General features: G+C 34.6%; 8 protein-coding genes across 10 annotated transcripts in view; 1 reads left to right on the top strand and 7 right to left on the bottom strand.

Annotated features, from left to right (window-relative positions):
• Positions 1-2,470, bottom strand: part of LOC132633405 (ruBisCO large subunit-binding protein subunit beta, chloroplastic-like) — a 5,775-nt gene extending 3,305 nt beyond the window's left edge. The window contains exons 1-5 of the mRNA XM_060349811.1: positions 2,313-2,470; positions 891-1,135; positions 664-789; positions 249-386; positions 61-156 (exon numbers count right to left, since the gene is read on the bottom strand). Coding sequence (XP_060205794.1) covers positions 61-156; positions 249-386; positions 664-789; positions 891-1,121 — 591 coding nt within the window. The 5' untranslated portion in view covers positions 1,122-1,135; positions 2,313-2,470. The remainder of the gene's footprint in view (positions 1-60; positions 157-248; positions 387-663; positions 790-890; positions 1,136-2,312) is intronic.
• Positions 2,471-13,477: 11,007 nt separating this feature from the next.
• Positions 13,478-15,097, bottom strand: LOC132634368 (early nodulin-like protein 7). Its single transcript, XM_060350626.1, has 2 exons — positions 14,801-15,097; positions 13,478-14,057 (listed from the first exon to the last, which is right to left on the bottom strand). The coding sequence occupies exons 1-2, from the start codon at positions 14,988-14,990 to the stop codon at positions 13,702-13,704; spliced, it is 546 nt and encodes a 181-aa protein (XP_060206609.1). The 5' UTR covers positions 14,991-15,097; the 3' UTR covers positions 13,478-13,701.
• A 568-nt stretch (positions 15,098-15,665) lies between these two features.
• LOC132634367 (CASP-like protein 3A1) lies at positions 15,666-17,951 on the bottom strand. The gene is made up of 3 exons (XM_060350625.1): positions 17,614-17,951; positions 16,674-16,809; positions 15,666-16,057 (listed from the first exon to the last, which is right to left on the bottom strand). Exons 1-3 carry the CDS (start codon positions 17,877-17,879, stop codon positions 15,842-15,844), a joined length of 618 nt encoding a protein of 205 aa, XP_060206608.1. The 5' UTR covers positions 17,880-17,951; the 3' UTR covers positions 15,666-15,841.
• A 2,031-nt stretch (positions 17,952-19,982) lies between these two features.
• Positions 19,983-24,289, bottom strand: LOC132633406 (nuclear pore complex protein NUP35). The gene is made up of 4 exons (XM_060349812.1): positions 24,134-24,289; positions 23,025-23,624; positions 21,588-21,699; positions 19,983-20,579 (listed from the first exon to the last, which is right to left on the bottom strand). The coding sequence occupies exons 2-4, from the start codon at positions 23,609-23,611 to the stop codon at positions 20,271-20,273; spliced, it is 1,008 nt and encodes a 335-aa protein (XP_060205795.1). The 5' UTR covers positions 23,612-23,624; positions 24,134-24,289; the 3' UTR covers positions 19,983-20,270.
• A 943-nt stretch (positions 24,290-25,232) lies between these two features.
• Positions 25,233-26,726, bottom strand: LOC132634369 (uncharacterized). The gene is made up of 3 exons (XM_060350627.1): positions 26,498-26,726; positions 26,309-26,371; positions 25,233-25,670 (listed from the first exon to the last, which is right to left on the bottom strand). The coding sequence occupies exons 1-3, from the start codon at positions 26,567-26,569 to the stop codon at positions 25,473-25,475; spliced, it is 333 nt and encodes a 110-aa protein (XP_060206610.1). The 5' UTR covers positions 26,570-26,726; the 3' UTR covers positions 25,233-25,472.
• A 6,553-nt stretch (positions 26,727-33,279) lies between these two features.
• LOC132633407 (GATA transcription factor 12-like) lies at positions 33,280-35,106 on the bottom strand. The gene is made up of 2 exons (XM_060349813.1): positions 34,606-35,106; positions 33,280-34,260 (listed from the first exon to the last, which is right to left on the bottom strand). The coding sequence occupies exons 1-2, from the start codon at positions 34,927-34,929 to the stop codon at positions 33,544-33,546; spliced, it is 1,041 nt and encodes a 346-aa protein (XP_060205796.1). The 5' UTR covers positions 34,930-35,106; the 3' UTR covers positions 33,280-33,543.
• Positions 35,107-42,046: 6,940 nt separating this feature from the next.
• LOC132633408 (protein transport protein SEC13 homolog B-like) lies at positions 42,047-45,250 on the bottom strand. Of its 2 annotated transcripts, none has more exons than XM_060349815.1 (2): positions 45,109-45,250; positions 42,047-43,258 (listed from the first exon to the last, which is right to left on the bottom strand). In XM_060349815.1, exon 2 carries the CDS (start codon positions 43,168-43,170, stop codon positions 42,265-42,267), a length of 906 nt encoding a protein of 301 aa, XP_060205798.1. In that variant the 5' UTR covers positions 43,171-43,258; positions 45,109-45,250; the 3' UTR covers positions 42,047-42,264. The 2 variants fall into 2 exon arrangements, with proteins under 2 accessions (XP_060205798.1, XP_060205799.1); XM_060349816.1 differs by having other exon boundaries at positions 42,047-43,362; positions 45,109-45,219.
• Positions 45,251-68,848: 23,598 nt separating this feature from the next.
• Positions 68,849-71,556, top strand: part of LOC132633409 (homeobox-leucine zipper protein ATHB-15-like) — a 7,569-nt gene continuing 4,861 nt past the window's right edge. The window contains exons 1-4 of one of the 2 annotated variants that reach the window (XM_060349818.1): positions 68,849-70,028; positions 70,625-70,778; positions 71,195-71,295; positions 71,417-71,507. In XM_060349818.1, coding sequence (XP_060205801.1) covers positions 69,823-70,028; positions 70,625-70,778; positions 71,195-71,295; positions 71,417-71,507 — 552 coding nt within the window. In that variant the 5' untranslated portion in view covers positions 68,849-69,822. The remainder of the gene's footprint in view (positions 70,029-70,624; positions 70,779-71,194; positions 71,296-71,416; positions 71,508-71,556) is intronic. The other variant, XM_060349817.1, reaches the window with a different exon arrangement.

A 71,556-nucleotide genomic window follows, 5' to 3' on the forward strand; every position in this document is an offset into this window, starting at 1 on the left:
ACTTGAAGCAGTTGTACTCAATCATCAGTAAAAACTAACATAGAATAGTGTAACTTTCACCTCTTTTGACATTTTTTTTAGCTCAGAAACCAGGGCTTTAGCGGTCCTGTCGATGCCTCTGGCAATCTGAATAGGGTTTGCACCAGCTGCAACAACCTGAATAACCAGCATTAAGGAAGCTATATCAATCCCTAACACCATCAAAACCTTGAATTAGCTTGCAAAATTGAAACCAACTTCTTACAAACCTTAACACCCTCAGCTATGAGCCCCTGTGCCAAAACAACAGATGTAGTTGTTCCATCCCCAGCCAAGTCATTTGTCTTTGAAGCAGCTTGTCTCACCAAACTTGCACCAATATTCTCAACGGGGTCTTCTAGTTCAACCTATCGAGCAATTCAGAGTATACATTACAACATTCTTATTTCTGCATATGTCAACCATAACATCAGGGCGAAATACATCATTTTAAGTGTAACAATATCCACTAAAGGAGTACGGCATTTAAAATATTTATGACATATACATAAGAAATCACAAAGACCAAATCCAATGCTGATCATGGTAAAGACATATTTCTCTTCGACAAGGCAGAACAAATGCATATCATTTGACAGTTGAGTGCCAGAAGAAAACCATATATGGAGTTTTTGGGAGGTTTACCTCTCTGGCAACAGTAACACCATCATTTACAATTTTTGGAGAGCCATATTTGCTCTCAAGAACTACATTTCTTCCTTTTGGACCAAGAGTAACACCTACTAGATCTGCAAGCTTGTTAACACCTGCCTGAATTTGGAAGGCCAAAGAATAATGAGAATTAACCGGGAACAAAAAAGGATGACGTATCCAAACAGGAGAAATCAATTAAAAGTTTCTATCAAGCTTACTTGCAGCTTCCTAATGGCATCGCCATCCCGATTGAAGTGTAACTCCTTGGCCATAGCTTGGATCTTGGAACCATATCTCTTCTTTAAAACTGTATTCTTTCTCCTGCCCACAAATGAAGTCGAAGATATCGCGGAGAATGAAGACAAAGTTTCAGAAGAGTGTATGAATTTCTTATCCACTGCCTGGCTTGTGGAAGCAATCGAACACACTGAAGTAAAGGTAGCAGCCATGCTCCACGAAAGATCTGCAGCATAAGGCACCATTGCCATAGAAAAGCGTATCAAATATAGTCCAATTACGTTGAAAAGAACACACACATACACATACACACACACACACACACACACAACATGCATATAGTAAAATGTGAAGGCCTCAATGTTCAAACACAACACATTCTTGAATTAGTATGCAGGTTCTATTGATACTGTGACTTCATGTATGATTGGTCATATTTGACATGCTAGAATATGGACACATAAAGAGGTGCAAGCAGACGGGCATCAACTCAAAAATCTAAGGCATGGCACATAGATGGTTGGGCTTATGTCCATCTAGATTCAACCTATACTCTTTTAGAATCCATTAGGATGTACTGCAGAAGAGACTTTCAAAATTACAAAAACTTGTGCAGCAGACCTTTAAAGGAATACAGCACAACCTTTAATAAAATTGCAAAATGAAAAAAAAAAATCAACAAAATGGTGTGCATATGCCTAATCATCAGAATGGTCAATCCAACAACTTTTCTAGGTAACACATACAAATAACATTAAATTTTCAGTTAATTGTTATACTTCAAGGAGTCCCCACATATATAAGGATAGCTAACAAACTGAAGTTACGGACCTTTTAAATGCTTGTTACTAATATTTATCAGACATTATTTCTGTTTCTCAAGTTTATTACGTATTAATACAATTACAAACTTAATAAAACGATAGAAAAAGCATTGGTAATCAATATTTTTCAGTTATTAGCTCAAGAAGTGCTTCGAGATTGCGAGTTGCCTTGTCTTAAAGGATAAATTATTGATTATTGGAAATGGAACAAGCCCAATAAAGGGAAATGGGTTCATATAGATGCGCAACTATTATTATTTCTGTTGTCTAGAAGAGCTCCACAGAATTACTAGTTAAGAAAAAAATGAATTAATTTGGAAAATGCAATGCGGCACAAAAAAGTCATAAGTGTAAACAAACTAATCGCTTGGAGATTTAACACAGCAAAAGACACAAAAAGATTTTTAAGTTAAAATAGAACCACAGTTTAGCTAAGAGTGGATAAAGCTATTCAGGTCCAACTAAAAGGCAATCACTGAACTAATAGATTCAAACAGAAATGAATACATTTTTCAATGATGCATAATAGAATCACAAAATAGGAATACAAAGCAACAGTATGAAGAATGGGAAGAGTACCTGAGCGAGTTTGTAAAGTGGGTGAATCTGCAAATGGTAGGAATATTACGGATTTTAGAGCACAGGTGAAGAAGATAAGGCTTCCTTCTCTGGAAGCCCCACTAGATAAGGAATTTTCTGGAAGTTACAATTATTTTGGCTGAGGAAGAAGTTGCATTGTAGAGCCTTGTAGTTATCGGAATTTGTATATTGCACCTTGCATTTCCTTAAATATTCGCATTCACCCGTTTATAATCAAACTTGATGAAGCACGGTGTATTTGGTACGAGGGAAAATGATTGGAGAATGTTTTCCAAAAGAAAATTATTTTTGTGTTTAGTATATAAGTTGTTTGCAATGGCGCTCCTCTTTCTTGATTTTACCACCAAGTCATCCACATAACATTCAACATTTTTGTAGAGAAAATCATCGAAGATATTCTGCATAGCCCTTTGATATGTGGCACCAGCATTTTTCAAACCGAAAGGCATCACTTTGTAACAAGAAATACCCTTGGGTGTACGAAATGCAGTAAGCTCTTCATCTTTTGGTGCCATGCGAATTTGGTTATAGCCGGATGAACCGTCCATGAAAGACATCGCCTCGTAACCAGTGGTAGCATCAATCATCAATTCTGGGATGGGAAGCGGGAAATCATCTTTAGGGCATGCGTTGTTAAGATCCCTGAAGTCAACACAAACTCGAATTTGGTCAGTCTTCTTTTTCACGGGAACGATACTCGAAATCCATGTAGGATATTTAACTTCACGAATAAAGCCAGCTTTAATGAGTTTGTTGACTTCATTTTCGATTGAAGGAACCAAATCTGGTCTGAAATGCCTTTGGTCCTGCTTAACAGGACGGGCACCATTCTTGACCGCCAGATGATGGACTGCTACTTTGGGATCTAATCCAGGCATCTCTTTATAACTCCAAGCAAAACATCCCTATATTCTTTGAGTATTTCCATGTAAGTGTTTTCTTCATCACCTGTTAGAAAAGCGCTTAGGTAGGTGGGCCTTGGGTCTTCATCGGTACCAAGATTAACTTCTTTCAAAGAGTCTACTTTGGTTTTCACCCCTTCTTCAAGTTCTGGAGGAGCATCTCTAGCATCTTCATTCTCTTGAGGAACACCATCATTGAAAGATATGTGGTAACACGCGGAGATGTCCCCCAACTTCTCAGCAAACTCCATCTGAAATGAAGTATCTTGATCACTTTGTGTAGTAATATGATATGAAGAACCTACACTTTCCTCACCTTCGTCACACTCCTTGGTATACACCACAGTGTGAGACTTTGTTTTTAGCACCTCCCCACATGAATCTACAAGGTTTTTTTTGTCGTCTCATTCTACAAGGAATCAAACTTTGTTATATCCTTCTGGTTCTAGGCAAAGCGAGCGTTTTAACGCTTTGATAATCTCTGTGGAACTTATTCTTCCTCTTCTTCTTCAGCTTCAATGGCCCTAATCTCTCAAACACAGAAGCTTTTGTGGCCGACTTTCCAAGACGATCAAACACTGAAAGCCTTTTGTTGGAAGCAACAAACTCATCTTCCACAGTGATGTAGTTGGTACTTGCCCTTCTTATGGAGATGCGAACTAGTGGAGGTTGTTTGTATCCCAAGCCTTCACGTGATTGCATCATGGTAGCTCCTGATGAAAGTTTCCCTAACTTTGAAGGCTCGTTGGGGTTATACCCAACCTTGACAAATAACTTGTAAGTATTTGGATCAAAGCCTTCATTTGTACGTTTTGTAGGGATTGCCATATTTTGTGGCGGATTCTGAGCCACGAACTCTCCAAGTAGCTTTGAGGACAAATTTATTGCGTCAGTTCGTCTTATAGGGAGAGTTAGCCCCCTAGCACATTTCCTTGAGCTTCAGATGGTTGACCTTCCTCTTTCTTCAACTTTGGAACATAGCAGAGCACATGAGTTGTCTTCTTCTTCTTCTTCTTCTTCTTCTTCTTCTTCTTCTTCTTCTTCTTCTTCTTTGTCATGACCCAACTCCGTAGGCCGCGACTAGTGTCCGTGCTGGACACCCAACGTACCCAATACCCCAAACCAGCATATTAGCAGAAAACATCAAGATGAAAGTTAGTTGGTGCTATTAAATATCACAGATGAACAGATTTTGTACGTGGAAGCCGATAAGGCCATCACAGATCATAACAACCCAAAACATATACAGAACCCACATGTATGTCTACAGACCTCTACAGAACATAACAGAATCATAAGACGGGACAGGGCCCCGTCATACCCCTGAATAGCATACATATATATACAACAGCAGCAGACTGTACCAAGGTATAGGCTATGGACAAAAGAGCGCTCCAGAATAGCAGATTAGATGTCCTAAACAGGCGGGTCAGCAAATCTGTCGTTAGTACCTGCGCGGCATGAAAACGCAGCCCCCGAGGAAAGGGGGTCAGTACGAAATATGTACTAAGTATGTAAAGCACGGAACGTAGTAAACAAAGTCATAATCGAAGCAGAAGATACAGAAAATGAACAGAATATCCAAATTAGCAAAAATGCTGATCATAAAGCATAAGTAGTATTTGCAGAAAACGTATGTCATACCTGGTCCCATTACGGAACAAAATCATAACCGAAACAGCACGTACAGAAAAGTGAGTGTGATATACAGAGTATCAAATGCATATTTTCAAAACATGAAGAGTGTGTACAGAAACATATGCCATATCATATCCGGCCCCTGCCAAGGGACTCGGTAGACAGAACGTGGCCACCCCCCGACGCTGGTGCCACAACACATAAGGATCAGAAAAGGGGAATGACCCCGTAACATAACATAACATATCAAATGGCCATATCAGATCATATCATATCATATCAGAATAGTGTACATGGCACAGCATACTCCACAACCCATGTTCATGTATACCTGCCCCTCACATCGAGGCACGGCGAACAATGCAGAGGAATACGCTTGACAACATATCCTGGCCCGGGCTCAGTGTGGGAAACATTGAGGCATCCACGAATGGAGTAGTGAGAAACTAAATGCAATGAAAATACCATATATATTTCCAGAGACTCAATGAAGCATATCGAATGACAGATCAAATCAATGAAATCGAACGGAGTCATAGTAAGTGAAATTCGAATGTCAAAATGGGTTACAGAAGCATAATCTTTCTGAGATCGTTCCCAAGTTTCAAAACAATTCATAAGGCTTAATGAAATATTAAAACAATTTTTATTTAGTAGTTAAAAGAGTAGTTAGAATATTTCTTAAAAAAAATGCTCGAAGACAAGTCATAAACACAAAAGGGTAAAATCGGAAATAGTGGGCCCACCTCGGGAAAAACGAAGCGGTGGGCTCAAATTACGTATTTTAAGCTTATAAAGTCACCTACGGAGGTTCTGGGGACATTCCATAATTTTCTAGACAATTTGCGGAAGTTTGCACAATTCTTTCAATAAAGCATACTTATAGGGTTCAATTCCATTGAATGAAAAAAGGGTATTTTCAAATGCAGATTCCGATGAGCAGAATACTTTCCGAGGCTCAAATCCGATCCTAGTACACCTAGGACATGCCAAAAGAAGAATCGGGATAGCCTTACATACCTTATATGCTCTTTACGCCTTTCCAAATTCAATTCCCGTTTCGCCCAAAATCTATAAATGGTCACATTTACCAAATGTTAGCCATAAGACTTTAGGACTTAAATCTTGAATCAACACTTTTCTACATAAATTTGGGCAGCATTTCCCCTATACATATAGCATCCCCGAGAATTCAACTCGGCCAAAACAATCAACAACAACCCAACAACAACAATAATCACTATAACACAATATAACATAACTAGTCATCTTTCCCACATAATGTCATAACCTTCATTCCAACTTCATATTTTCCAAATCAATATCAACATTCTCGTATTCATCACTAATCAAGATCATTACAACACAATTCGGAAGCATTTCATATCATTTCCACAAAATATTCACAAAATATACAAAATATACAAACTTTCCACCAAAGTCATAATTCATCCAAAACTTCTAATATTCAACCTACATATCCATAACATATTTTCATCTTCCAATTTCATCAACCATAATCATAATTCACATCTTAACAACTTTATTTCCATAATATCACAAAATCATTCTAAAGTGACATAATCTTCTACATTCCAACTTCAACCAAAATTCATTCAACTTTCATTCCCAATATAATTTTCACCATAACCACAACTAGAATACAACATAAAATTCAACTCATCTTATTTATACAACCTTACATACACATGCACACATGCAAACCCACTTTGTAAACTTTCTTATTTCCATAATTTCTACTCATTTCCATATACTACAACATAAACCAACCTTCAAAACATAGTAAGGAGGGATAAATTCTTACCTTTTCTCTTCAACTTCTTCACTTAACCCAAGTGTGAGATTGATGGAACAAGTGCTCTATTCTCCCAAACAATTGCACCAAGTTGTAGAGGACCCTTAATATAGTAGGAAAGCCACAAGACAATAATTTTTGGATCAAAATTTTTGAGGGGTGAAAGTGAGGAGCTAGGGCCGAAATTGCCCTTCATGTTGCTCCTCTTGTTCTTGTTTTTCTCTTTTTTGCTTCTTGAATCATCTAATGGATAATAATACATATATGGTCCCTTATATTATTTGGCACATGGAAAATATTCATTAATTTGGTGGGCTTGGACCAGGTATGGCCGGCCACCCCCTCACTTTGGGCCTAAATTTTTCTTTTCATTTTTTTGGGCCAACCCGGTTGGTCCCGAGTTGGGCCTAGCCCACTGATCTTTCGACCTTAAAACGTCCATATCTCCTTGTACCGACATCACCTGGGAACCCACGACCTATGGATGGAAAGCTAATTCAATTATCTACAACTTCTATTTTTCCAAATTCCAAACTTATAATACCGATTTTTCCCCCCAAAGTCAGGTCACCCGAAAACGTTTTCTTAAAAAAACTCGTTTGGAGGACTTCCACTTTGATTTGGCCCAAGGGTCCTTCTTGAGTTGTGTTTAACTTCACATATGTGATTCATATAATTTGTCACATGTCCCAAAAAAAAAATCTTGACGTGTGGGCCCCACCTCAACTTACAATTAATCCGACGTTCAAAAATACGGGATGTAACATTCTTCTTCTTCAAAGACACGATGTTCCCTTTATTCTGACTGGAGTGCGGAACCTCAGCACCAACTTCAACTTTTCCAATAGTCTCATCAGCTCTTTCAGTTGCGATCTTATCACTCTTGGTCGTTGCGATGTCATCTGTTGACACCCAATTTTGGCCCTCTATATTTAAAAATTAAGTTCTTTAGGCTTCCTAGTCATTAAATAGCACAATATACTGTTTTTATATATTTTTTTAACTTTAATATAATTTATTGATGATTGTCCTTATTTTTAAATAATAGGAATTTTTATCAATTTATTTTCATTTTAAATAATTATTTTGTTACAGTCGTTTGTATATAAACAACATGCTAATACAGTTTTACTTCAATTAATTAGCAAGTCTCCTTAATTCAAATCACATTTTTTACTTTATTCACGAAATTACCTTAAATATATTTTTATACTTTATTATTTTTAGTTACAGTCTATTATTACATGGAAGTCGGAGGAACTAATTTTAAACACAGATAAGATTTAGCACATGGTTTTGAGAAGCCATGGTTTTGTGAAGCCCATGGTTTTGACACATGGATTTGGATAAAAAGTGGTTTACCTTTGCCTATATAAAGGAGGACTTCCCCTCTCATTTTTCCCATCACTTGCACACTACCTTACACACATTTTTCTTCTCTCTACACTCTCTAGATTTTCTTTCTATAGGAAGACTAGCAAAGTTAGCACTTTCTTCCTCTTTTTATATTTTTTTTAAATTATCTTTATATTTCATTCATACATTACTTCTTTACTTATTCATATATATTGTCTTTACATTTATTTACTTGCATTGTCTTTATATTTTTTTTATATATACATTGCCTTTATATTTATTTATCTATATTATTTCTACATTATTTATATACATTGTGTCTTTAAATTTCTTCATATATTGTTTCTATATTTTTGTATTCTCTATACATTTTTCTTTACATTTTCCTTACACTCTCCACACTTTTCCTTTATATTATCTTACATCTATCTATTTTTTTATATATTTTTTATACAAATACGTTATATACATGTACATGTATATATTTACATTACTTAACTACTAAGAAAAGAAGAGAGAAATTTTTCATTAAAAGGAATGCACTTATTGTTCTACATTTTTTATGCATTATCTTTTGCTATATTGTCTCTACAACTTTATTTATTTTCAATACATCTATACATTGTCAAGTATTTTCTTTACACTTTTGTCAATACCATCGCACTACATGCCTATTTTTTTTCTATATATTTTGCTATTTACATTTCTTCTACATTGGCTATACATCATATTTATATTTACCTATACTTTCATTTGTATTCTTATGTTCTTTTTACATACATCATTTACCTATATATTTGTTACATTACATACACTACACTAATCCTAGGAGCAAATCAAGTTTCATCATTCTTTTGTCAAATCACTTTTTCAAAAACTTTATGTCAAATCATTTTTTCAATAACTTTTTGTCAAACTACTTTTTCAAGGACTTTGGTCACATTACTTTTTCAAAAAATCTTTATCAAATCATTTTTTAAAGACTTTATGTCACATACCTTACTTTTTGACTTTTTCAATTTTTTTTTAACTAATACTTTTTCTTTCATCTTGCAATTTATTACAAATACTACACTTTTGGCCGATGAAGAAATTTTCCGTCGATTTCCAAGGCCTCCCCTGTACAAAAGACGGGTTTTTATGTTAAGTTTATTCATTATTTCTTTAATTCATTCGATAGTTATTTATTCTCTTACTAACACTTTTACTAAGTGTTTATACAGGTACCCGGAGACACATCCCGAAGACGACACTCGGAAGGAACCCGAAGACTTCATCGAATCCTTATACACTTTTATACTTACGAGGTACATTCTCTTTTATATATTCATTTTTAATATACATTCTTTATAAACACTTGATACTTGATATAAATACATTTTTATACACTGTATATACTTAGTATATTATCACCTAGTGTAGCTTTTCATGAAGTCACAACATTTTGAAAACAGATAATAATAATGATAAAAAGATAGATAATCCCCCACTAGTGTTCAGTTAAACTAAGTTTAAGGATTGTCTTCGGGGAGGCTCTGTGGGATGCTTAATACCTTCCCCATGGGGTAAATAAAACCCTTATCTAGAATCACATATGTTTCGTGGACTAAAAATGGAGTGGACACACAAATACATACATGTTTCCTGTTTTTCCTTAAAAATAAGGTGGCGACTCTAACCCTTTTTAAACCAATTAGAAGAACTGGGAAGTTGCAAACTATCTTGGACCCGTTCAAAATAGGGCGTAACATCATCGACTTTTACTTCTCTCACGATGTAGTTCTTCAAATAGAACTTTGCATTGATGAAGTGTGACTCAGCTTCAGTAAATGGCTTATCATCAACAACTATCTTCTTTTCGACACTGCCTTCGAGATACTTCAAACATTGATAGTAGGAGGATGGGACAACTTTATTCTCGTGTATCCATGGCCTGCCAAGCAACATATTATAGAAGTCTTTGCGTCGATGACATGCATCCATGCACTTGATCGCAAATCTTCGATGGTGATATCTACTTTGACAGCACCTATGACTCGTTGCCCCCCTTGATTGAATCCTTGTATCATCAGGCGACCTTCAGAAAGTCCTTCAGTTATGATGCCAAGTTCTTTCATTATACGAATAGGAAGAATGTTAACTCTAGATCCATCACCTATCAATATTCTGTTTATCCTCTACTCGAGGGCATAACCCACCATGTACAATGGACGATTGTGTAGTGTTTCACCAAGTAGAAGTCGTCCTCTGTGAATGTGATTCCTGTATCACATGTGTGTACCTCTTTCGAAGAAGATTCAACAGGCCTTTCAGATGATGACAGAGACAATGTTGATAAGCTTTCATCATTTGCTTCCTTTTTAACAATATTGAAGCATAATGCCTCAATTTTGCCTCGAGCAGTCTTATTGCGGAACCAGCTTGGTAGGAATTCCCCTAAAGTCACAGGACGTCGTGGTTCTTGGTGGTAGTTTTCCTCCACTTTTGCTTTCTTCGGACGCTCAACTGATTTCTGCTTCCTTGGTCTTCTAACCATCCTTTTCCTTGTTGGTTGTTTAGATGATTCTTTTCGTGGACTTGTTTTACAGCGTCTCCGCCTAGTCACTAGAATCCAACCTTCATCATTGGCTTCATCAACTTGGGTTCTATCTTCCTCTAATGGTACTCCCCCATGTTCTTCAAAGCTGTATATCTGGACCGGATCGAAAGAGCCAAAGGTGATAGAGACTTGATTCGAACTTGCCTTCTCATCATCAAGCAGAATCTTGTTTTCATTAGCCAACTGCATAACTTTGTCCTTGAAGACAAAGCACTTCTCAAGAGGGTGACCCACAAGTCGATGATACTTGCAATAGTTCAGGTCGTTTGTTCTTCCAGCTTCATTGGGCTGCTTCATCTCTGGTAACTCAATGAGTTTCAGCTCAAGTAGTTCATAAAAAATTTCAAGGACATCAGAATCCAGGAAGGGATATTCTCTTTCTTGCATCTCCTTCAAGGTCGATTTTCGACTTTTGTTATCTTGGAAGGAAGTTACTTTCATACTCTGCTTCTTGCTCACCTTCGTAGTAAACTTTACAGGCGAGACATTGACGTTCATAGATTCTTTGTTATCACTCTTGGGAACGAACTTGCTCCATTTCTTGGGTTCCTGCTTGTCCTTTCCTTTACGAGGGTCGTAGACAGGCATTACTTCATTCCCAGTAGAAGACATGCTCAACTCCATGTCATGAGCACGAGTAGCTAGTTCTTCAAAAGACCTTGGCTTAATTCCTTGAAAGAAGTAGTGAAGCCCCTAATGCATTCCCCGGATACACATCTCTATCGCAGAAGCTTTGCTGAGTCTATCTTTGCAGTTTAGATTTGCATTTCTCCATCGATTGATGAAATCGATAACTGGTTCGCCCTTTCTCTGGCGAGTGCTTGTAAGTTCGACCATGCTCACGGTACGCCTTATGCTATAAAAGCGATTGAGGAAATCCTGCTCTAGTTGCTCCCAACTATCGATAGAATTAGGCTCAAGATCAGTGTACCAGTCAAAGGCATTCCCCTTGAGGGAGTGGACGAACTGCTTGACAAGATAGTCTCCATAGGTCCCGGCGTTATTACATGTTTCAACAAAGTGTGCAACATATTGCTTTGGATTTCCCTTGCCTTCAAATTGTTGAAATTTGGGAGGTTGATAACCGGCGGGCATCTTGAAACAATCAATTCTTGTAGTGTACGGATTTCCGTAAGTAAAAGAAGACTTGGCAGCAACTTCGTACTTATCCTTGATAGTCCCTTCGATGAACTCCTTTAGTCGGTCGAGCGGAATCATCCCTTCAGAAGAAACTGGAATTTCCTTGGTAGGCGGTACTTGTTTTGCACGAGGTTCAGTCTCTTGTGCTTCTGGACCCTTCCCAGGGGTGTGGCTGGATTCTCCTTCCATTAATCCATCCATCTTGTCCATCAACTTCTCAATCCGAGCGTCTTGATTTTGGACATGCTTGGCTAAGCCATCAATCACCTTTGCCAAGTTTGCAAGTGTCTCCTTCATCGATGAAGTGTTAGTTACCATTGCTTGCGTGATTGTTGGGGATGTTGGAGAATAGCATGGATTATCACATAAGTTGATCTTTGACTGGCCTACTTCATGTGGTGTGAGTGGAGAGGATCCGTCACTTGAAGTATCATCATCTTCCTTCATAGCAGATTTCTTGGATCCAGAGAGATCAAGTAGAGCTAGTGTCTTCTTAATCTTTTCAGCAATGTTGCTTCCTTCCTCTGATGCATCGATAGAGGATATTGCTCCTTTTAGGGATGAAGATCCAAAAACAAGAGTTGTTGCAGACGACACATGGAGTGCTTGTTGTCCCAACAAGCTTGCTTTGCTCCTCGTAACTGGTCCAATGCTACCAAAGGTAATGTCGAGGATGCTTTCCACATCAGCAGAGAACTTGGAGTTAGCAGCCTTGGAGTTGATCTTCTCTGAAGTCATTTCAATGTTCTTGAGCTTCGATCGTTGAAAAGTCAAGATAAGAGGTAGAGATTGTCCCACTGGGCGTGCCAGAATTTGTAGACAATAAAATTCGCGTCGAGAAAATAATAATCAAGACAGGAAAATATCGCAACAATTGTTGTATTTGATTTCAGAATATGAGTATTACAATCTCTATGATTCCTTTGATTCGTCTTTTCAAAAATAAATTCAAGGGCTTTTGAGCTTGATCTTGAACTTGATGGATTTGATTTTGACTTGGACTTGAATTCAAGGGCTTTTGAGCTTGGTCTTGAATCTTCGTCTGGATCTCTAGAACTTCTACATAAATACTTGAGTGCTTGAATGCTTTCAGCTTGTAGAGAAATCTGCGGCGTTTGATCCACGAGCTCTCCCTGGCCTTTTGTTAGAATTTGACCAATATCTAAACGTAGATAATCTTGTGATCCTTGTATTCAAATAATTTTCATTTACCTAATTTAAAGAAAGTACTTAACCAATTATCTAGAAAAGTTGATCTAAAAATAAGTTAATTACTTTATGCTAGATGTTTCTCATTAATATTAATTAATGCCATAACAGGGGTGTGGAGTATAATATTTATACAAAAACTTATATTAGAACTCCTAATTGTAGAAAAAAATATTTAAAATGCTAATAAATATTTATACCAAAACTTACTAAAATATCAAGAAATATTATACTAGACCTCTTCAGTGTAAAAAAATATATTTCAAATCTTAATAAACATTTATACCAAAACTTACTAAAATATCAAGAATTATATTATAACTCATAATTGTAAAAGAAAATATTTATACCAAAACTTACTAAAATATCAAGAAATATTGTATTTGAACTCAAAATTGAAAAAAAAAAAGGGGTTGTTAAAAATCTTAGAAAGTTAATGCACTAAATTTAAATTCTAAATTAGTCTCTGGATACACGAGTGAAATGAACGTGCAATTTAGTGTAGAAAGAAAAACTAAGTAGATATATAAATCCCCATTAAAATGGAGGGATGTCCATACATAATAAATTCAAACAACCCATAATCCAATGTGAAAAATGGAAATCAAAAGAAGTCTCTAATTAAACCTACCAAACAGAATGCATGAAACAACGTAACCTAGATAATATTCTTAGTAGGAAAAAAAAAAAAAACAATAACAACAAGGCTCATGCTAAACCAGCAATCACTGCAACAACAACCACAATCAACGACACCGAAATGAACGCCAAAGGAACTGATGAAGTAACCGCCGATGAGCTTGAAAGCGGCGATGGGGCAGGCGCCATTGAAATTGGTTGTGGTGGAGAGTCCGAGATGGGGTGTAGTGGGTAAACTTCAACGGCTAAACGCTGGCCATTTTTGCAATGCTCAGGATCACCACTCGTGAAGTAGAACGGGCCAACCCTGTTGAGATTCACCGTTATGTCGCCGTCTTTAGCGCCCGAGGCAGGATGAGTTCTGTTGCAATGATAGAATTCCCATTTGTTTACTGTAATAACCGAGTCATTCTTGTACTCGAAACCTGGGATAAACCATGTTACACATTTTACTTTCCATTTATCTAAAGGAAGATATTTTGTGGGAAATTTTTTATCAGGAATTGGTGTCTATACTAATTCATGTTACTTTATCATGGTTAAGTAAAAATCTAAGGTTAGAATATCTATTAATTAACTACTGTTCAGCAGAAAGAGTGTAAGTTAAAACATGATTGCTGTAACGGTTAAACTTTTACCATATTTTGTGAAACCACTCAGGCTCATTGCAACTACCAAGGACTATGGTAGATAAAGGAATCCATGACCTTAACTAGAAATCTCTAATTTGAGTATTAAGAAAAAACTAGTGGTAGGAAGTTCTTTTAGTTATGGATACGACGTGAACCAAAACATAGTGAATGATCTAGTGAAAAGATATCTTGTGCAAGTTCTTCAAAATATGCTAAGTAAAATATTATAGAAGTACTGACACGGAACAAGTTCATGTAACCTTAAACACTTAATTTTGTGAAAATTCTTCTAAATATGCTAATGAACACACGTCGTACAAGTTTGCAAGGGTTAACAAAGTCATGTAACCTAACTTAAACACTTAAATTCATCAAATTGCTACACATATTAAAGTTATAGTATAGAACAAACGCAAATGGGAAATAAGCATGAATGTGAAATTAAGAATTAGTAATACGCATGCTAAGTACATTGAAGAGGAAACGGAATAATAACAGAGTACTATAATATACTTGAATGATTATTGATGACTTACGGAGTGAATCGCCGACGTGAAACTTCTTCTTTGAAGTCCAGTGATTATACAGATCTGTTTCGTTCACCCTTGGCTGACGCCAACCCACAGCGTCACCAACTTTGAATTCCTCGCCAGATACAGCAACAACGGAAGATACAATAGTAACCGCAATGAAACAGAGAGTAGTGTAGAAGAAAGTTGAACCCATGTTTATCTTCTTCACGAGTGAACTGATATTGTTAACGTAGTGAAGCGATGTGGAAATTTGAGAGCTTAGGAAATTTCTCACTTTTGCTATGTGGTTAAGGCTGTGCTATAATGAAGCCTATTTAAGAAAAAAGTAAGTGTAAGCTAAAGGATGCAATAACGTGGTGAACGTGGAAGTTATAGTGTTAAGAGGAGAGGGGTCGTGGGAGGTCCACTATGATTTTCTCTTTGACTCAAGTCATGCTTGTAACTGTTAATTGAAAAACGAAAAGAATGGGATAAAAATGCCCTGTTTCAATTGTTCCTAATATCCTTTTTCTTTTTTTGGCTTAATTAGTTTTTCATCTGTTCAAACCATTTATTTAAAACAAGTGTTAGGCGCCATTTTGACCTTTCATATTTCAGTTTCATTTTATTGAAATTAAGGAGAAAACTTGATTTTTCTAGTATCTTTTTTTTTTTTTTTGTGTAATTGGTAAGGAAAAAGCTGGGGAAACGGTTGAACATTCTATTTAGCATCACGTGCAACGGTGCAAGGTGCTAATCTCACAAAAGTCCTCTCTTCTAACAAACAAAAGTAATAGCATTAATCGGACATAAACAATTTCATGTTTTCTTTAGGTATTCAAACATGCATCATAATGAGTAATGACACATTTTAACTAGAACGAAAAGGCATTACTAGTACATATTTTCAAAAGCTAATTTCATGTTCGGAACGGTTGCGCTGCCGTGAGCATCTAGTTAGAACTGGTTGGACCACATTTACATTTTGATCAAGCTACCAATGGTCATTGCAATGTTCACGACATAATCAATTTGCATTAAAATTAAGAGAACCAATAATATTGTCTAGTGCTTAGACAGCCAAAGTACATCAAGAACCACTAAAATGGCAAGCAGAAAGCAGCTGAGAAAAGTGAAGGCTATTGAAGTGGCAACACGGTCACAAAAACGATGCAGGGGTTTGCAAAAATTTGGCAGAGCAGTATGTCGAATCCCTGTGTGATTCAGACTGGAAACACTTGATGCGGATGATCCAGCGCTCATCAGTGCCAATGCAAATAACTGTAGTAAAAAAACCAATCAGCAATTCTTGATAAACCACTCTTACATGTTTTTAACTTATCGACATGGATTCAACAGCTTATATCTAACCAAGAAAAAGATCAATTTTGCCCTATTTGCATGGTTAATTTTTGAATGAAGAGGATTCAATTTCTTCGCTCCACATAATTAGCTCTGCCACTTGGTCCAGCGACAAGATTTCAGATACGTTAACATCAATGAAGATCCAATAGACCATAGAGAAGCCTTCAAAACCAGGGAGTGCGCATAATTACATTGGACAAAGGAGAAAATTCACATTAACTCGATAGTGTGTTGATGATTTTTTTCTATGGTAATTCTAATGTCCTGCTGCATTATGCCAAACATGATTGTAATATGGTTATGCTATTTCGATAGCACTACAATATTAAGCTTGCTGTACTATATAAAACATGAATCAAGGCTGAAAATCTGAGAGAAGTTACTGTTATAAGCAGTGAATGGCAAGCCAGAAATTTGCTTATGAGGAGCAAATACACGCAGTTAATGGACACTGAACAACTTGAGAAGGGCTAATTATCCTCTAATGTGAACGCAAAAATATCTAATTAGCAAGGTGTGACCGACGTTTTACCTGATCAGCAGCAAAAACAAGCCATCCGTGATATCGAGAAGAAATAATAGACAATCCATGCAGCATTCTTGATCCACTAATAAGTAGCTGAAGTAATAAATGAAGTGCAACAGCAGACGAGACGCCAGCTAGGTACCTGAGATCAGTAGGTTTCAATTAACTCAGAACTTCTCTGATTATCTTAGGTGTGCACTTTATAGAAATTACTGAATCACATCCTCTCCCTGATTATATGAATTTTATGAGACATATAAGCATTATTAATCCCTTCTCTTCTTTGTCGCTATTCACAATTTGACTATAATTGGAAGTCATAAACTCTTGAGGGGAGAATGACCTAAGTACGCCCAAGAAATAATTACAAGAACAAAAAGGAAGAAGATTCTCTGTACTAGTTTGCATTAGTACTGTCAGCAAACAAAATGTCCAGAACAAAATTCTACTCACGGGCCTTTAGTTGCGATTTGTTCAACTACCTGCTATTGCAAGTACTATTTTTTCAGGGCTGGCCAAGTGTCATTGGAAAATTGAAAACAAAAAAAGAACAAGGACAACGACATCAAAACAACAAATCACCTACTCAAAATGTTAGGAGAAATTGTCAACAATACAATCCCCTATAGTTCATGGGATTACCAGTCACTGCTTATAACATCCATCAACATCATCAATATCAACAACAACAACAATATAGACGTCAACAGAGGCACATTCAAGAAAAGTTTATGGATTTCTAAAGCGATGTCAAGTTAGTATACATTAATATAACAAGGCTTATAGTAAAATATTTATAGATATTTTGTGAACTTTTAACTAGACAAAAGCTACTAAGTTCATGTGAACCCAAAGATTATACTGTAGATCTGCCTCTTGACGAACAACAGATTTGGTAAGAGAAAATCAGGCAATAAACTATTAGTGAGAGAGCAGAGATATTTACTCGAACGAGTGAGAGAATGACCACTTGGAGTGCAAGGGGATATTAAAGCCAAAGACAGTGATGGTAGAAGCTTGTTCGGCAGTCACCATAAGCGATAGCGCTGTGACTGAAGTCATAACACACAATACTCGTAGGACTACTTGTATCACTTCAGCTTTCCCGTTAACACGTGGAGCGCTCTGGCTCACCGTCACAGTCTCAGTCCCCAGCTTCATCTCCGTTATCTGAATTCCGACATCTGGCGGATTCTTAACGCCGTTGATCATCTTCTCACTACACTAATGTTTTGTGTTTTGCTCTTCTTGTTCAATTTCTTTTCTGTTTTGAAGAGTTAAAAGCAGGGAAAGGTTCCTTTTGAATTGTAAGTAAGCGGGCAGTGGGGTCAGAGAGCTCGAGAAAGGAACACGTGGAGAGTATAGGTAGGACCAAGCAGTCAACCAGGCTGTCCGTGAGTGAATAGTGCAGTGTGCAATGGAATTGAGCTTTTGTTGTTTCTCCCTTTTATATAGAGTCCGGAATCAAAATGACTCAATAAAAAATCAAGTGAATCAAAATATTTTCAAAAAATACGAAAGTACCTTTAGCGCAGTAAAATACTGCTCTAAAGGACTTAACCACAGCTAAAGATTTTTTTTTCTATAGCGCAGTATTTTACTGGGCTATAGCGACCGGCAAAAAAAAAAAAAAAATTGGTAAACTTTTTTTTTGCAACACTTAGTGTTTTTTTTTTTTTTTTTTCATATTTTGACCAACGATTAGTCGTGTGTCAAGACTCCGAAACGTCAATATTTTATATAGAACCTGATATTTTTTCTGCGTACAATAATATAGGCTCAATACATCAAGGATACGTAGACGTTCGGATCATCATTTTAGGGGTTGAAAAGGTGCCTGAAGTAAGTTTTGTTTGAAAAAACTTAGTGTTTTTTGATCAACTTTATATGTCGAGAAAATTAGTCAGCTTTATTTTGAAAAATTGAAACCACAGAAGTGAAATTGTCATTCACAGCTACATTACCCCGGAATTTTTACGCTGAAATCTATTGCGTATCATCATATTATAAGTAAAGAAAACTGAAAATTTCACGCTAATTTGGAGGAAAATTAAAATTGAATGGGATAAAAAGTGTTTTTTATTTTTAAATCGGCTCAGCCAAACCGCCTTTGTCCGCATAGATCTCGGAAAAATACCCAAAATAAAAAAAATTGCTTAAATCGGACGTCCGAGCGCAAAGTTATGACCATCTAAAGTTTGGTCACTTTACAACTAGCTTTTCTCATTATATTTTTTAAATACGTTTTTATCTAATTGAATTAGATTTATATTCAAAATAAAGTTATGTCTTGATTAAAAAATAACACGCTTAAATCAAAATCTTAAAAAATAAAACACTTAAGCCTAAAGTTTCCGAACAAAACTTACTTCGGGTACCTTTTCAACCCCTAAAACGATGATCCGAACGCTTCGTATCCTTGATGTATTGAGCCTACATTATTGTACGCAGAAAAAAAATCAGGTTCTATATAAAATATTGACGTTTCGGAGACTTGACACACGACTAATCGTTGGTCAAAGTACGAAAAAAACACTAAGTATTGCAAAAAAAAAAAAGTTGACCAAAAAACACTAAGTTTTTTCAAACAAAACTTACTTCGGGCACCTTTTCAACCCCTAAAATGACGATCTGAATGTCTACGTATCCTTGATGTATTGAGCCTACATTATTATACGCAGAAAAAATATCAGGTTCTATATAAAATATTAACGTTTCGGAGTCTTGACACACGACTAGTCATTGGTCAAAGTATGAAAAAAACACTAAGTGTTGCAAAAAAAAAGTTTACCAATTTTTTTTTTATTGGTCGCTATAACGCAGTAAAATACTGCACTATACAAAAAAAAAAAAAAACTTTTTGGAGGATATTTTGGTTCACTTGGTTTTTATTGAGTCATTTTGATTCCGGACTCTTTATATGCACAGGCAACACCGCACAAAAAATTTTACTTGGTTGGGAGTAATGTCATTTACTAAGTAATTAAAATGACATACCATCGAAAAATGAAGGCATTACTTTAATGTGATAAAATTCGAGTAAGAGCGCGATAGGATAATATAGAAAGTACTAGTATGTGGTTCTTTTTTTAAATAAATAAAAGCAAACACATTTTTTCTTATCGTCCATCATTACCTTTTAAATACTAGTATTAGTAACAAATAAGTAACTAAATGCGAGTGAATCACCAAATCACATGACGCCGTGGTACTTGAAGGACCAAGACTAAATTACATGTCAATCATTCGCGCTCCCAAGACTTATCACGAGAAAAGATCAGAATTACCCATTATTCGCACTTAACAAAATAGAGAGAAAGAGCAAGGGGTAAATTTCTATATCTGCATTACAACAACCTTTTTTTCCCAGAAAAAAGAGACCAGTTTGTGCTCAAATCAATACAAGTGCACCGTGAACAAGAATTGGGAGGAGAAACAGAGAATAGAGGGATGGGGGAGGAAGGGAGTGAGAATCAGACGCTCAATGCCTCAACTGTAGTTTGGAGTCAATATGCATTCCGGATGGATCAATTTTTATGTTTGCCATCGTTGAGTAGAAATAACAGAAAAGCACATGGGAGGAAGAACAAGAACCATGGAAGATTAGACACCAAACATTAAGTCCACAATTTTAGACACAACGGATCTCGCTGGGGTGGCAACAGTTCCAGATGATTGCTTTGCACTGTTGCTGCCATTTTGGAGATAATAAGGTTGAGAGGAGGTTCGAAACGGAGTCGGATCATTGCTTTTACTGGACGGAGCATGCGGCAAAGGTATAAATCCTTGCTTGTTGAGCCTATCATTCAGTGCCTGACGTTGTGTTGGATCCACTGGTTTAACTCCAATCATAAGAACTCCATTTATCTGCATACCATTTTTGTTAAGAGCTTTCTGAGCATCAGCACGATTCTGCACCATAAAAGTAGAGAAATTAAGCCACAGCTTTATGGTCCTGAAAAGATTTTACCTTCCAGAAGACTAGTGTCAATGGTAACAAGAAAAATACAGTGGATAGCTTTAACAACATACCCAGTGTAATTGCACAAGTTGGGTAGATAGCTTTTATTTAAAAAAAAAAAAAAAAGTACAGAACAGGGGCATTGCAAGTAGCCACACTATTTATTGGCTTCACAGCACATGTAGAAATCAATCCATAGAAAAAGAAAGACCCTTGGTAAGGTAAGGTCACACCAGCAGTCCCGGCTACCAAGACCAACACAAGGATAGAAGACTTCTTAAAAGAGGTTAAAACTAAGCCCCCAGGCCTATTTCTTTCACAAATATAGTTGAGATAACAGCAAATCTGTAGTTGCAGAAGCAAAGGGTCAAAAGTAAAGAAGTTCACAAAATTCACAGAAGAACTTGATGCTGAGTTAACATTACAAATGAAACCTAATATATTTAGTTAAGCAGAATAACCCAAGGGAAAAATACAAAGGATTGCTTGGTACAGGTTCAGAATGAAGCAAAAACGTAAAGTCATAACACCTCTAGATTATAGCAAAGAGGTAATTTGATGAAGGATTTGTCATTATTTTCGTTCACTACAATAAAATGATGGAATCCAGATCAACTTTGTCGAGGAATATTTTGGCCGAATGCATCGAAACAATCTATAACTTGTATTTCAGAAACATTTTACAAACAAACAGTCAGCAATTAGCAGGAAAATCATATATATATCAGAATGAAAAAACTACGATGCACAATGTACACACAGAATCAAACAAAAAAGATTAAAGCAAAAGAGAAAATAACATCAGTTTAAGTGGAAGGAAGTAAGTGTTTACTGACACTAGACATCGCGCTAACCTCACCACTAAACCAGAGCAATACAATACCAAACAGGCCCTTAAGACAGTATGAATATACAAGAGAATCTGAACAAGATGACCTGCTTATAGGTATATGAAATACCTGATAGAGAATGTGCATCCAGTTAGCATCTCTGGGGCCGAGAATGTGTTTCAAAATGACGCCGCATTTCTCAAATTCCCGTAAAACTGAATTGGTGTCAATTGGGGAAAACCTGCATGTAATTCTACTTAAGGTTAGAAATAATAAATGGAACACCAAAAATAAAAGAAATATGGCCAGAAAATGATATCAAGTCTGCAAGGAATTGGTATGGTTAATTGTCTTCAATTACACACAAGAAATGCCCAGCAAACTGTGAAAAGTGCAGAGTTTAGGGTCCCTATAAAACATCTCAAAGAGAGTGAAACAAACACATCGATCATAAAAGTTGTGAGTATCCACATATGTATCGCAAGCAATTAACTCAGCTTAGACAACTAAAATCGATCCTTGTCTCCTCCATTTCTTGATAATACTGTGATGCAAAAAGTGAAAGCTAGAGGAGAAGAATGGTTTTCCCGCCAAAGAATATATGTCCTTTGCTCCTATTTTCTGGGTACATGTGAGAAGAAGAAAACTCTTCATAAGAAGGAAATAAAGAATCAATTGCAGCTACAACCATAGAGCCTTGAGACAACCATTCTCAATATCACCAGGAAAAGATATTCCAATAAGGGGATTTTGCTCATTTCTACAAGGGTTTAGGAGACTGGAAACACAAGCTAGAATGGATCAATGGTCCTCTTATTTTCAAGCGTGCATGTCACATGAGCAGATGAAGAAAGCAAGTCACTGTAAAAAAATAATGTTTCGTTTCGTTCTCCCTGTTCTTTCACATCAATGTCTAATCCTTTATGGCCTATTTGGATGGAGCAATATGGTCATGTCTTCCAAATTCACATCATTTTCACTTGTTAGGATATACTTAAGAAAAAATGGATCTGAACTAGAAACCCTAGTCACATGTCATGTCAGTCTTTACTTAGATTCATATCAAATGCGTCAAAAACATTTGAGAACGCATATTGTTACTCCGAACTTCAAATTTTAAGATTTCTAAATCCGGGATCCCCTAAAATCTAAATTTCTCCATACTGCGGAACCTTACATAATAACTTGGCAAACCTCAAAAGACATCCTTAAGACCTTTCCACGGAAAATGACACCGATACATCTGATTCTAGTAGGTAGATAGTAATGACAACTCTAGGGAAGGAGGAAACAAAAAGTAAACAAAAAGAAAAAACTCAACAGAAAAAACATAATGACAATGGGTGGTTTGGAACATACTTTAAAATACAACTACTTGAACCAGAAGTTAAATAGAAGAAGCTACCAGGCAAAATGAATATAGTGTGGCATCAAGGAGTTCTAAAGACACACTAAAGCATCATGATTCTACTAGATACTAGCCTAATCCTCCTACAACTATCAGCCTATAAGAATATAAGTGAAAGAACAGAGAATAAACTTAAAGTGTGAAAGATGTAGTCATACCCATAAACTGTGACCCATTCTTCATCATCGAGGTTCCCCACAGGGAAAGAGTTTTTCCTGATCTCTGGCCTCGCAACTTCCCTCGGTGGAGGCAAGGTTATCAAAGCACCAGGATGAACGACGCCTTCTACAGGTGAACCTTTGCCCTTGTCATCCTGCTCAGCACTACCACTACCCTTCGTCGGGGACCACCAGGTCAAACTCGGCAACGGGCTTTGCTGGCTCTGTTGCTGTTGCCTACCCATCAATGCATATGAAGTGCTTGCCTCAGACTTAGTCTTAGGTGTTGAAAATTCCCTTCCTGAATTTTGGACCGGCGTTCTAGGGTCAGACTTAACTTCTGGTGAAGTAATATAGTCAGGAATCCCCGATTCCGGGGAGACGTCCGAGCGATCTTCGAGTGTAAATACAGGCGGCGGTGGCAGATCTGAAGTCGCGAAATTCTCACGCCATAAGGCGGATACAGCTGCAGCCTGACCTGGGGTATTGAATTTCGATCCCGTTTTCCGGGAAGAAATAGGTGTAGCTAAATCCTGGAAGAACAATGATTGTCTTCCAGTTTTCGGGGTTCGCACTGCTGTATTCATTATCTTCTCAGTCCTTAAAAATTAATAAAAATTCTCAGAAATTGAGCATTAACTAACAAAACTACACGATATGCAGGTAAGCAAATAACCTGGATAATGCCCTAGCTAAGAGAAAATGAAATACGTTCAATTTGAACCATGGAATTAATAATTAATACTCCTCTGTCTCAATTTATGTGATACTTTTTACTTTTCGAGATTCAATTTGACTAATATTTGAAGCTAAATTGGATTAGATTAACTCAACATTTTAAATTAAAATTTACATATTTGAAACTTCGTGAGAAAATACTGTAAGTTGCAACTTTTCTCATATCAATTTGGTATAAAAGTACATCTTAAAATATTAATCAAACTTCATTCAATTTGAAATATTGGAAAGCGAAAAGTATCACATAAATTGGGACAAGGGTGTACAATATTGGAAAACTGGCATTCAAATTTTGTTTGGTTTTCTCTTCAAGTTCGATTATCTAAACTTAACTTACAATAGTTTGAATACGCAAAGATAAAAGAGAGTACCTGTATGTATTGGAAGACGAGGAACTGAGATTTGAAAATGGGGGTTTTAGGCTGGCAGAGCGCGAGATTGAAAAACCCTAGAATTTGATTACAGTGTGTATTCAAATAAAAATAAAGGCGTTAGCTCAACGCCAGCGGTGGGTTTAGACAAAATTACTCCCACTGTCCTTCTAGTTGAATTCCGAAAAATATTGTGTAGGGGCTTTTTGGTCTTTCAGTAAGGATTTTAATATCTTGAATAGATGTTTCCCCATTTCTTCTAAATTAAGTTTCAAAAAGGCTTAATAGCGTGAATCTGAATTTAGTCGGGCTCTAATATGAATATCAGACATCGAATGGTAAATTTAAAAAAGAAAAACACATACAGGGACGTCTAAGCTAAGCTTGACCCTATTGACCATCCAGACTACATTAAATTTGTTCTGCTTTGGCACTTTGTCTCCGTGTAAAATTTCTCAAGTAATTATCTCGATTCTCAAACTTCAACACAAATAAAGAGGAAAACTCTTTTCAATTTATTTCTACCCATCCAAAAGATGTATTTATTGCATTTTTGTTTGCATAAATGAAAATTTTAATAAGTTCAAAAGGTGGGTGGAAAAAATAAAATATTTTCGCCCTTAACTAAAAGTCTTAATCATGCATTGGGAATTGAGAAACTCTTAATAGGAAATATTTATTCAGTAATACTTATATGAACGCCATAAATATATAAGCGAGAATCCATGATAAATATGTGTAAAAAAAATCATACTTGTCTTGCATTCCCTGGTTTGGCGTAAGTATCGAATATACATAAGTTTTTATGGTATTGCACTTCCTCCTTTATAGTCTAAACTGAGTCCATCTAGCGAATTTCAATTAGCCAAAGAAAAGCAAAAATTACCTTTGAGATGATATATAATTGCATATTATAGGAAGTCATAACTCTACTCAAACTAGCGTACAATAAACTTATCACCCTCACATGTGAACATGGCAGGACCAGAATACATCCAGCTGATACTTCTACCACCAAAAATTACGAGGAGCCAAATCATTCTCTAATCTTTTAAAGTTGGTACATGAACAACTACTGGCTACTGCAATTGGGGCAATGGATTACAAATTTTATACTATTAATCATCTTATACATTGTCAGTAAACAAAGTAAAAAACTATTTAAAATATTTAACTCATGAAAAGAAGAACTTGTGATTTGCGAGTATGTCGAAAGACTATGAACATTTGAATGCCGAGGAATCATAAAGCTAGCGTTACACTGGTTAATAAACAAGCAGAAGCTGATGCATCAAACTAAAATGTTGCATCTTTATTTGGTAACAGTCAAGCGTTACGCTCAAAAGGGAGCAGAGAGTGGTTCCTTAAGCTTAGATTGATTAGGCGAGTCTATTATCGCCGATGGGCACGCGCATTGGCACGATGCCTCTATCACCGCGTTTGTTTTCACTACTTGCCCAATGCAATCTTCTTGTAGTGCTTCTGCTTCCTCAATTAGCATTAGCGCCTCCTTTATTTGAACAACTTGCTTTCCTCCCTATGGTACAATTGCATTTTCAGATCCCACATACAAAAAGAAGAAGAAAAAAACACTTGTTAAAAATGTGAAATATATCAGCAAAACGGATTTAGAATTTTATGGGGGGAATGCGAAGTATATTTATAGCTCGAATAAAACTTCACATATTCTAAGGTAAAGTTCCACAAACAGTAGAATCTAAGCACAACTTTAGCATGGTTTTCTTATGTTCTCACTTCTCAGATGTAATTCTCAACTTATGAGCTAGTTTATTTTAATTGAGTTAAGTTTGAGGTCCGTATTGGACTCCATGTTATGTTATTCATGCTCCAATTTTCCAAGCTTGGGTGTTCTTGCTTGGTCGTAAATTGTTCGTTATCTCTTTAAATAGTTATGGGCAAATCTCAAGCTAGTTTAAGGGATAAAATTCACAATTCAGTTCCTATAATTGAAAAATAATCACTATCATAGAGTCTTAAATTCGATATCATGCTGGAGTTTCATTTGATATTGAAGCTCCATGACAAAGACTATTTTTTAAAGACATGACAGGTAGCATGTAAAGGTTATTTGTACTTGTTTAAGAGGTTGAATTAAGCCTGATGACACATCAAATTTAACAAAGCGGAGTATATGTGATGGTTGCAGATCATCACCTCTAGAAATAGATTTGATGCTTCGTCCGATTCTGTATTCTGCACTATGTCAACAGCAACTTCCTGCATCATTATCATAAAATAAAGAAATCTCAACTTATATCTGAAGAAATTAAAAATTGATGGAAAGGACATAGAGTAGTAATGATAGTAAATTCAACAAATTAGAGAGTGAGGCAGAGGCATTACTCGGGCAAGGTTGAGCTGACCTTGGTTCAATGTCTTAGGCTCCATCTCAATGGGGCAGCAAAAGTTAGCCATGAATAAATGGATAAAAATTAAACAAAGGCATGCAAAAATACTAACAGTAGGCCACTGCCCATCACAAAATAATTACTACTTGAGATGAACATGTTATTGTGACTTGTGACTCTTAAATACTGTAGAGTATAGAGTATATTGCTTTGGGAGTTCACGGAGCTAGTCTTTTTTTTGGTGAAATTGAGGAAAATTGAGAGACACCATGCAAAAAAGTCTTCTAATGGTTGCATAATGCATTTACATCTCGTGATGATGAACTGGATTATTGACTTCTTGAAAGTGAATAACAAGACCTTCACGAGTTCAATGCCTTCCCCCTTTAATTGGTTGGTTGAGGACCTAGGAGGTCGCTAAGTTTTAATTATAAAGGCAAAATAGATTCTCATATATGTATGTAAAAGGATAGATTTTAGTTAGGTTTTATGACCCGTTTATAGAATAGACATGCTAGTTGAATCCGAAATGACTCATCAAATTATTGGGTCAATACGGATTAATATAGTGTAACCCGACTGATTAAATGCAACTCAGTTTTGTAAATGTAAAATCTAAGTTTTCAAACTTCTACACAATGTGCTGGAGTTTTTTCATGATATCTAGGTGCATTTTTATCCGAATTGTATCTTCATATTAAGCAGTGAATATTATTTGATTACATTTAAAATGAGGCTAAAGTTTGAATTCCGGTCCAAAGAGTGGTTATTCCACACAATTTCTCCTAGTTTTGGTATCACGGTTTCTCGTGAATCAAGTTTAATGGGCTACGGAGAATATTGGGCCTCTTACATTTCAATCCCAAAACCGAACTCCGACGTGATCATACTGGAAACTTCCTCAAATAGCGGTCACCCCGTGGCCCCTATTATAATACTCTAATTTGCAAATCAATTTTGAGACTTTTCATTGAAGTGCCAAACTTAGCCGGTCATGAGTCGTTTAGTTGATGGAATAAGGGATATTAATTTTGGGATGAAATGCGGGATTATTTATGTCCGGTTTTCCCTTCAAATGGACTGATCTTTAATTTTTGCCTTCAAAACGGACGGTCTTTAATTTTTGTCCTTCAAAATCGAAGTTATGCCTATAGAGGCATAAGTTTTTTAAGTATGCGGGCATAACTTATAGTTATTATAATGCGTAACTTATGTCTCTATAGGCACAAATTCGACTTTGAAGGACAAAAATCAGCACAAAATAGGGACAAAGTGCAAATGACCCAAGTCCAAATAAAGATAAGTACTTTAAAAAAAAAATGTTGGCTAGATACATTCATAACTTTAAAAAAAAAAAAAAAAAAAAACATCCGATGCACGAAGCATCCACGTAAATAAATGAAAAGATCTCATTAGTTTAATTTAATTAAACTAGTTATCTAAGAGAATAAACAAAACAATGAAAATAATTTTAAGTTGGGCGGATTGAGTTGAAGCAAGTAAAGATATCAAAGCAGAAGTGGTCAAGAACATATAATACAATTATACAAGAGCTTTAAGTCGCCATGTGCCTACTTAACCCCATAAGTACTTAAATTGACCCTGCACTAACAACTCCTTAAATCATCAGGATTAAGCCATTAACTAAGCAACTTAATTACTTATATACTTGATTGAACTATATCACACTTTTAATTTTACATTAATGGGACCACTTTTACAGAATTAACTACTCCATGTAGTCTTTTCTGCACATGCAAGCAATGTCCAGAATCATGTGCCGTATGTTTTTAGTTTTAGCTGTAAAATTGGATTTTTCACCTAATTTATTTGGCTTTTTTTCATTTGCTAAGCCCGAAATTCAACTAATCTTCAACTTGGAGATCAATCAACTCACTCTTAAGCGTGTTCCTGATTTGATATGTACATACAAGTGATGGGAGTGTGACAGACTGGACCGGTCTATCATCCCAGTTTACGTACATAGGTTTTTTTCCAAATTAATTTCAAAAATCTGGAAGTTAGTAGAATAATTCTACTAAACTTGTTAAATATATATTAGGATCACTAGATAAAATTGCCTTCAAACGATCAAGAGATGCAGTTCACTCGGTTTATTTGCACCTGATGTTTACATCAAATAATGAATACAAAGATGTTTCTTTCGTACACATATTTATCACTTAATTATAGCTATTACTTCTAACTAATTAAGGCTTTGAATTAATAAGCAAATCAAATTCTGTTACCTATCTATCTGTCGATGGCTACGCTTTTAGTTATTAAATGAATAAGATTATGATTGTGCGCAAATAATCAAGTATCACATGATTAGTTCAGCTGATTTTAAGGGTGCAATGGTGCATGCCCGTTCTAATTTTGTTATCAATCATTAATTGGAAGGTTTCTATATATTGACGATGGACGGATGCAACTGAACTTATATTTTCTAAACGGAGCATGCATATGTTTATAGATATACTTTAATATATATTACTATAATTTCAAAAAAATAAAAAAAGTTTTGAACTCCAAATTATAAAAGTTGTATGAAGTTCGATAGGTACTTAGCCTTCAATAGCTAGCTATGATTGCATATATTTTTGTAAGTTCCTTCAGCGAGTCTTGTTCCATTAAGATTTTAGTTAATTGGAATATTATAAGAACTGATTCTGTATTTAACTTTTATAAACATAGGCTAAGGACAATCCGACGGACTTGGATGTTATAATAATGTATAATTAAAGAAGTCATGTGACTCCCATCTTTCTTAATTATATTTCGTGCCGATCTTCTTCTATATATATAACCACTGATCATTATTCAATTGGAAGGATTTTTATTTATTTTTTCCTTTGATAAATCTTACATATCGACATTTTTAATTTGATCATGATGGTTTATTCACTGCTCCTTTTTAAATCGTTAGACTGGTTGGAGCAATATCATCATATCACTCATTACGTGAAAGAATATTTCGCACCAAACTTTTCCAATTAGAAAAGCACTGTCTATGTACACATCAGCTTTTATTTGGCATGAACACAGCTGATTGATCACCACTTATATTTCACCTTCTTAATGATGCGGTCTATTAAATTTTCACCAAATGCATAATTTTGATTTGACGCCCTTAGCTTGTACTCTTTATATATTAATCTACCAAAAATTCAGTAAGCAAAACAGATTGTGATCTATATGACCTGTGAACTTAAAATCTTGACTCCACATCTAACTTAATATCATAAATATTGCACATTATCATATAGTTTAAGTTAAACTCTTATACGAAAACTTACCAAAAAAAAAACGTGCAAAGAAATACTGTGATGTGTAATTTTGTAAAGAGTCAGTATCACAAAAGGGGGGTAATATGTGGGGAAGGAGGAGAGAAGAATAATATCAACGTATTACCAAATAACATGGAAAGATCCCTAGAGACGACATGAACACCTTTAATATGGCCCTTTGGATATATTATCCACACTGCAACCTGCACACAGAGTCATATATTTCACTTATTTGCATGTGCTTCTTCTTTCCTCTCCACATGCATGTCTACACCCCCAAAGAAAATAATTTCAATCTATATACATATTGACAGCTAAAGAATTTGTGATTGTCGGTATATTTTGACCTGTTATAGCAAGTAGTTTGTATAATGTTTTCCGGTCATCATGTAATTTTAATTTTTATAAATACTCATATGTAATTATTATCTTTCAATTGTGGCCTTATATTGATATTATCAGTGTATCTCTAAGTTTTAAAAACAGAAGAAAAAGATAAAAGGAAAGAGATATATTCAATAAGTGTAGAAACATATCTGTTACATTTAGATGACTCTATCCCTAAATACAGTATTTTTGCTGGACGTTTCTGTGCGTACATACATTGTACCTTCAAGTACTATTTATTTTTGTGGGTTCATATTAGTTAGAGACCCATGCAGGAACAGTTGGCTCCCATACTTGTCTCTTTCATTTCATTTTTCTTGTTTCTTCACACTATCTAGTATAAATTTGTGAGGAAGGGGTATAATATATTATTTATTAAAGCACCGTAACATATGTAATAAATGGAATTATAGAGGAAGATATATATGGGAGAAATTATATACAATACACAATTAAATGACCTTATACAAATCACCTTTAAACCAAGAGTTATGAAACAAAACTGAATAATAAGAGAATTCCAGGGAAATACTTATATATATGACTCGTATGTCCTTGTTTAAACTTTATGTTTTGTCAAATTGTTGCAATTTTTGTTATCGTTTTCACCTAAAAATCAGTCAAATCAAAGAAGAACTCCACTGTCATATACATGTATCTTCCAACCAACATATTGCACCATGCATATTAAAGTTTTCTTGCATCTATTTTATTTTATGTGTCTTAGTTTACGGGACACAAAATTTAAAGATATCAAAAAATGAAGATACTCATTGTCAATTATATCTTTTATGAAAATGGCAAATCGATTCGAGAAATTTCTAACACAAGTATTCAATTAGTTCAGACTTGTTTAGTATTGAATTGGAACTAAAACATAAGAAGTTATTTGCCTTACATTAAAAGGGCGTAATATAACAAATAAAAAATATCCTTCAATTAATCTTATGACTATAAATTTGACATTTCATTCCTACATGCAGAGGTCAACTCAGAATTTAAAGTTTATGTGTTTTAATTCTAGCCCTTTTAAGTTATTGAATTTTAAATTGTTGATTTGTACATATTAGATGAACATTTAAGATAAATATAGAATGTGGACAAAAGCGTTGGATCTTGTCGAATCCGTACGGTATACTCTACATCCACCTCTGATTACTTATGAGAAATGTCATCTATAATACTGCTTCTATCTATCTTAAGTTATGTGACATACAATTTTTTTCCTTAAATTTCGAGTCGAGCCATGCATTAGTACATAAATTGAGAATGGGGAGTATGACTTAAAATAGTTGGACTAACGTTGGAGAAAATAATACTGTGGACCCCCCTTAGAAGTGCAAATGTCTAGGATCGGGTAGACAATTATATAGGGCCAAATATTAGAGTATAACTATTTTAATCCAATATCACGTCCTTTGACCTAGGGTATCCCAATACATAATGGACGTACTATACCATTAATTTCACCGAATATCAATTTATTATTCCTTTGAAATTTTCCGCTGGTTATAAACTCTTCTCGTTCTTTTCCCACATTGATTCTCACCGCAATTCCATGCAGCTACTTCGTACACTGCACGATATTGTTCTTCTTTTTTTTTCCCCAACCCAATTTCGTAGCTAGGCTTATGGTCACTGAAATCTATGCTATATATTGTCTATTCAATTCAATTTATTTATTATTAGAGAAACTATGGGTCAATAATCTATAGATGTAGTTGTACCGCTGCCTAAAATCAATCAATGGCAGGCGGCTTTTGATCAATTTAATCATTTAAAATAATATGTAGATATCAATAATTATTTTTAAAAAATTATAAGATAAAAATTATTGAGAAATAAAGTAAGAGAAGCAACAGGTTTTTGTCAAATAGTATAAATTTAGTTGGTAATGTGTGACTAAAATATTGAAAATTGTTAAGTCCCTTATCAACTCTTTAGGTTATGAGTCACTTTATATGATCTCAGCTTATTTTGAATACATGAGCTAGTTTTTTAGTTAATTAGGCCAAGACCATTTGATATCTGAGCCAAACTAGGTCTCTTTCTATGATTTGGGTAATCCTCAATTCATGAGTTAACTTTTGAGATTGATTACACGAGTATCATTTCTTTATCAAAACTAGAAAATTGTGATTGGACTTTTCGCCTTTTTCTTTTTTCCTTAAGTAGTGTTTTTTTTTTTTTTTTGAATTGGGACCTCCAGTCCTTGGAATACCAATTATACTCATTTTCTAGCAACCTTTCAATGTACAAGTCGGTGAAATATACAGGTTAGTGTATCAAGTTTATTTTAGAATTTAGAATGCACTACCCAATGAAAAGATACAATACCACAGTTCTAGTTTCCAAAATTGACAAGAAGAGGTGCTAACTTTTGAAATAGTAATGGAAGTTGAGACAGGAAAAGGACCCAGTTTTTAGTTGAGCCCGTGAGCCCTCCATGTGCATGTATCCTCACCTTTCAAGTTTTCAAGTTATGGCACAATGGCCCATGGCATTGACAAAGGCAATATGCACAATTGCACCTACTTGCACCTATCATTCCTCCCACCCACTTTCCAGCCTATTACAGATATTTTTACTTGATTTGTCAACAAGTGAATAAAATCATATTCCTTTTACCCTTGTCCAAATAGTAGAAACTAGCTTATATGCACCGATAGAATAAGAAATTTTTAGTATGCTGTCGCTGGCAACTATCTTAATTCTAGGATATATACTAATCACACTTTTTATAAATTACTAGTTGTAGTTATCTTTAGATGATTTAATGGTGTAAAATTCTTTTCATGTTGGTTGGTGTATAGAAGTTAAGGTAACATTGAGACAAATTTAAATTTATGTTACTAGACTTATAGGTCATCAGTTTTAGTCGTGGAATCAACCACGAATACTTGCTTCAAGGTAAGCTATGTACTTGCATCATATTCGGTGAATGCGTTCTTTTCCAAGACCATGAGTTAACCGGGAATGCTTGGTGCATTGAATATTTGAATTCCTTTTGTTTTTATAGAAGTTAAACTCTCCAAAAAGTTACTCTACTAAATATCAAGAAAAGAAGATAAATAACAACGTAAACTTTTTGGACGTAACAAGTCTTCAAAATGAATCTATAAATTAATACCAAAATTAGGAGAAACGTTACAGAGGTCTAATTTCTAATTGCCGTTTAATATTTTTTTTTTTCCCCCTTCTTTTGGGTTCCACTAGGGTTGCCAGGAACTTTTTTTTTTTTTTCTCTTCATATCCTGATATTTAAATTTCTAAAACTAGAAGGAATTAGGAAAATGGATGTTAATTCAAACTTTAAACGAGAAAGGTGCAAAGCAGTTATCCCCTACACTAGAGCTGACTGAGACTAGATGAGGTGCCTGTAATTAGGACCACAGTTTGGGTGATGATGAAGCAAGAAATCATCACCACCGTTAGATACACCAAAAATTGAGGGTTGACTTAGCAACTGATGGTGATGATGATGTGCTTGGTGGTGTCTTTGAAGCTCCTTTTGCCTCCGGAGTTCCAGAACTTTCCGATGAGAATTCGAGTGCTTCGCTGAGATAAACGTAGGGCTAGACGCAGGCCGATACTCCGGCACCAACCTACCAGACTTGTACCTAACTCCGCATGCATTGCACAGGGTTTTCGGACCCATAGGTCCCGTGCGCCACTGCGGTGTCTTATCAGAAGCACAGTGCAGGCATTTCCGTCCAGGAGTCTCGACGCTCTCCCGCCTCTTAATAGATGCTTTAGTGACCTTACCCGTGACAACAGGGGCGGAGGCATTGTTGCTCTCCGATGATGACGTGGCAGGTGATAAGAGCAGCTGGAGGCGTGAGGACCAGTCACAGGGAGCTGCGCGTGAGCGCTTGCTGCGAGCTTTGCCGGGAACCGAAGTGTCGGCTGGGAAGGCAGGTGACGAGGTAGAAATTGTGGTGGCTGAGGAGGAACTGTCGGTGTTGTTGGTGGTAGAATTAATGTTTGTTACGGGTATGAGCTGAAGGTTTTGAACGTCGTCACTTGAGAATGATTCCTCCACGAAGTTTGATAGCCATTCAAGCTCAGCCAAGTCATCATACTGTTAAGAACAAAAAACAAAAAAAAATGCCTCAGTTAATTCCACTAAATTTCAGAATTTCAACCAAAAGCAAAGTTAGGAACAGACTACAGAGCCTTGCTTAGAGGGAAAACAATTGCATGAATTTGGACTCTATTCTCAATATATTGTAAATAGGAGTATAATGGTGCATGAATTCTTACGTGGTGTTTTTGTTGAATTCATTAAGCTATAAAACAAATTCTCAGACATTATTATGGTTCTATCCAAACGGAGAACCAAATTAATTACCACCAAGTAATAATTCAGTTGCAAAATTACCAAACAATTTCCTTTTTCAACAAATGTAAAAATGAGAGTAATTACCGGAACACAGAGTTCGCTGCTAGGAAACGGAGCGTCAGTGAAGCTCCGGCAGCTCAGGTTACCGTTAAATTGACCATCTCCACCGGAAACAGAAGAATTACAGCTATCAACAACGGTAACGGTAGGAGAATCAGCAGAATTGCCCGTAATACTTTCAAAAAATGCGTCGGTCATGACTTCATCTTCCTTAGGGAAATCCAAAAGGTCATCGACAGTAAAATTGTTACTACAGTTATTATTATTATTATTGTTGTTGTTATTCGGATTTTGTTCGTCTATGGCATGTGAGAAAAAGCCGCTGACGAAGAAATCCGGTGCTTCCATTGTATGGAAAATAAAGAGTTATGTGTGAGAATGGAGAGTGCGAAAACGCTTAAGAGAAGCAAAGTAACGTTTCCTTTGAGACTAATTCTTTATAAGAGAAAAAAAAGCTGAGAAAAAGGAAGAGTGAATGAAGGAATTGAGTGTGAAGAGGACAGACAAGTGCTCAAAAGCTGAAAGTAAGGGGTCCGGGTCAGAGGGGTTTTCATAAGTGTACTCAGGGTTTTTTTCGTAATTTACACATCGTCAAATTTTATTTTTTATTTTCTTAAATTTAAGCTACTATTGCTCTCACTTGCTACTACTGTAAGGTTGTTTCGTTTTACCTTAACATCCTTGTATTTAAATTTTGGGACCAATAATTGAATTTATAGTGTATGATTTATAACTTATATTTTTCCGTCAATTTTTACTTGTTTAGTACTCGTATTATAAAAGAGATGTCCATTTTTTACTTATTCTGTTTGAAAAATCAAGAGATAATTTATCATTTCATACCTACTTATTATTAATTATTGGGTAGAACTTCAAAAAATTATTGGTGGCTCCACAAATTTTAAATTATGTTTGATTAATTTCAATTACTTAAATGATTTATAATATTTAGGGGTTATATAGTAAAAATGTTATTTTATTTATTATTTTTTAAGGAGTGCGTCAAGTCAAACATGGACAAGTAAAAATAGACAGAGGAGTATTAAGCAAATTTGAAAGTTTACAACTAGATATTTTGATAATAGGGTGTTGATGTGGTAATGATTTCAATTTTTTACTTTTTCTTTGTGGTAAGTAAAGGATTACTTTAGACTTTAGAGTTTGAAACTTTGTTTTAAAGGTCAAAAAACTGAATACTAAAGGTGCCAAAAATGGATGTCACGGCTGTCATGTGCTGTTGCGAATAATTTAAATGCAGAATCTGTATGGATTTATTTATCCTGGTTCTTTTTTTTTTGTACAAGTAAAGTTCATTAGTACTTACTGTAATATATTAACAAATTAAAAGGGAAATTAATGAAGTGGATTAAGAAAGATAATTAAATAGTTGAAATGATACAACCCCTTTTCCCTTAAGAATCGATCCAGCAGGTTTTGTCGCCGTGACTCTACCATTAAAATCCAAGTTTACAGCCTGATTCCTCTGCTCTATTTATCTTTCTAAGTATTAATATTATTACTAATTAAATTTACCTTAATTAATCGGGAATTGCGCTTTGCCCCCTGAAATTTTTTGAAATATTTTTAAAAGTTTTAGCTGTTTCCTGGGTACTGCTATTTTCACAATTTTTTAACTCCATTATTAGTACTACTTTGTTTACCTTCCTAACTCTCATGTTAATATATTCCTTAACCCACGTTTAAGCACGAACATTACAGCTCAACCCTCTTCAAATTGGTCAGTCATGATGATATCCACGTTTCCGTATAAGAAGTTTCATTTTTTATCTTCATTTACATTTTGGATAAAGACTCCCAATTTCACCTCTTAAATCCACATTGTTGATAAAAACTCGGTTCTCATTTTTCGCCTTCAAGTACTGGATAATTCCTTTCATACGGATAATTCTTACAAGCACAAACTTTGCTTTTTACTGATTAAAAAATCTTTAACAGTATAATTGAAAAAGACTTATTCACATCTAGTATTTTTTTTTTTATAAATATACATCAGTTTATCATGGTTAGTGATAAAATTGAAAGTATATGTATGTGTACTCTTATCTATGATAAAGTAACAACAATTAAAAATGTGTATTACTCCTATGTATTAATTCATTGGACTGGCTTAGTACTTTGTTACCTCAGCTCTTCAAGTAAGCATTGATCCCCTTCATTGGCAAATAGTGGTGTTCAAATATTTAAAGTCTGTTCTTATAAAACATAACTGCATAGTTCTTTTTGTAACAATTGTTGTAATATCTTCTATCAAAACACATTAACATTTTCGATTAATATACATAAAATCGAGTCGAAAGTAGTGAAATCCTCAAAAGATGTATCAGTCACTTGACCGTTTCTGTAGCATAATCTTTTTGCCTTTTTTTATATTTTTTTTATGAATTTAATTGTTATTGGGCGGGATAATAATACAAATCCCAAGGCGAAACGCAGTTAAAAACGGATAAAGTTAGTTTCATTAACAACCAATCATTCGCCGACCTTTTCTCCCGGCTTTCCTTTTTTACTTTGTTGTCTTTTTTATTTTTCCGAGTATATAAAAATAGTATCCTCTTCTTCTGCTCGCTATCCCAATTTTCGTGATATCTTTTGAATTTTGAGATTTAAATAAATATTTTTTTTATAGTTAGTTTTTCATATATCTCTTAATTATTTTAGGTTATTAATTATTGTGACTTATTACATTTTACATTTCTATTCTAAAAACTAAAAAATTTATATCTAAATTCACCATAAAAACTAAATTGTTTGATTAGTTGGATTTGAAGTGTTACAAGTTAGATGTGTGGGGCTTTAAGTGGGTTCGTGGGGTCCGACTAAGCACGTGACAAAGGATAGGGATATTGTCAGCTATCATGTGACTGACTTTTAAACTAAAGAGGCTACATGTTCAATTTATTCATTCTCAAGGCCAAGGCACTCCTCTTTTTTATGGTTTAACTATATGAACCTACGGTTCAATTAATTCAGATTCATAGTACGTATATTCTATAAAGGAAGAAATATTCTTCATTATAAATTTTCTTATTTTGAGCTCGATCGTGAAATCTCTTTAGAAGAGATCGCTAATACTCATACAACAATAATTGCACTTCAATCCCAAATATGGTGAAGTCGGTTATATAGATGCTCACTTTCCATTAAGCTCAACTTATGTTATCATAATGCCAAACAATAATAAAAATAAAAAGTTAATATACGTCAATAAATTTATAGTACTAATTAGGTCTTTGAGACAACTTTATTCTATGTTTTTAGGTATATCTCATTCATTTTTAACACCTTCAGTAAAATAATTTCACACTTACGGACTGATAAATTTATAGATTGATACAAGTTAAGACTAAACTATCTCAAGCAATCTTCTTTCATTTTATTATCCATGTATACTATTTGCACTTTTATTTTAATACAAGTTGCACTCTGCTTGTATGTTTAGCTGGATATTTGAGGCAAATCCATTGTTCATGGGCTTATTGCCTTGATTTTCTCACTGACTCTTAACTAATTTCCTTTGATGCTTCCCACACGTGCGTCAACAGTGCTAACATGGTTGCACGTGTAAGGTCATCACGTGGGTGCTTAACAATGCACGTGCCTTCCCCCTTGATTATTGGCTTTAAGGTTGTCTCGGTGTTCAGTAATCTAATTACTATAGTGCTCCCTCAATTATTGTTTCTTCATGTTACTCCGTTGTTCCCATAATAAGTGTTACATTAACAAAAAATATGTATATTAAGAAATCAATAATGCAATGTGAAGTTTACTAAATTATCCTTATATAATAAAAATAAATTGTTTTTTCCTCTTGATTAGACCATGCACAAGTAGTAATCCTTTTGACATTGAGAATCCAACAATATCAAGTTACTGTGTGGCTTGTTCAATCATCATTTAAATGTTACTTTAACTTGTCATTTTTTGTCTAAGGGTAGAGTTGGAAAAACTAGCCAATTTATGTTTTGGTTTCTTAAGATGACACTTATTATGAGATAAATATTTTGGCTAAGATGATACTTATTATGGGACGGAAGGAGTATTATACATGCCCTTTTCTTTTGGTCTATTTAGAAATTAAAAAAGATTATATTTTCTTCAGATAAATATTTTTGACATTCCCATCACACGCTATTAAGAGAGCCCTTAAGTAAAATAATCATTTTCAAGTATCATAGACCTAGATTCCTGCTCAACTATACTTGTACATTATCGTGGGCTTAAGGTGAAATGTTCTCAATGTTTTAGGAGTTTGCACGATTGCTCTTCAAAGGCACTAGTCTTTAATTTTTTACCCTCAAATTAGTGGTCTTTAATTTTTGTCCTTCACTAAAAGTCCCATGGTTTTGGGTTCGAACCCCCGCCCAGTCAGAAATTAAAAAAAATCACAAGGCAGAGTTTGGGTTCAAACGACAGAGTTCGCAAAACTCCACCTCAGTCAAACTCTGCCTTATGGCAATTTTTTTTTTACTTAGTTGAAATTTATAAACCTCTGCCTTAAGGTCTAACTTTTGTCCGAATAGGCCTAATTTTGGGTAAAAGTTTGTCTTAAGGCAAACCTCTACCTTAAGCCCTAACTTTTGCCTGAATAGGCCTAATTTTGCTATAAACTTCTGCCTTACGAATTTTTTTTTTCTTTTTAACTGAGCTGGGGTTTGAACCCTGAATCTCGGAGTATTAGGCGAAGGATAAAAATTTAAGACCAGTGCCTTTGAAGGCCAATCCGCACAAAAATGTAATCAACCCAAGGAGGCGCAGCAAAATTCAAACATGAAGTAATTGTACGGTTTCCTTCAAATGGATTGATCTTTAATTCTTGTTCTTGAATGGACTGATCTTTAATTTTTCCCTTCAAAATCGAACTTATGTTTAAAGGGGCATAAATTCTTTAAGGGAGCTGACATAACTTGTGAATATTATTTTGAAGGCCAAAAATTAAAGACCAGCCGTTTGAAGGACTAAAATTAAAGCACAGCACAAAACAGAGACAAAAAGTGCAAATGGCCCTTCAAACATCAATGTACTTGTAGTGGGCCTACTAGCCCCATTGAATTGGAAGGAAACTGTATGGTCTATCAGGAAAAACCGTGGGCCTGCCTTCCTGAATAATTGGACCGCTAATTCACATGTAATAACTGTTTTAAAGTTATTCAACATCTAGCCATATTTTAAGGGGAACTTACAAAAATACTACTAAATATACAACTATTTACTATACCTACAACTATTTTTTAATTTATAGAATCTACAAAATATACCCTATAAATGATAAAAGGAAAATATCTTTAGATATGGTCAATTTAGTATAAATATGTTAACAAATTTATACAGGTTATATGTTTTCCTTAATTTGTCCCTACAAATTCTCCTTTCCCACCTATCATTAATAATAGAATTAATAATACGATGAAGGCAATAATATTAAGTATAAGTGACATAAATAATATACATAAATTTTTACATATGGTCAATTTAGTATAAATATGGTAACCAATTGATACAGGTTATATTTTTTCCTTTATTTGTCCCTACAAATTCTCCTTTCCTACCTATCATTAATAATAGAATTAATAATATAACGAAGGCAATAATATTAAGCATAATTGACATAAATAATATACATAAATCTTTAGATATGATCAATTTATGTATATATGGTAACCAATTTATATAGGTTATATTTTTTTCCTTTATTTGTCCCTATAAATTCTCCTTTCCTACCTATCATTAATAATATAATTAATAATATGATGAAGGCAACAATGTTAAGTGTACTTGACATAAACAATATACATATACCATATATACTAAACATGTACCTTTAAGTCATCTTTTGAAGGTTTTTCCACTTTCCCCTTGAACTTAGCCTTCAATCATAGATAGTGTTAATATAACATATATTAAAAATAATATATTGCATACTATATCTATGCATATATGTGCATGAGTGCATCGATATACTATATACCATATCTCCATATACCATATACCATATACCATATCCATGTATATTTTCATGTACTTTTCTTATACCATATACCATATCTCTATATACCATATATGATATGAGGTATATTTTCATATACCATATACGATATCAGGTATATTTTCATATACCATATACCATATCAGGTATATTTTCATGTACTTTCTTATACCATATACCATATCTTTTCTTGTACTTTTCTTAATGTTAATATATTCAAATAAATTTCTTTAAGTCACAAAAAGATAATTGCATTCATCAAGTGAATATATATATATATAAAAAAAAAGAATAAAGTGGAGGAAACGAAAGGAAAAAATATTTGTAAAACAGTTTGAAAGAAAGAGAAAGTAAAAAGTGAATATATACATTAATGGTAGTAACTCTTAAAATTGAGTATTATTGATATTTTAGGAATGTAAGAAGTTGTATTTTTGTAATTAAAAAGTTAAAATTTTGAATAAGTTGTATTTATATAATTTTTATAAAGTAGTTGTAATCTTTTTAATTACCATTTTAAAAAGTTGTATTTGTGTGAGTTTTTCATATTTTAATGTGAAAATAAAATTTGAGCAAACGTATTCCTAGCTAAAACACAGTAGAACTCCAAGAATTTTTATAGAGTTTTGAACTGCCGCAATTCAAACTCGAACATTTTTCATGATTGAAAACTCCATGAAAACTCTAGGAAAAGTTCCTCAAGTTGCTTTTTCTTTTTGAAAGCAGACCTGAGGAATTTGAAACCGAGAAATGTTATGCGATACAGCAGGAGTAATATTTAGGGAAAACAACACAAAATACCCCTAAAACATAAAATATTTACCCATTCATGTCCCCTCCTGAACTAATTTCGCTTTAACCCAACCGGCCAAAAATATTTATCCGAGTACCCCCTCGCCCAAAACCCTTCTTTCATGATACCATCACGGTATATTTATATATTATGATGGTGTCATAGAGGACTAAGAGAAGGACTAAAGCAGCCCTCTATGATATCATCTCAGTATGTTTATGTACCACGATGATATATGTTTATGTACCACGATGATATCACGGAGGATTGAGGAGTGACTCATTGAAGGACGGAAGTAGTCCTCTATGATAGCATCACAATATATGTAACTTATAAGATGATGATATCATAGGATTTTTTTTTAGAAAAGTTTCATTTGAATAAATGAACATGATACCATCTCAGTATATTTATACATAATGTTGATATCATAATTTTGGAGGCATTTCGGATAAATAGTCTTAGGGACATGAAAGTAAAAAAGGCATGGGCGGGTAAGTATTTTATTTTCAAGGGGCAACGACATTCTTTCCCCTAATATTTATCAAGGAACTTAAAACTTGAAGCATAGGCAGAACTCCAGTATCACTCCTATTTGCCAAAGCGCGTGATCTTCCCAAACTAAATGAAAATGCTTAACCAAATATGCACTTCTCTCAGACACCGCATTGATAGTAAGTTATATTACTATATATAGCACATTGATATGTTTAAGTAAAATCCGTTATTGAGACAATCAATAGTTCCTGAACAACTCCAAGTTTCCTTCTTCCTATATGCATTGAAAAATAGCTAGGGTTCTCTTAATATGATGTAACCCCCTAAATTAAGTGAATATCCAGCCCTAATACGGACTAAAGGGAGATATTGGAAGATGTTTTGAACTTTATGTATCTACTGTGGTCACTGGATGCCATTCGCCATCAACTGCTTCGTTCCACAATGTCACATTGTTATTCCCATCAGCCACAGCCAATATGTTTCCTGTTAGCGACCAGGATACTCTCCAAACGGGGGCACCAAAATCCTTCAACACTTTACCCTCCCATTGATCGCCTTCCTTACCAACAGTCCATATAATTACTCTTCCATCTTCAGAAGCACTCGCAATAGTTGACTTTGGTAGCCCTAAGTTAGGGGCCCAAGCAATGTCCCTGACCCAATCGGTGTGCATTTGAAGAGCTGGGAAGCAATCCAATTTCCAAGTACCGTCAAACAGCTTCCACACTTTAACTGTATTGTCACAGCCACCAGATGCTAGCTTCGGAACAGGATTAAGCAGTTCAGAGCTTACAAGACAGCCAGGAGCTGTTGATGGTGCCCACGAAACAGACGTAACGCCAACTGGATGAGCCTGATCGATCCGTGATGTTTCCCAAACATCTTCTGATCTTGCAGTGAAAATGGAAATGTTTCCGTCAGAAGATCCACAAGCCAGACAGAGGCCAAATTCATGAGGAGCCCAAGCTATGGAATTGACTGAAGCTTTATGGTCATCGAAAACACGTGCTAAGGTCCACTCATTTTGAGTACCTTCCTTCCAGATAATTACCTTTCCATCAGAAGAACACGAAGCAAGGAGGGAACCGAACTTAGGGTGGGCCCAAGCTACTTGCCACACTGGTCCTTGGTGACCACTTAAAGTAGCCAGGAGCTGCGAGGACGAACTGCTGACCCCTGTTATCTTAATGGTGCAGTCTGAAGAAGCTGTTGCCAGACGCTTACCATAGTAATCCATTGCCACATCGTGGACCGTGTCAGTATGGCCACTTTCAATCTTCTGTGAAGGCATTTTCTTTTTCCAGTTAAACGTACCTTCAGATGCTGCCTAATTTCTTAGCTAACGGATGTTTCAAACGTTTTTTCTGTGGCAAAAAATCCTGAACGACATCCAAATAGAACTAGTTGATAACGATTTCAGATAGATGATGGAAGTAAAATATTCTGGGAACCAAGTATGTTCAATTTCATCTTGCAAAACAAACTGCATCACAAGATGAAAACCTTCTTATGAAATAATTCAAGGCACGAAATAAGAAAGGAGGACAAATAGCAAAAAATAGAATCACATAAGTGGTATGCAATGAATGGGAGCATGGTAAAATCTTCCAAGCTTTAGTAAATACAAAATAGATCTAACAGTGACATCCCTCAACGCAAGAACATTTTAGAAGACCAAAAGACAAACAAAGACATATACAGAATAAGGATATATGAACTGTTAAAACTTGGTCATAGAGTTAACTGCAATGGATAGATTCACCTGTTTCTGCTCAAGTTAGAATTGGCTAACCAATACTGAAGAATCAGAAACAACAACAACAACCCCACTTTGATCTCACAAGTGGGGTCTGGGGAGGGTGGGGTGTACGCAGACCTTACCCCTACCTTTGTGGGATAGGGAGGCTGTTTCCGATAGACCCTCGGCTCAAGAAAAACATTTTACAAAACAGGTTTGAAAAAAAAAAATACAAGAATAAAGAAGTTATGATGAAAATATCAAAGAAAAGAAAAATAAAGACAGCGGAAGTAGTAAAGATAACCAAAGTAAAAGAAACATCAGTAGTTCTACAATTGACGAATAAGATAATGATAGAAATACTGAAGAATCAGAAAATTTTGCTAAAATAGTTTCACATTCATATTATTCTGCTCTTAGGTTTCCAGAAGCTCTTTTAATCCCATTTTGTGATGAAGATTCATATTTGCAGCGTCTTTATATTAGACAAACCAACAAAGAATGATCTTGCACTGTTCAGCTTTTTAAGAATTCAAAAGGAACAAATCACTTGTTTGAGCTTTTGCTCTATGCTATCTATGCAAGGGAAAAAAAAAATACTTGGAAACAGAATGGAGGTTACAGAATGCGCGATGTATCTGTCAAAAGAGATAAGGAGCTGAAGCCTCAATCACATTTCACTCCAGCAAAGATGACAAAAGTAGTGCTGCAGAATCAGGTAACTGCTTTACAACTTTTTTAGACAAGGAAAAATAAGACCAAATTATACAAACCCCTCATTGTTAATTCGAATATACAGTTCTGAAAATATGAACAGAAATTTTATTAACATTACCAAAAGTTCCCCTAACACTTGGAGAAACATTGATAAGTATAACTAATTTGTAGAGTCAAAACTATCTCACACAAATGGGGCAGAAAGAGCTATTGATCTTAGCATCTCACCAACTTAAAATTTCAAAATGTTCTTTTCTTTAAATAGCGCGCACAATAATTCTGATTTAGTTGTTCCTAGAATAAGTTTGAAAACGAGAAGATTTTCATATGTTGTTATTTAGAAATTTAGCATATGTAACTCACATAAATTGAATTACAAACTTGAGACTTGAGTAATGCAATCATTGTGATCTTCACGGTTCAAATAATTCCCGAAGGTCAATCTGACCTATTTCGTTCAAAATTTACGTCAGTTTTTGGACATAATGAACCAATGCATTTGTATAAGATGCAAATTTTTCTTTCAAAAATTTTAATCAAATTTTATTTTCTACGACTCTGGTGAAGCAAAAAGGAACTAAAATTGAGATTGAACCAGAGTAATTTCTATTTCTAAATTGGACAGCAAAAGACATTAAACCAAATATCGTACCAAACTAACAAACACCTATCCAAGTGCTATTGTAAATTCTCAGATATACCTTTTAGTTTTTTATTTAAGAACAATAGCAACTGCATCTCAAACAGGGCACAAAAAAAAAAAACAAGACTTACGATATGATTTCACCGGAAATTGCGACGAGCCGCCACAGAAAGGGAGGAACAAAATCAAAGTCAACTGAGGGAACAAAAACACTGTTCCAAAATCCAAAATTTGGGTCTTCAAAAATATATTTATAATGAATGGGCCTACTGGTGACGCAATATTAACCAATAAAAATGTGACGAATAATCATATGGCCCACATAATTTGTCCACGTTGTCAAATGTGGCGAAACGACGCCCAGTCTCGCCTTTGACTTCCCTTGAATCCGTTTTGCCCCGAAACGACAACGATCAATAGGATTGATAAGATAAATTTTAAATGTGAATTTTAAAAATATATTGTGATGGCATAATTAAATCGCATTTTGCAATTAAAATGGTAACATAATTTTATAAGTTTATAACGTCCAGTACATCCTAGCAGAAATACTTATACTATACGACTAAAATTTAAATTTAATAAGGAATTAATTGAATTTACAAAAGTTAAGAAAATGGGATTTTTACCTCTATGACAATTAGGGTAAAATAATTACCCGTTTTAGCCCATTTTTAGTTTATTAGCCACTTCTTACAGTAAGACCCCAAAACACTTACCAATTTCTCGTTCTCTTTGATTTTTTTTTTTTTTGTTTGTTTGTTGAAGCAGTACCGTTCTCCATGTTTGATGCTTGATGTTCTCTACCTTTATTTTACTCACTGATAATGAATTTTAGCAAATATGGAGAAAAGGGAGAGAGTTGGAGATGGATTTCTTGTAGAAGTTTTGTATAATGTATATCAGTGTAAAAGTGTGTATAAACATCTCTTATACATTATTATACATTTTTATATAAGGTTGATACATTTGCTACAGTGGGTGTATACGTTATGGGATAATTTTAATAATATACAATCTCGCCTAAAAATATTACGTCCACGTAGTTATATTTTTAATTTACATACGCATAGTCATTGTTCTTTGTTTTTTTTGCAACAGTGTTTATACACACGATATACAACATTATACAGTTACTGTAACCAATGTATTAATCTTGTACAAAAGTGTATAATAATGTATAAAAGGACCATTTCGGATAATATTATAAGTAAGAGCCATTTCGGATAAATATTTTCTCCAATAGACATAAAGTGTTATTTTCCCTTTTGTTACGTCATAGGTCAACTATAATGCTAGCACGGGCATATGCAGTTTCATAATGATACAAAGTGTTTGCAATTCAAAACAGGAGAATCACATATGTGCTTGTTACGCTATATCGGACAGTTGATTGTATAACATGGTTAAAGTTTTAATATGCTCCAAATGGGACATTTGTTTCATCAAAATGGTCTGAATTTGGGGTGTTCATGAATTGGTTAAAAATCGATTCAAACTGATTAACTAAATAGATATATTTTTTAGTTTGATTTGGTTTTAAATTTTTTAAAACGGAAAAGGACCAAATATACCCCTGTACTATTGGAAAAGGGCCAAATATATCCTTCGCTATACTTCGGGTCCAAATATATTCCTACCGTTATACTATTGGTTCAAATATACCCTTCCTCCGTTAAAGTTGTCCAAGGTGGACATCTAATCCTACGTGGCAATAACATTTGATGAGGTGGAAGCCACGTGGCATGCCACCTCATCACCTCTAACCTATTTTACCCTTCCCTTCTGTTTGTTTTTACACCATTAGCGTATTCTTCCCCTCCACCACCATTGCCACCATTACCGTCACCATGATCACTCTATATATAGCCGGGATATGTTGATGGTATATAGTGTGACCTGGTTGGTGTTGACACTTAACGGTCCACAGACATTTGGGGTGTGCTTATAGTGTATTGCTTCTGGTTCAAGTGTAATGCTTCCTAATTAGATCGATACAACACCCCTCTGTATTATTACTAAATTAATTTTGCACCATGGTATTCGTGATGTTCTTCAGTGGTTTAACAGTAAATAACATAATAAGTCCTCGGTATTTACAGTGAATAATCCAATTAAAACTTTTTGACCCTTTTTAGTAGCCGAAAGAGTGGGTAGGGAGGAATGTCATGGATTGTATGAAGGAAAAATGTGCGAAGGCATTAGATAATATCATGTTTAGTAGTCGGAATTCTTCAATTTTATGAGTATATTTCCCTTTCTTTTATCTCTTTTTCTAGTAGATACGACTCTGGTCAATTGGTTGTTGTTCAATTGGTGGACATGGACACTAAATGAAAGTTGTGAAATTCCTATTTGAGTCGGAAAGTTGTGGCAATGGTGGTGAAGGGGAAGTATATGCTAGTGGTGGAAGAACAAATAGAGGGGAGGGGTAAAATGAGTTAGGGGTGCTGAGATGGCATGTCACGTGGCTTCCACCTCATCAAATGTTAGAGCCACGTAGGATTGGATGTCCACCTTGGACAACTTTAACGAGAAAGGGTATATATTTGAACCAATAGTATAACGGTAGGGGTATATTTGGAGCTAAAGTATAACAAAGGGTATATTTGACCCTTTTCCAATAGACCAGGGGTATATTTGGCCCTTTTCCGTTTTAAAAATCAACAATATTTGGTTCGACTTTGTTTTTATTAAATTAAATTGAAGAAAGAACCGAACCGAACCAACAAATTATTACATAATTTTTATAATTATGTATAAATAATATACTAAATTAGATCGAAATTACCATGAAATTCACGAAGTTTAATCACATATTTGTCTTCGATAAGATTAGCCAATCTTTCTTGTGCCATAGGAAGATAAAGTTTCAAGAATCGTTAGTTTTTTAGTATTCTAACTTACATAAAAAATATATATATGACACGGTATAGTTAAATATATTTGACTTGTTTTGTCTATATTTTAACGGAACGATGTTACATTTACCTACTAAAAAATTTGTCACTTTATTTGTTTGTTTAATGTAAAGAAATAATAGTAGTAAAAGAAGGAAAGAGTATATATTTATGTATTGTTAAAAACCAAATAACTGAACCAATCGAACCAAAACAGATAACAACCAAATCGATAAATGTATATTATATTTGGTTTTGGCTTTGATAAAAAATTGATCCAAACTGAACCGTGAACATCCCTTGTCTCAACATATAAATAACATTTACATAATTAGTGCTATTTAATTAGTTGTATCATGCCAACCCTATTATGTCTACAGTTCAATTATTCAATTTTTCCTTGTCAAACTTCAAGATGCATATGTAGTAAGTTTGATTTTTTCCTAATTGTCTTAAGTTAGACTTTAGCGAACCAAACTTCAGATGTGTGAGTTAGAAATTAGCTTGAAAACGGCTAAATTTATAAGAAATTAAGATATCTTAAATGAATCCTGAAATTGGACTATTTGTGTGCTTCCCCCATGAACTATTTAGACGTACATATGATTTTTCGTCACTTCCTAAATATCGCCCAAGTAATTCGATGTTACACCCTGTACCTTACAACAAAGGTTAGACTCGTATCGTTAGAGTTTCAGTGGAAATTTGAAGGTTTGAACGTTTTACGAAAGTGGCCGAGGGGCCTACTTGGGGCAACCATAACCCCTTAATTAGTTGAGAATTTTGAAATGGTTCCTTAATGAAAGTTGTAGTACGTGGAAGTACCTTTCCACTCCTATAAGGATCAGGCCAATCGGAGATCGGAGCAAGGAGGTATGATCGTCGCAAGGTGGCTAATAGTAAGATGCTTATGATTTGATAGTATCGGCTAAGTTTACGACAGGTCTGCATTCCAGCCTGATTTCTTGAAAATATGTTGAGAATTGGAGAAAACTCAAAACATGAAAGTTGTAGCCCATTGAAATAACTTTCCATCCATATAAGGCCCACATCAAACGAAGTTCTGTACAAAATGTTATGGCCGATTTACTGAGGACGTGAAAAATGAAAATCCCGATTCTTGTAGGATTAGGTTTTAAAGCCCGAGCCTTTATGATAACCTATAAATACAAACCTAAAACGTTTTATGTAAGGATTTTTGAATAGAGCTGCGACCAAACGCCTAAGGTGAGTTCTTATTCAAATCCCTGTGTCAATTATATTAAGTTAACATTAGATTAACACCGAATAATTATTTGGAATCGCTAGATTTTGGAAAAAATCCATTCAAGGTCGAATTTGGAATGAAGCTTTGGGATTTATTAAAAAAGGTAAGTCCCTCACTCATTAATGGATTATGTGGAGTTATTTTTATGTTTTATATATTTAATGGTTGGTACAATCATGAAATAAGATTGATTTAGATGCACTCCATCAAACTCAAAACCCTAGTAATTCTGCTGTAGATTTCCCTCCGACCAGCCAGCTTACTTTGGCGTTCCCGCTAATTTAACCGTTTGATCGAGCCCAAATTTTAACTAAGTGATCACAACATATATGTATTAAATGTGAACGGTGGAGATCGGATTTGGAAGTCCGTAGTAGTGTAGTTTGAGCTATGAACAGTAGCTACGAAAATCGGTGAAAACTCTTCTCAGGGCTTCAAGTTCTAAGCTTTGGGTTTCTTCTTCAGAAATTAAGACCTTTTCTTAAAGTTTTGGAGCATTACAGGTATGTGAGGCTAACTCTCTACGTTAGGGAATGTTTATGATTCTCCCTACACCTAAGTCTACGTGCTTATCAGTAATTTGACTCAGAATACAGCTTAGCCCAAATTTCTTGAATAGTTGTAGAAATGCTATCCTCTAGGGTTATAGTTTCATAATTCGTTCATGGTGATCATTTTGAATATCATGAACTCAGTATGTAATCATCATAGAGTTGTGTATTGACATCGCATGAGTCTCAGTTAGTGTGTAAACAGTTATTGGCTTAAGTTCCATAATCAGAAATAGTTATCATGCTATCAGTTATATCTCAGTCTCAGTATCATGAACTGTTTAATGTTGAACACCTGTATCTGTATTTTTAGGCCCTAGGCCACAGTTTATGCATACGTATTTTTTGGGCCTGAGGCCACAGGTTTTGTGCATATTATTTGGGCCCTAGGCTACAGTTTATATTTACAGTTATATAGGTGGTTCTTCATTCAAAACAGGGAGCACTTCAGATCCTTGCCTCCCTGTTTAGTTCAGTTTACAGTTATCAGTTTCAGTTTCAGTACTTATATTTCTTTCATTCAGTTTGTTTTACATACCAGTACAATTCAAATGTGTTGATGTCCCTTTTCTTATTGCTTGGGGGCTTACATATACAAGTTGACGATTCAGCTAGCTAGGACTGCTCGTATCAGCTACTTGGTGAGCCCCAGTTCCTCCGGGGCTTATCCTGTTTCAATCTTTCCAGTTTTAGACAGTTATCTTTCAGTATTCATTAAAGACTTCATATACATAGTTCAGTCAGTCAGATATTAGCAGACTTTGATGTATTAGCCTTGTCGGCTATTTATTCAGATGATTCAGACTTAAAAAGTAAATTTCGCATTTAATATAATTCAGTCAGACTTTGTAGTAGATCAACAGGTGTTAGTCTTATTTCCTTATTCTTGTATGTTTTGATATCCCATGTTGATTCAACCAGCCTATGGGTTCTCTCGGTCACATGCAGTTAGGCACCGAGTGTCGTGTTACGCTTAGGCCATGGTTCGGGGCATGACCTTCAAAACAAACGTAATTGCCTACTGGGCTAATAAGGGGCAATCGCACTATTTCCCCTATTTTGATGTGGTCTTTAATTTTTGGCCAACAAATTGGAAATCTTTAATTCTTGCCCTTCACCTAAAAAAGTGACCGAAAATATCCCTGGGTTCTAATCCCAGATCAATAAAAAAAAAATTGCAAGGCAAGCTTTTGCTTTTAGGTAAGGCATAACTAAATTCTGCCTTGTAAGGCAGAATTTTCGCAAGGCCTTGCCTGGCTAAGTTTTTTTTTTTTTTTTTTTTTTTTTTTAGGTCTGAACTTAGAACTTCGGGATATTTTCCGCCACTCTTTTAAGCGAAGGACAAAAATTAAAGACCAATAATTTGAGGGGTAAAAATTAAAGACCAACGCCTTTGAAGGAAATCCGCACAAAAAAAATGGTTAACAAGGTCAAGAAAAAATAATTGGGCTAGTAAACACAGCCCAAAGCCTCAGCTGGAAACTCTTTAAGCAAATTGGTCATTCGCACAAAATTTGGGGGTGGTCTTTAATTTTTGTCCCTCAAATCGCCGGTCTTTAACTTTTTCCCCTCGGCACCTTAAGTAATAAAAAAGTGACCGAAAATACCCCTGACATTCTGGGTTCGAACTCTAGCAGAGTAAAAAAAAAAACAATTCCTCAAGGCAAGGTTTTCATAAAGACTATGCCTATTCAGTCAAAGTTATGTCTTAAGGCATAGTTCTGTAGTATGGCTTTTCTAGCATAGTTTTTAGTATAACTTAATTTCTACGAAACTACGTCGGACAAGCGTAGTATCTATGTAACTACATATACACTATGCCTTGTCCGACATAGTTCGCAGAAATTAAGTTATACTATAAAACTATGCCTTAAGACATATAGTTACATAGAAACTATGCCTTGTCCGACATAGTTCTGTAGGATAGAATACTACAGAACTATGCCTTAAGGTATAACTTTTCCACCAATAGGCATAGTTTCTAATTTCTATGAAAGTCTTGCCTTGCGATTTTTTTGTGTACTCTTCTAGGGTTTGAATCTGAATCTCTGATTTCATAGACCAGCAAATAAAAGTACTTTGACTCTCAAATTTTTATTAAATGAAAAGTAAGAGCAAAAATAAAAAATAAAAATAAAAACCCAGGAATTTAGGGGCTAAAATTAAAGACCAGACCATATAAGGGAATACATAATTCCAATAGGGGTGGGCGTTCCGTTCTTCGGTTCGGCTATTTCGGTTTCGATTTTTTGAAGGTGAATACCGAACACCGAACCAAACTAGTTCGGTTCGGTTCTTTCGGTTTTGGTTTTTTGAAGTTCGGTTTCGATTTTTTCAATTCAATTTTTTTGATATGATATTAGAAGCGATTCCATTTACACTAATTCATATTCTCATAAGCAATAAAATATAAAACTGATAAATTGAAATCAAAATTAAACAAACAGGATACACAAGAACAGAAAACCATAACCATGATATAGGATTACTAGGTTTTATATACATATCGTAAGAATAATTAAGAAAACACATAAAGGATATACATTAATCCTAAAGACACATCCTAATCACTTCCTTTGTTAAGGATATTTGATTTTCTCAACTGAAGTGGAAAATTAGGGATACAAAAGCAAAATAGGGCTTGTTACAATTGGGTTTTTTTGGGGCTTAAACTTAATGGGTCTGGACTATTTTAATTTTTTTTGGGTAATGTATTAAATTTCGGTGGGCGTTTCGGTTCGGTTTTATCAAACTTTGGTTCAGCTATTTCGGTTTCGATTTTTTGAAGTTCGGTTCGGTTTTTTGGTTTTCGGTATTTATGCCCAGCCCTAAATTCCAATGTAATCCAGAACAGAACCTAAATGGGTTAGAGATTTCGTAGCTCAGTTGGTTAGCTATCTGAACTTTCAACTTGTTGGTGAAGGTTCGAATCCCCACATTGTAATCCCCTCCCCCATTTTTCCTTCCCCTATCACCTTTGTAATTAAAAAAATTAAAAAAATAATAATAAAAAAACCTAAATGGGCCAACAAACTTGACCAGCTTCAGTCCATCATCTATCAATTAAAAGGTATACGGATATTGAATTTGGAAATTATGTTTTTAAATTTGGGTAAAAGTCTAATATTATTACCGTAGTTCGTGTCACTATTTTGTTTTACCGCTTCAAAAAATGGAAGACTCGACAAATTATTCATCGTTTTCTTGTTATAAAATAAAAACTATAAAGTAAATACACGAAAAAAATATATAGAGAGAGATAAGATTGTATTCAACTTTTTAGTTGCAATTCAAATGTATAAAAGAGCCTTCTATTTATCGAAGGGAAGAAAACAGCTTGGTGGCCAAGCCAATTAGGGAAAGGCTCTACGTTCCCTTAGTGGCCAAGCCACGTGGTGGCCAAAAAGAGCCTTAATGAGTTCTAACATTCTAGGGAATCTGTGCTTTGCTTTGTCAATGTCACTTTCAATATGCTGGCTAAGTAAAATTTGATGGACATCCATTAGAAATCATAATACTCCTCCTTGGATGTCCATTAATTAGATGATGTGCCTCGTTAAAACCTGTGGGAAAAAAAAAACCTCAATGAAGGAAAAAGAGTACACATATCTAGTAATACGCTTTGAGAGTTGTCTCATTAAAAACCTTGCCAAGAAAACCCAATGGGACAAAACCTTGGCATAGGGAAAAAGAGTGCAGTGCGTATTCTATTCCCCCTGATCAAGACCACGATTCAGATGTTGGAGTCTTTGCATTCCAATCTTGAATATCATCTTCTCAAGAGTTGAAGTTGGCAAAGATTTGGTGAACAAATCTGCAGGATTGTCACTTGAACGGATTTGTTGTACATCAATATCACCATTCTTCTGAAGATCATGTGTGAAGAATAACTTTGGTGAAATGTGCTTCGTTTTATCTCCTTTTATGAAGCCCCCTTTTAGTTGAGCTATGCATGTAGCATTGTCTTCATATAATATTTTAGTATTACATTTCAAGCCACATCTTTCTCTGATGAAATGTATCACTGATGGTAACCACACACATTCTCTACTTGCCTCATGTATAGCTATTATTTCAGCATGATTTGATGAAGTAGCTACAATGGACTGCTTTGTAGATCGTCACAATATGGCAGTACCTCCGCATGTAAACAGATAGCCCGTTTGAGATCGAGCTTTATGTGGATGAGATAAATAACCTGCATCTGCATCTGCATAACCAACTAGATCTGTACTACTATTGTTAGCACAAAACAGACCCATATCGCTAGTTCTTTTCAGATATCGCAATATATGCTTAATCCCGTTCCAATGCCTCCGTGTAGGAGAAGAGCTATATCTTGCTAGCAAATTAACAGAAAACGCTATGTCAGGTCTTGTAGCATTAGCAAGATACATAAGTGCATCTATTGCACTAAAATATGGTACTTCAGGACCAAGTAGCTCTTCGTTTTCTTCCTGAGGTCGGAACGGATCTTTGCTCACTTCAAGAACAACCATAGGAGTACTTAAAGGATGTGCATTGTCCATGTAAAACTGTTTTAAAACTTTCTCAGTATAGGCAGATTGATGGACAAAGATCCCTTTTGCGAAATGTTCAATTTGCAGACCAAGACAAAGTTTTGTCTTTCCGAGATCTTTCATCTCAAATTCTTTCTTCAAATATTCAATCGCCTTTTGGAGCTCTTCTGGAGTTCCAATGAGATTTATGTCATCAACATAAATAGCAAGTATAATGAACCCTGATTTTGTTTTCTTAATAAAAACACATGGTCAAATGGCATCATTTATATATCCTTCATTTATCAAGTACTCACTTAGGCGATTATACCACATGCGCCCTGATTGTTTTAAACCATATAATGATCTTTGTAATCTGATTGAATACATTTCCCGAGACTTTAAACCAAATGCTTCAGGCATTTTATATCCTTCAGGAATTTTTATATAAATTTCATTATCAAGTGAGTCATAAAGATAAGTTGTAACCACATCCATCAGATGTATTTCAAGGGTTTCATATACAGCTAAACCAATGAGGTATAAAAATGTTATAGCATCCATAACTGGTGAATACGTGTCTTCATAGTCGACGCCGAGTCTTTGAGAGCATCCTTGTGCAACAAGGCGTGCTTTGTATCGCACAATTTCATTTCTCTCATTTCTTTTCCATACAAAGACCCATTTGTGGCCAACTGGTTTTACACCATTAGGCGTTTGGACTACAGGTCCAAAAACCTCACGTTTAGCAAGTGAATTCAATTCTGATTGAATTGCTTCTTGCCATTTTGGCCAATCATATCTTCGTCGACATTCTTCGACAGATTGAGGTTCTTGATCCTCACTGCCTTTCATAATATTTAGTGCAACATTATATGAAAAAACACTATTCACCACAATTTTCGAACGATTCAAATTGACCTCATCAGCAGTAAAACTTAATGATAGTTCTTTACTCACTGGAGTCTCGGGTTTGCTGATTTCTTCAGGAATATCAGGATTAATCAGATCTTGAATCTCTTCATGAGATCCTTTCATAGTGTCATTCTGATCATTGTTTGTATTTCTTTTTCTAGGATTTTTATCCTTGGAGCCCAATGGCCTACCACGCTTCAGGCGTGGATGAGATTCAGAGGCTATGACACTAGTAGATTGTCCCTTTGGAACATCAATTCGAATAGGCACATTCTCTGCAGGGATATGCGACTTAGTTATTCTTTTCAAATCAGTAAATTCGTCTGGCATTTGATTTGCTATTTTCTGCAAGTGGATGATCTTCTGGATCTCCTGCTCACATATAGGGGCACGTGGATCAAAATGAGATAGTGATGAAACTTTCCACGCAATTTCTCTTTTGGTTTCTTCTTTTCTCTCACCCCCTAATTGTGGGAAATTTGTTTCATCAAATTGACAATCTGCAAATCGTGCAGTGAATAAATCTCCCGTTAATGGTTCAAGGTAGCGAATAATCGAGGGTGATTCAAACCCAACATATATTCCTAACCTTCTTTGGGGGCCCATCTTAGTGCGTTGTGGTGGTGCTACTGGTACATACACAGCACAACCAAAGATTCGGAGATGAGCAATAGTTGGTTCATGACCAAATACTAACTGTGACGGGGAGTATTTATTATAATGAGTCGGTCTGAGGCGAATAAGGGATGCTGTATGTAAGATAACATGACCCCAAACGGTAGTAGGCAACCGTGTTTTCATAAGTAATGGTCTTGCTATCAATTGCAAACGCTTAATAAATGACTCAGCAAGGCCATTTTGGGTATGAACATGAGCTACAGGATGTTCAACCTTTATCCCAACTGATAAACAATAATCATCAAAGGCTTGGGATGTAAATTCTCTAGCATTATCAAGACGTATAGCTTTAATAGCATAATCTGGAAACTGTGCCCTTAAGCGTATTATTTGTGCTAATAATTTCGCAAATGCTAGGTTGAGAGACGATATGAGGCATACATGAGACCACCTCGAAGACGCATCTATTAGAACCATAAAATATCTGAATGACCCACAAGATGGGTGAATAGGTCCACATATATCCCCATGTATACGCTCTAGAAAAGTAGGGGATTCAACATCAACTTTCATTGGTGATGGCCTGGTTATCAATTTGCCCTGATGACAAGCGACACATGAAAATTCACTACTTTCAAGAATCTTCAGGTTCTTAAGTGGATGCCCATTTGAATTTTCAATAATTATTCTCATCATTATTGATCCAGGATGACCCATTCGGTCATGCCAAAGCACAAAAGTTCCTGAATCGTTAAACTTCTGGTTTACGATTGAGTGCGCTTCAATTGTACTAATTTCTGCATAGTACAGGCTAGAAGACAAAGTTGGTAATTTCTCCAAAACATATTTCTAGCCGGAGACATTCTTTGTAATAATAAGATATTCATCATTTGTTTCATTTAATGTCTCGACGTGATACCCATTACGGCGGATATCTTTGAAACTCAACAAGTTTCTTTAGGGATCTAGAAGAGAATAATACATCTTCTATAACACGTTTCGTCCCCTTAGGTAGAAATATAGTAGCTCTTCCGGAGCCTTCAATTAATTTTGAATTTCCAGAAATTGTACTAACATTTCCCCTTTTCTTAAGCAAGTGAGAAAAGTATTTCTCATCTTTGAATATGGCATGCGTTGTCCCACTATCAATCACACAAATATCTTCATGATTGGTCATTGATCCAAATAATATTTGAGGATTTTCCATATATTCTTCAAAACGAAAAAATAGACAAAGTAAACATCGAAGTAGATATTATGATTAGACAAAGCATTACATACGCTTTATTACATATATTACTATTAAACAAATCATTACACACACTCCATTTACATAACTATGGAAACATTACCACATTAGCTAATACAAACGACATGTATGAAATATCTAAGTTATTGCAGATCCATCACCGATCAGATGATCTATTTTCCCTTTAGGTTGTTCAAAGAAATCTGCCACATCTAGATGCATGAGTTCAACATTATCTTCAGAAATGAAATTTGCTTTGGCATTCTTTTCGGCCTTTTTGAGGGAGGCCTGATACAGCTCAACTAGGTGATTTGGCGTACGACAGGTACGTGACCAGTGCCCCTTTCCTCCACATCGAAAGCATTTATTTTCTGAATTTTTCTTTTGCACAGCTTCGTGCTTTTCATCCTTCCTTTTACACTGCTGGTGGTGAAGGGTATTATTTGGTGCAAGACGAGAATCATGATTAAAATTCCTTCCTCGACCACGACCATGACCACGACTGGGGCCACGACCTCTTCCACACCTAGAATGGCGAAAATTTGCCTCATTCACTTCAGGGAATGGGGCAGTGCCAGTGGGTCGGCTTTCATGATTTTTCATTAATAATTCGTTATGTTGTTCAACAACTAAAAGATGTGCAATGAGTTCACAATATTTCTTGAACCTCATTTCTCGGTACTGCTACTGCAGGAGCATACTCGAGGCAGGAAAAATGGAGAATGTTTTCTCCAGCATATCATGCTCAGTAACATTTTGACCACATAATTTTAACTGAGAAATAATTTTAAACATTGCAGAATTATATGCCTTAATAGATTTAAAATCTTGTAGCCTTAAATGGAGCCAATCATAATTTGCTTGTGGTAGTATGACCATCTTCAGGTGATCATATCTATCTCTCAGATCATTCCACAGCGTAAGAGGATCTTTAATCGTGAGATATTCCATTTTCAAATTCTCATCAAGATGATGGCGGAGGAATATCATTGCCTTGGCACGGTCTTGGTTTGATGCCTCATTTTTATCTTTGATGGTGTCTGCCAGACCCATCGCATTAAGGTGAATCTCGGCATCAAGAATCCAAGATATATAGCTATTGTCGGATATATCTAAGGCTACAAATTCACGTTTAGTAAGATTTGCCATTAGTAAAGGGAAAAAGAAAGTCAATACCTTCGAGACTTTTAAAGTATTTCCTCGAGATAACAGAGTCTCGTGCTGATAACGTGTTATAAAATAAAAACTATAAAGTAAATACACGGAAAAAATATATAGAGAGATAAGATTGTATTCAACTTTTTAGCTGCAATTCAAATGTATAAAAGAGCCTTCTATTTATAGAAGGGAAGAAAACAGCTTGGTGGCCAAGCCAATTACGGAAAGGCTCTACGTTCCCTTAGTGGCCAAGCCACGTGGTGGCCAAAAAGAGACTTAATGGCCAAGTAAAATTTGATGGACATCCATTAGAAATCATAATATTTCTCTCTTTTTTGGCTCTTTTTCCTTGCTTTTCTCCCAATTGTTGTCCTTTTGTTAGAAAGAATGACAACAGTTCGGTTGCAACTTTATGCATGTGTTGAGTCTTGCAAACGAAATACTCTAATGCTATGATTCTTCATGTCTATCTAAATCACCTAAAATTAAAAAGAAAAATGAAAAACTCATTAAATTAAATTTGCCTTCATTATGTACTACTTTTGGAAATTTATATATTGTTGATATTATCATATTGAAACCCAAAAAAAAAAAAAACAAGAACCGCTAACTGAGAGCTACTTTGAATAAACATGTGGAAGTTACTAGTTTTAAAGGATGATAAATGGGAGAAGAGAGTAGTGAAAGAATATTTCAGTTGGTTTAGATATTTGTCTCCGTCATAGTTCAAGTTATCACATAAATGTAACATCTAATAAAGATCTAACTATATGTGGAATTATTTTTCTTATTTCTTATGTTAAGAAAACTTCTAAACGAGCAAACAGCAATGGTAAATTAAAATTGATTAGTTTTGAAGTTGTGACGTTCTTTGAGAATTATAGATTAATTGAAGAAAGCTTAGTTAGAGTCTAAGAGCTGATATGTAGAAGAATAATTTATTTATTTTTACCCCTCCCCAAGGAGCTCTCCTTTTTTTGCTTTCTTCCTGACTCAAACTCACAATCTTCTCGGGTTGGAGATGGTGGATGATTACCATCTAAGCAACACTCTTTTGTCGAATCTTTTTAAATCTTAAATGTAGTAAATTTTATAAAAAGAAATGTATCTAAAAAAAATTAACAAACCCGATTTATACAATAGTAATCCTCACCATTAATTAAGGATTCATTTTCGTCAATACATTGCATTTTATCTTTTCTCTATTTTCCATAATATTCATTCTCTCTTCCACAAATAAAATCTTACTCAATATCTCAAAGATTTTGATATGAAGAATATATTAAAGGTTATCCCTCTTTAATGAGGTTGCCATTCAGAAATTTTTGATAATCTTTTCTATGATACTTAGCAATTGTACGTTAAGCTCAAACAATCCAACTTTAAAAGATATGGGGAGATTGTTATTAGAATCTAATAATTTAATTTCTTTGTACCTAGGTATACTTATTTTCAAAAGAAAAAAATATTGAATAAATTAAAATTTGTATTTTTTTTTATGTTTCGGCCTCATGGATAAGGGTAACGTGCAAGGCGCGTATCAAAAACTAGTAATGAAAAAATACTTTATAGATGGTATATTGTGTTAATTTTCCTAGTTAAATATAAGCATACCCATTTTGATACTTATGCTTGGCCCAATGCGGGATCACGACGGTATGTTGTTGCTGTTGTTTGGCTCAATTGTGTATTAGGATTAAGAAAACTAAATTATTTCCCTTGATTGTAACTATATTAAAAAAAAACGTGATTTTTTTCTGTCCATCGTCTCTATTATTCACAAATCTGTCACAATGCTCTCTACACTTTTAAAACACTCTAGCCTCATCATGAAGTATTTCTCTAGAATCTTTGTTCGATCCATATCTAGTGGAAGAACACTATACCAATAGTTGAAAAACTCATTTGTCCCCGTTATTGTGGAAAGAACTGGGTATGTAATTTTTTTTTAATATTTAGGTACTACATTATTTTATTTTATATATTTTTCAAGAATATTTTGTTTAAATATACAGTATTGAAGGATTGTTTGCGGTCACGGGTGCGGTATTACATTCACGTCACATTATGACGTCTCACCATGTCCTCCTTGACACTCCGATGATGTTTCTCGCATAACTGGAAGAGTCTTTCGTGCTATCCCGGTTGATGCACTCCCAAAAATAGACATAGCTCTCCGTACGCTAGTTGGGAGTGACCAAATCAACATTAAGTCTATTATCACAATAGATTCACAAGAAGTTTTTATTGGGGATGAGGTTTTTGCTATGGATAGCACAGTCGAGGGAGTCTACCAAGATCTATGGTGTCATTTCTGGACTTAATAGGAGTGCAAAAATGAAAGGGGTTTAATATGTTTTACAAAAAAACAGTTGGGTCAACCTGAGGGTGTAGTGGTTCACCACCTCGGGCTACTGCATTGGAATATGCTTTGGTGCAATATGTCCATCGATCAATTGCATTTGCCATTTCCATAAATATGATCTGTATTGCCATACATAAATAAAGTAACTATTGTGTTTTAGAAAATTAAAGAGGAATAAAAGGAAAAAGTATAGAGACGGAGATGAATTGCTTTTTCTCAAGTTTCTATTTAAATCACTGTTTTAAAAGGCGGGGGCTTAAGGCGGGACGTTTTACATATGCCTCGACGAGGCGTAAGCCTCGAGGCACGGGGCTTAAGCCCCATGAGTATTTAATTTTTAGTATTTCTTAAAATAATATAATTACAATAAATATTTTTAAATAGATAAAATTACATAAAAAAATAAAAGAAAACTGTAAATAAATGAAATATATATATATATATATATATATATATGTGTGTGTGTGTGTGAGAGAGAGAGAGAGAGAGAGCGCGCGCGCTTGATCCTCACAAAAAAATGATCAAAGCAATCCATTATACACCGCTTATAACTTGTAATTATATATAACATAATTTTACATGTATAAACAATACAATGAAATAAAAGCTATTATGAAATACAAAACAATTCTAACATTTTAACTTTCAAACACGGAAAAAAACACAGTTTCTTAAAACACTATTACTATCATACTATTCATTTTATCTCCTATAAGCAAATAATCAATAAAATTTATCAATATTACAATTAAAACATAACTTCTTCATGAACAAAAAATAAAATTATATGATAATTCTGATACATAGAACTTATGACCAATGACAAGTGAAAATGTACAATTCCGCTATGTGTTTTTTTTTTTTAAATTAAGTGATATTCACCCTCACGACGTTCTCAAATAGTAAATATCCAATACTACGACTTGTTATATGAGTTACACCCAATCTTCTATTTCTATAGATGAAAAACTATTAAGTATCATTATTTTGTTAAACAATTATGAGGGTGAATGATTTTAATTAAGGAATTTGAAATATAATTTGTGTAAGAACTGTTAGGCGAGCCTTGGGCGTTGGGCGTTAGGCGCGTTTAGGGCGTACGATTGGGCGCTTAGAACGTAAGCCTCATAGGAACTAAGCCCCGCATGTTAGCCCCAGGGCGTTTTGCCACTGCCCTGCCTTGAGGCGAGCCCCGGAGCGAGTCCTGACACTACCTTTTAAAACAATGATTTAGATAAGCTAGAGTACGAGTTTATTTTCCTCTATTCACTCGTTTTGAATAACCATTTCATTTTTTTGTGCGGATTGCCCTTCAAAGGCACTGGTCTTTAATTTTTGTCCCTCAAATTAGTGGTCTTTAATTTTTGTCATTCGCCTAATACCCCGAGGTTCTGGGTTCAAATCTCAGCTCAATAAAAAAAAAAATCGTAAGACAGAGTTTTGAATCAGGCGGAGTTTCTAAACTCTGCCTGAGGCCTAACTTTGTTACGAAACTCTGTCTTGTGATCTTTTTTTTTTTTACTGAACCGGGATTCGAACCCAAAACCTCATGATATTAGGCGAAGGATAAAAATTAAAGACACCAATTTGAGGGACAAAAATTAAAGACCATAGCCTTTGAAGGGTAATCGTGCAAATGATTAACCATTTTGAGTTACCATTTTATCACTTTTGAGTTTTCAAAACCCCCTTTCCTTTTCCCCCCTTTTTTTTCTGATTTTTCAAAAAGTTAGAATTTTTGGCATAAAAGGAGTTTGATAGCAGTTTTTAAAGTATTGTATATTAAATTATATATATTTTCATTTTAATTTTTAACTGCTAAGATAAAATATTTAATTGGATGTAAACACTGAATGAGAATAAAATATAATGCGAGCATGCGTTATGCGTCATGAGTGCTTAAGCATCCATTACTTTTGGAGTCAAACACAATTACTTACTATATAAAAAGAACTACTATTAATTAACAATTTCCAGATTAAAAATAATTGAGCACGCATGATTTAAAAATGAGAAAACACATAAAATCCCCCAAATTTGTCTACTTAACTTAGTTTAGCACTTTAACTCTATAAACGTTTATATACCCCCATTCTATTTTGAAGTGAAAAAAGAAAAAGAAAAAAAAAGGACAGTCTGGTGCACTAAGATCCTGTTATATATGCGCAACGTTCGGGGAAACGGACCATAAGAGTTTATTATACGCAGTCTTATCCTGCGTTTCTGCAAGAGAATGTTTTCACGACTTGAACATGTACACATGACCTCCTGATCACATGACAGCAACTTTACTAGTTACGTCAAGTGAAATCCCCTATTGAAATAAATAATCCTCACATTCAAATTATATTTATTAAAAAAAATCATTATTATTTAATTTATGTATAGTAATTCCACATTTTAATCTATCGTATTTATAAACTATATGCCCTGGACATTGTTATAAGCTAGGATAAATCAACATAACTATGATACTGGAGTACAATATTTGAAAAGGCTTAATGCATATGTGTCCCCTAAATTTGTTCATTTTTTTTTTCACCTCAACTAAGTGTTGTTTCTATTGAACCCTTAAATTTGATTTTTATTAGAAGCAGAAATTAAATTGGAAAATGAAGGTAGAGTAATATTTTAGACATGTGGTAAGTTATTATGTAGTTCATGGATGTGTCAGTTTCTGCTGGTTCTGCTCTTCCACTGATAGTTTAATTAAGAGTTAATCTTTTTTTTCCTCTCAATTGCTGTTAATCTTAACTAAAAGATGACATAATTAAATTAGAATATCTATTAGTATGTAGTAAATTGAAGATGAAATATCATCTAAGTCGAATTGTGTTTGATAGATACACTTAAAAATGAGTTCAGTAGTCAATAGAAATAACGGTTAATTGAGGTGTTAAAATAATTTTTTTAAAAAAACAAATTTATTATGCATTAAGCCATTTGAAAATCACAAAGTCATTCGTCATCGAGGAAGAGAGGGGTTTGCAAATGAGCACGTAAGACTCTTGATCCACCAACTCGTGGCCATCTTATTTGTCGCAATTGTCATACATATGCGTTGTGCAGTGACATGATTAGAATCATGTCACGTAACTTCTGTCACTTTTATGTCTCATGCGAGTGTGACTTACAGGCCCCGCTTTACTTAAATTCCTATACGTATAATATACCTGAGTAGAAAGTTATTTTGTACAAGTATAACGTATAAGTGTATAGTACTTAATAGTTTTGTACAAATATTAAAGGATACATAATAATAAAGTAGAAACAAACAGAAGAGTAATAAAGGGAGAGAGAGAATCGAGGCGCATGCAAAAACCCTCATCATGTTGTCCTCTGTGACCCACGCATACTTCCCATGCCTCTTCACCTTTTTCTCTGACTTCCATATTTTACTCCTCTTTTTCCTCTTTTGTCCCTTTTATTTTATATAGCTATATTTTTACATTTCTTTTTCTTTAACCTCTTCCTAATTCTTTTTATTTTTTATTTGGTGTCCAATTTCCATTTCAGGGCTTTGAGTAATTCGAATTCATATCGTGTATCCAATAAAGAATTAAAAACTCCCTTTCAGAATTACTTCAATTTTTAGGATTCGCACGAAAACTTCTGACTAGACGTGGAAGGGTTCTTGTTTTTTAAGCGGAAATTTCTGCTAGATTCGATATGATTTTATCATATTGATATTTTTTTGTATTACAAGTAATGCTTGCGCATAACGTGGTATATCATTTTTTTTTATAACGTCTCAAATATTTAAGTAGCTTTTCAAATATAGAGTTTTAAATATGCTTCAATAATACCTTTTTAATATGATTTCAAATAGATAAATTTTTCAATAAAGGCATTCAATAAAAGACACTTAAAATTAATAAACGACAAAAGATATAATAAGAGCAATTTAGCACACGAAACATCCCGCCGTTCATGCAGGTTTAGAAAAGAGCGCTCAAGAGGCATGAACTATTCTAATATAAGTATCAGTACCTAATTCCAAACTTCACGTATATTGACATCAATAATAAAGTATCTTAAATCAAGGGTTGAACCGTCGATCTCATCTTACCATATTGATATTTTTTTGTATCACAAGTAATGCTTGCGCTTAATAAACAACTTTTTTTATAACGACTCAAATATTTAAGTAGCTTTTCAAATATAGAGTTTTAGATATGCTTCAATAATACTTTTTCATTGTGATTTCAAACAGATAAATTTTTCGTTAAAGACATTCAATAAAAGACATTTAAAATTTTAAAATTGATAAACGACAAAAGATATAATAAAGAGCAATCTAGCACACGAAATATCCCGCCATTCGTGCAGCCTTAGGAAAGAGTGACAATCTCAAGAGGCATGAACTATTCTAACGTAAGTATCAGTAGCTAATTTCAAACTTCACGTGTATTGACATTAATAATAAAGTATGTTGAACCGCCGATCTCATCTTACGATATTGATTTTTTATTTTTTATTTTTGTATTTCAAGTAATGCTTGTGCATAGAGTAGTACACAATTTTTTTATACCGACTCAAATATTTAAGTAGTTTTTCAAATATCGAGTTTTAGATATGCTTCAATAATACTTTTTCATTTTGATTTCAAACACATAAAGTTTTTGATAAAGACATTCGATAAAAGACACTTAAAATTGATAAACGACAAAAGATGTAATAAAGAGCAATCTAGCATACGAAACATGCCACCGTTCGTGCAGGTTTAGAAAAGAGCCACGCGCGTAAGAGGCATGAACTATTCTGACGTAAGTATCAATAGCTAATTCCAAACTTCACGTGTATTGACATCAATAATAAATTATTTTAATTTAAGGGTTGATCTGCCGATCTCATCTTACCATATTGATTTTTTTATTTTTATTTTTGTATTTCAAGTAATGCTTGCGCATAACGTAGTACACAATTTTTTATTTTTTTTATAACGACTCAAATATTTAAGTAGCTTTTCAAATATAGAGTTTTAGACATGCTTCAATAATACATTTTTATTATGATTTCAAACAAATAAATTTTTCGATTAAGACATTCGATAAAAGACATTTAAAATTGATAAACGACAAAAGATATAGTAAAGAGCAATCTAGCACACGAAACATCCCGCCATTCGTGCAGGTTTGGAAAAGAGCCACGCGCACAAGAGGCATGAACTATTCTGACGTAAGTATCGATAGCTAGTTCCAAATTTCACGTGTATTGACATCAATAATAAAGTATCTTAAATTAAGGGTTGAACCGCCGATCTCATCTTACCATATTGATTTTTTTTTGTATTTCAAATAATGCTTGCGCATAACATAGTACACAATTTTTTTTTTTATAACGACTCAAATATTTAAGTAGCTTTTTAGGTATAGAGTTTTAGACATGCTTCAACAATACCTTTCCATCATGATTTCAAACAGATAACATTTTCGATAAAGACATTCGATAAAAGACACTTAAATTGATAAACGATAAAAGATTATAAATAGCAATCTAACACACGAACATCCCGCTTTCGTGCAGGTCCGAGACACATTTCAAGAGGCATGAACTATCCCGACGTGAGTATCAATAGCTAATTCCAAACTTCACGTTTATTGACATCGCTAATAAATATCATAACATCAAGGGTTGAACTGCCAATTTCATCTTACCGTATTGATATATTTTTGTATTTTCAAGTAACGCTTGCGCATAACGCAGTACACAATTTTTATAACGGCTCGAATATTTAAGTAGTTTTTCAAATATAGAGTTTTAGATATGCTTCAATAATACTTTTCCATCATGATTTTAAACAGATAATTTTTTCGATAAAGACATTCGATAAAAGACACTTAAAATTGATAAACGACAAAAGACATAATAATGAGCAATCTAGCACACGAACATCCCACATTCGTGCAGGTCTGAGCCACACGTCAAGAGGCGTGAACTATCCGAACATAAGTATTGATAGCGAATTCCAAACTTCACGTGTATTAACATCAGTAATAAATATCTTAACATCAAGGGTTGAACCGCCAATCTCATCTTACAGTACTGATATCTTTTTGTATTCACGTAATGCTTACGAATAATGTAGTACACAATTTTTTATAACGGCTCAAATATTTAAGTAGATTTTCAAATATAGAGTTTTATATATGCTTCAATAATACCTTTCCATCATGATTTCAAACATATAATTTTTTATATAAAGACATTTGATAAAAGACACTTAAAATTGATAAACGATTAAAGATTATAAAGAGCAATCTAACACATGAACATCCCACTTTAGTGCAGGTCCGAGACACACGTCAAGAGGCATGAACTATCATGATATAAGTATCAATAGCTAATTCCAAACTTCACGTGTATTGACATCGCTAATAAATATCTTAACATCAAGGGTTGATCTGCCAATCTCATCTTACCGTATTGATATCTTTTTGTATTTCAAGTAATGCTTGCGCATAACGTAGTACACAATTTTTATAACGGTACAAATATTTAAGTAGCTTTTCAAATATAGAATTTTAGTATGCTTCAATAATACTTTTCCATCATGATTTCAAACAGATAATTTTTTCGATAAAGACATTGGATAAAAGACACTTAAAATTGATAAACGACAAAAGATATAATAAAGAACAATCTAGCACACGAACATCCCGCATTCGTGCAGATCTGAGCCACACGTCAAGAGCCGTGATCTATCCTGACGTAAGTATTGATAGCGAATTCCAAACTTCACGTGTATTAACATCAAAAATAAATATCTTAACATCAAGGGTTGAACCGCCAATCTCATCTTACCGTATTGATATCTTTTTGTATTCAGGTAATGCTTGCGTATAATGTAGTACACAATTTTTATAACAACTCAAATATTTAAGTAGCTTTTCAAATATAGAGATTTAATATGCTTCAACAATAACTTTCCATCATGATTTCAACAGTTAATTTTCAATAAAGACATTCGATAAAAGACACTTAAAGTTGATAAAATACAAAAGATATAATAAAGAGCAATTTAGCATACGGACATTCCGCATTCGTGTAGGTCTGAGCCACACGTCAAGAGGCGTGAACTATCCTGACATAAGTATTGATAGCGAATTCCAAACTTCACGTGTATCGACATCAGTAATAAATATCTTAACATCAAGGGTTAAACCGCAAATCTCGTCTTACCGTATTGATATCTTTTTGTATTCAAGTAATGCTTGCGCATAACGTAGTACACATTTTTTATAATGGCTCAAATATTTAAGTAGCTTCTCAAATATAGAGTTTATATATGCTTCAATAATACCTTTCCATCATGATTTCAACATAAATTTTTTTCGATAAAGACACTTAAAATTGATAAATGACAAAAGATATAATAAAGAGCAATCTAGCACATGAACATCCCGCATTCATGTAGGTTTGAGCCACAGGTCAAGAGGCGTGAACTATCCTGACACAAGTATTGATAGCGAATTCCAAATTTCACGTGCATTGACATCAGTAATAAATATCTTAACATCAAGGGTTGAATTGCAAATCTCATCTTACTGTGTTGATATCTTTTTGTATTCAAGTAATGCTTGCGCATAACGTAGTACACAATTTTTATAATGGCTCGAGTATTTAAGTAGCTTTTCAAATATAAAGTTTTATATATGCTTCAATAATACCTTTCCATCATGATTCAACATATAATTTTTTTGATAAACACATTCGATAAAAGACATTTAAAATTGATAAACGACAAAAGATATAATAAAGAGCAATCTAGCACACGAACATCCCGCATTCGTGCAGGTCCGAGCCACATGTCAAGAGGCGTGAACTATCTTGACGTAAGTATTGATAGCGAATTCCAAACTTCACGTGTATTGACATCAACAACAAGTATCTTAACATCAAGAATTGAACCGCCAATCTCATAAAAACTACTCCTTCCGCATCCAATTTAAGTGTCTTATTTTTTTTTAGTTTGTCCAAAAAAGATTTTCTCTTTTTATATTTAGTAAGTAGGCAACTCAAACATCATACGTGACAAGTTTAAAAATCACAAAATTCAAAAAATATTTTTAGTACATATACACATTTTTAATTTAGGACCGTAAAATTTAAAAATCTCTCTATATTTTTTAAATTTTATATGCAGTCAAATTAAGACATTTTAAATTGAGACGAATTTGCAAAGTAAACAAAAGTCAAGAACTTAAAATAACTTAATATGAGCAAAATAAAATTTTAAAAAATGAAAGGGCATAAAGGTCATAAAGAAGGTCATAAAGTATGCCAAATGTGGTGCGGCTAACAGCGGTCAGCAGAGTATAGTACTAGTGTAGTATAGTATTATAGCATAGGGTGATTGGCCTGAAAAGAGAGTAGTAAAAAGAAGCACGAATATCCTCACTGTCCCTAAAGCCAAAAGAAGTTGACAGACTGATATACAATGGTGAAGAGATACCTCTAAATCCACTTTTCTAAATCCAAATAAAAACCTCTTTTTACTCTCTCTCTGTCACTCTCATATCCAGAGTTTATATCCTTTTCTTTTTTACTTTGCATTTAAACCCCCTCAATTTTTCATTCATTGTTACAGTCCAAGATCCACCCTTCTGATAACAGTATCTCATTATGCCTACAAGATCCTGTACTTTGAATATTTGATAGGGGCTGCTGTGGTTGGTTTGCTTTTTGTTCAAACTCTTAAAGATGCTACTACTGCAAAATTTGGGTACTAAAGTTAAACTAGTAATTCAGAGCTATGAAGAAAATCTGTTTCTTGGTTTCTTTATTTCTTCTTCTAAGGCCTAAAGCTTGGATCTTTTAGTGAATATCAAGATCCAAAAGTTGGTTGGTCACTGGTGTTCACTTTACTGAGAAGAAAACAAAGCCTGAAAATTTTTAAGTTGGTGTGAAAGGAAATGTATGTTATGTTATTAGAGAAAATTGGGTTCTTCAGTTCTTTTTTTTTTTTTGGTAATGGTGAAAGATAAGTAGTGGAGTATTTTTTTTAGTTTATTGGGAAGCTCTGAAATCGAAAGATATACAAGTTTGTCTAGTGCTTAACGCTGAAGATATAGTAGTGCCGTTTCAGTTTGGTAACTGGTTTCTTGTACGCTTTTAGTATTGCCAAGAAAAGGTCACACTTCCAAACATTCTCATTTTGTTCAGAGCCCCCCCCCCAAAAAAGGAAAGAATAATAATGCTAAAGAAGGTTCAAGTTCTTGAATTGTTGTGAAGATACAAAGGGAAGAAGAAGTTTCAAGTTTGTTGAGAACTGTTCATTTTGAAGGGTATTTTATTAGACTGTACTAAGATTTAAAAGCAAAATGGCTACCTGCAAGGATGGTAATAAGTCAGTGTTGGATAATGGAAAGTATGTCCGGTATACACCTGAGCAGGTTGAAGCACTTGAAAGGCTTTATCATGATTGTCCTAAACCTAGTTCAATGCGCCGTCAGCAACTTATCCGAGAATGTCCTATTCTCTCCAACATTGAACCTAAACAAATCAAAGTTTGGTTTCAGAATCGAAGGTATTAATTACTGGAAATTTTCTGTTTTTTACTCTCTTGTTAAGTCTTACTAGTTTGCAAAATTGTACTTTGAAGCTAGCTTTGTTAAAAAAATAAAATCTAATCTTGGATTCCCTTTCTTTCACCATGTTTGTATATTTTCTTGCTAAATCTTACTCACTTACTGTTCAACATTGCATTTGAAGTTAGCTGCATAAAAATTTCCATTCTTGGGGTTTTCCTTTTCTGTGTGTTTATTCTTTTTTCAACTATCTGCACTTCCATTTCATTCTTTTTTCAGTTCCTACTGCTGTGTGAATAACATAATTTTCTGAATTCTTGTGGAAAAAAAATCCATTCTTGGGTTCCTTTTTTTCTATACATTTTCTTGCTAAATCTTACTCACTTACTGTTAAAATTGCATTTGAAGTTAGCTGGAAATAGAAAAATCCATTCTTGGGGTTCCCCTTTTTCTCTATGTTAATTCTTTGTTCAGCAATCTGCATTTCTCTTTTCATGTATTATCACATTGTCTAGTCTGTTTTCTCTATTCCTACTAATTATGTGTGAATGACATAATTTTTGCTTTCTGTTTTTCAATTTTTGGATAAATATAGATGCAGGGAGAAACAGAGGAAAGAGGCCTCACGGCTTCAAAATGTGAATAGGAAGCTGACGGCGATGAACAAGCTATTAATGGAAGAGAATGACAGACTACAGAAGCAAGTCTCTCAACTGGTGTATGAAAATGGCTACTTTCGTAGGCAAACTGTAAGATTTTTTTCACAATAGATATAAGACCATGTTTTCGCCTTTCCTTCAAACTAATGTCGCTTAAAGTGAACTTTAGACTCAGAGGCGGAGCGAGAAATTTAAGCTTATGGGTTCGAAATTTTAGTCTTTATGAGATAATGAGCTCTAAATTAATAAAAGTTGTATACATTAAATGAATTTCTTAAGACAAACATAAGATTTGAACCAGAACTACAGTCTTGTGCTGAACTTGCTTCCTGCACTCTAGCTCGGCCCTCAGAGTAGTTTCCATGAAAAAGAAATATTAAGGAGCCGTTGGCCATGAGAATTATTCACTATTTTCCAAAATCAGTGCTTGGTTATAAAGTGAAAAATATTTGGAATCTATGGTCAAACACCTACTAAATTTATGTTGATTTTTTTTTGCATTGCAGACACCGCTTGCTACAAAAGATACTAGTTGTGAATCGGTGGTGACGAGTGGTCAACACCAATTGACATCTCAGCATCCTCCAAGGGATGCTAGTCCTGCAGGGTGAGTGGGATTGCAGTTGTTGGGTCCTTTTCTTGTTAACATAGTGGTTTGTGAGTTTGTGTCCATTTCTCTTGTTTTTTGTGTTTGTGGCTTATGGTAAATTTTTTGTGCTTTTTCCCAGGCTTTTGTCCATTGCAGAAGAAACTTTAACAGAGTTTCTTTCAAAGGCTACTGGAACTGCTGTTGAGTGGGTCCAAATGCCTGGAATGAAGGTATTTTTAAAAACAATTAAGATGATGCCTTTTGACAAATAAATAAATT

The sequence above is a fragment of the Lycium barbarum genome, chromosome 3, assembly GCF_019175385.1.
Source record: "Lycium barbarum isolate Lr01 chromosome 3, ASM1917538v2, whole genome shotgun sequence".
Lineage (NCBI taxonomy): Eukaryota > Viridiplantae > Streptophyta > Magnoliopsida > Solanales > Solanaceae > Lycium > Lycium barbarum.

Excerpts from the sequence above, each read along its gene's own strand:
- LOC132634368 (XM_060350626.1), bottom strand. The coding sequence starts at position 14,990 with ATGGGTTCAACTTTCTTCTACACTACTCTCTGTTTCATTGCGGTTACT. Across the intron at positions 14,058-14,800 it reads TCACGTCGGCGATTCACTCC|GTTTCGAGTACAAGAATGAC; the intron begins GTAAGTCATCAA and ends GGTTTATCCCAG.
- LOC132634367 (XM_060350625.1), bottom strand. The coding sequence starts at position 17,879 with ATGATCAACGGCGTTAAGAATCCGCCAGATGTCGGAATTCAGATAACG. Across the intron at positions 16,810-17,613 it reads TCATTCTCTCACTCGTTCGA|GTACCTAGCTGGCGTCTCGT; the intron begins GTAAATATCTCT and ends TACTGATCTCAG. Across the intron at positions 16,058-16,673 it reads TTGTTTTTGCTGCTGATCAG|TTATTTGCATTGGCACTGAT; the intron begins GTAAAACGTCGG and ends TTTTTACTACAG.
- LOC132633406 (XM_060349812.1), bottom strand. The coding sequence starts at position 23,611 with ATGAATACAGCAGTGCGAACCCCGAAAACTGGAAGACAATCATTGTTC. Across the intron at positions 21,700-23,024 it reads GAATGGGTCACAGTTTATGG|GTTTTCCCCAATTGACACCA; the intron begins GTATGACTACAT and ends AATTACATGCAG. Across the intron at positions 20,580-21,587 it reads GGATGCACATTCTCTATCAG|AATCGTGCTGATGCTCAGAA; the intron begins GTATTTCATATA and ends TTTATGGTGCAG.
- LOC132634369 (XM_060350627.1), bottom strand. The coding sequence starts at position 26,569 with ATGGCTAACTTTTGCTGCCCCATTGAGATGGAGCCTAAGACATTGAAC. Across the intron at positions 26,372-26,497 it reads GTCAGCTCAACCTTGCCCGA|GAAGTTGCTGTTGACATAGT; the intron begins GTAATGCCTCTG and ends ATAATGATGCAG. Across the intron at positions 25,671-26,308 it reads CATCAAATCTATTTCTAGAG|GGAGGAAAGCAAGTTGTTCA; the intron begins GTGATGATCTGC and ends ATTGTACCATAG.
- LOC132633407 (XM_060349813.1), bottom strand. The coding sequence starts at position 34,929 with ATGGAAGCACCGGATTTCTTCGTCAGCGGCTTTTTCTCACATGCCATA. Across the intron at positions 34,261-34,605 it reads GCAGCGAACTCTGTGTTCCG|TATGATGACTTGGCTGAGCT; the intron begins GTAATTACTCTC and ends TGTTCTTAACAG.
- LOC132633408 (XM_060349815.1), bottom strand. The coding sequence starts at position 43,170 with ATGCCTTCACAGAAGATTGAAAGTGGCCATACTGACACGGTCCACGAT.